Here is a 72089-nt window from a genome sequence, read left to right on the forward strand (position 1 = left end):
TAGACGTGGAGGATACAATTGAAGGTGAGGAGAAAGAAAATCTAAACGTGGAGGATACAATTGAAGGTGAGGAGGAGGATTCAATTGAAGGTGGGGAGGCCCCCGATGTTGCAAATGCAGATGTTGACAATACGCATGACATGAGCACACAGGTGATACGTAATGATAGCTTTTGTTTTACAGCTTAAGCTGTTGATGGTGATGAATTGAATTGACGCTTAATTTTTTGTTCATAAAACAGGTCGAAGAGAGTGAGCCTCAGAAAACGCCAATTCATGTTGTGAAACAACATGCTCCCCTTCGACATTCTTCGCGTTTGATGGCCAAGAACAACATAGCTTAGCGATATTGTTTTTGGATTTACTCATGTCAAAGCCTATGTAGCTTTTTTTATGTCCCCTTTTTATGTGTGAGTTTGCATACACTCTACGTAATAGCCATTGTGGCCAAAAACACTATTATTTCTAATATGGTACATTTGGAATGGTTTCATGACATTTAGCCTCTCTCTCTTGTTGTTTTAAATGAAGCTCTTTCTTACAGACATGTTGAATGTTGAATGTTCTTTTAAATGAATGTAGCATTTTGTACACGCTTATACACGCTATACACGCTATTGCAAAGCTCTGTTGAAGTCTCTCTCTCTCTCTCTCTCTCTCTCTCTCTCTCTCTTCTCATACACGCTATTGAGAAGCTCTCTCACACACACACACAATCTTACACACACCAACTTTGTTTCTCTTACACACGGCAATACACGAACAAAATACGGCTCAAGACCCACAATAATTGGTTGAAGACTGTGATGCAAAAAGCCATTGAAGCATTGGAGAGTTCATTACATAAATTCAAAAGGCTACTTTGAAGCTTTCTCGTCAAGCCTTTTTTGCATTGACACTTTGGTTTTCTTAGCAGGGGTCTTGAAGGGGTGAGCCAATGGGTGACTCTTTGATGATGTTGATTTCTTCTTGCTGCCCTTCTCAAAGAATGGTTTTGCTTGCTTCAAGGAGTTGCCGAATCCATCTTCCAAGACTTGAAAATTAGCTTGTGTTTCTGTTCGCTCATCCATTCTTGCCTTCATTGTCTTCACATGGCCCAATGTTCTCCTCAATCCATTGCAAGCCTCCTCAATCAAAGGCTGGTCCTGTCCTACAAAACAAGACAACTCTTGCCACAAGCATTGAAGTGTCTTCACATTTCCTTCTTGCTTAAGTACTTCACTACATACATTGTCCCCCCTAATGTGGCAACATCATCACCATTTGGTTCAAGCACATCAATAGTAGATACATGTGAGTGAAGATCGACACTAGACCTAGAAGCATCTCCCCATGCTTCATACATATGTTGGCATTGCTCCATAAGTGAAGCATGTGAAGCACCCCGCAACAACATCACCTTAATTTGGTGCTTGCAAATATTTCCAAGCTTTGCCCACGCACATGTGCAGCATGCCCATTGGCAATCGGAATTGTAGACTGTGTAAAATGAAGCTTTTGTGTGCATGCTCTCCACTATAGCAACACCACCAACCTGGAATGAGACATTAGCATCTGGTATATGAAGTGCTCGCTCATAAGAATTCTCCACTACTCTTTCAATGGCGTTGTTCCTCATAAAACCATTGTCCTTCAACTGCTGAACATACCAATAATATGGCAAGCATGATGATGTTAACTTGTATAAGAGCCAATCCACCCGCCTCGAACTCATCCTTTTGGAAGAGCCCAAGAACTTATATTTGAGCTGCCCATGATATGACTCTATTGCTCCATTAGTGTCTTGTCCTGAATGTGGAAGCAATCGGGAAGCACGCACCCACATTTCTGCACATAAAACAAATGAAGTTAGAAGAGCAAGAAATGAAGTACGAACAAGAAGGAGACCAAGTGTGCATTATTTTACCTATAAGAAGAGTATGTATAAAGTTTAAAATTCAACCTTACCTAGTTTGGCCTCCCAATAGGTTTTGAAATACTCAATAAAACTCCCCTCATCTCTAAAGTCGGAGTAGAAGGTAGAGATCATAGCCTTTGCATCCTCCTTGATTATATGGTCTGTAGAATTTGCTGACCCTTGCATGTTCATGATATTTCCCAAAGACCAAAACATAGAAGCTCTTTTGGGCCATTCCTTCACCTTCTTAATAAGGTGTCGGAGCCAACAACGTTTGACATGCCACAAGCATAGAAAAATGGGTTGATTGAACACCACCCTACGAAAAATAGAAAGGACACGTCACATAGAACTCAAACACATGGTTCTCATTAGTTTGCACTCAACACATATTAACATATGGTCCTAACCTGAGCACATTAATCTCCGTTTCGGCATCATCAACCGTAAAGGCTCCGAGCTCCCATGATTTATGAAAGTCAAGCATATTATCTCTAAACTTGGTTAACCAAGTGCAAGTACACTCAAATATAGCTGAAGATGTAAGCACCCAAGCAATGGGCACACCATTGCGATGACCATCAAAAACAAGGATTGTATACAAATGAAACTGTTCATGTGTTTTAAAGGAAAGTGAGAATGTGAACAAGAAGTAAAAAATGAACATTTATTATAACTTAAGGGAATGTGAACAAGAAGTAAAAATGATAATTCATTACACCACATACCTTATATTTGTTTGTGCCAAAGGTAGCATCCATCGTAAGAAGGTTCCCATTTCCGAACTTCTTGCACATCTCCCTTTGCCATGGTGATTGAATTCCAAGGATAAATTCCTTGGAATGTTCCACATCTTGCTCCTGGTAGATAAAGGTGCTTGATTGATTCTCGTGACACCATCTCTTGGTGCTTTCCGCATCATCTGTGTGTAGCTGGCCAGTACTGATCAATAGCCAGCTTGCTAGATATATTCATGATGTCACGAATAGACAAAAAGTCATCCCTAACCATAGTAATTGTAGGGTCATGACTTTGGCTTGAATGCAATGCTTGGACATGCATTTCCAACACTTGATGTGGAGAGAAACCACGATATAGCATGCTTGAAACCCATAGTTTCTTTTGCATTGAGATCCATGGAGAGAACTTCAAAGAGGGATCAACAAATCTTATACCATGACAAACCTCATCATTTGCATTTGTGTGGTATGGATGTATTTAAGAGATTATGGCAACCCCTGGATCTTGTGCTAGCCTCTTGACACTAAAATGACATTTACATCCACGCTTTCGCTTGCCCTTTGTGATGGGAGGGCGCCTTTTCTTACATGGCTTCTTTGCAATTGGCTGTGTCAACTCTTTTGTTTCACTACGCTCCTCCATCTCACCATCTTCACGATTTGACTCGTCACCACTATTCTCCTCGACCTCAACATCATCTTCGCTACTAGTGTCCTTGCATTCATTGAGCTGGGTAGTTTCGACATCTTTGCCATTCGCAATGTTAGATTGCATTGGTGCTTTAGTGCCAGCAGGACCAAAACCACACCAAAAGCTAAACAAAACAAAGAAGCAATGATAAACATTTAATTGTATGTGTGTGTGTGATGAACTCTGAATGGATTAGACAAACTAAAACAAATACACACTTACACTATCTTCTCAGTCCATGATTCATGTGCAATCTTTGTAAGATTGGAGGCATCTCGGTGATGGTGGCTATATTTTTTGAAAGATGTCGGAAACTTTGCATTGTTGGCTTCTCCTTTTACAAAATCGGCAACACGGTTCCCAGGAATTTTTGCTTCGCGTACAAATTTGTATTTTGAACGATTGTCATATGAGTGCACCCAACACAATGCTGTCGAATCGAAGACACCGATGGGGGGCATTTGAGAACTCATGGCATTCTCTAAGCTTCAGTTTTGGAGAGACATGAATAACCAATTAAAAAACCTGAACCTGCTGAACCAAAGGTCACAGTAGCCAGTGAAGGTTTTGCAAGGCCAAAGTTTATGTGGTGAACTAAGCAACAAGCAACGATCCAACCAAAAATAATATAGTAATAACCATGTAGCAGTTCGGATGATATATACAATGAGCTACCATGAAAGGTAGAATAACATAAAAGAAACAATCCAAAAAACAAAACTAAGAGCAAAAACGAGAAGTGTGTGGTCCTCCTAGGTATCCACTAGAAGGACCGATGGAGCTGGGAGAAACCTTAGCAGTGGAAGCTGTGGTGCTGGTAGAAGGAGTGTTGGAGGGTGGCGCTATCAGAACAAAGCCGAGACCACCAAAAGCGAGCGAGGGTCTGTCGAATCCAGTCAAGCTACGTTGCATGCTCCTGAAGAGATGGAAGCTTGGAGAGGTCACAGTAGCCAGTGAAGGTTTTGCAAGGCCAAAGTTTATGGTGAAAGTCAAATGAGAGGAGGCCGATCACTTACATGTAGAGCCTGCGAACGAACTGAATGTTGCAGGAACCATAAAAAGAAGGCACCTTGACGGAACCTGCTTGCAAAGGCCGCTACTGGACTTGAACGTTCTGTTGCGTGGAGAAAACGAGCGTGGAGTGTGTAGGGTTGGAGGCGTGTAGCGATGTAGCGTGTGGCCAGCTGGAGCGTGTAGCGTGTGGCCAGCTGGAGCGTGTAGCGTGTGGGGCTGGAACGTGGCTCCTTTGTATTAATGACGATTCGGTACCTATGTATTGATGGCTGCTCGGCGGGTGAAAAACGGGCGGAATAAAACGGCTGCTGTGCTGCCGGCTGTTGACTGCCAGCGTGGCTGATGTGCCACGTAGGCACCACATCAGCCAGCAAGCCGAAATCTAGCTTGAGCCCACCCAACCATGCCAAAAGCCAACCCTGGTTCCTATATTAAGACCCAAGCTCTTTTAATAGCATAGTGCTCTTCACAAGTGCCCGGACACTCTTATTAGTGCTCGGTCACCCTAGAGTCTGTAAGCAGCCTCTTGGCTCCGCTGAACCCCGCATGTGCCTTGCCCAGACGATCAAGCTCTCTAGGCTTCTGTTCCATTGTCATGACATTGACCCAAGCTCTTTTAATAGCATAGTGCTCTTCCCACATGCCTGGACACTCTTCTTAGTGCTTGGTCACCCTAGAGTCTATAACTAGCCTCTTGGCTCCCCTGGAGCCCCCCCCCGTGCCTTGCCCAGATGGTCGAGCTCTCTAGGCTTCCGTTCCGTTGTCATGACAGATGAAGCATGTTGATGTTTTTCGAACTCCTGGCCAATCACTTCCCACCCTCTTAATAAGTTTGGTATCCAAGGCAAGAGTTGGGCTGCCCAAATATTCACTCCGATGTACCTAATCCCTCACTGTACTGCTTTACCATGGCACTCACGGCATGGTGAGTTCAAGCCATGCTCCCCCCTCACACATCACTAGTAACTAGAAATGAAAAGTATAGTACAATGTGATGTGGAGAGTGATTGAATCTCAAACAGATGGTGAGATCATTTACAAACTAATTTTAAGCATGACTCATGATCTTACAAATGTTCATATACTCTAGCATACTCATCCATGAATCTCTCAATTATCTCACAATACATTCAAATAGCATCCAAAGCAATTAGAATTAATTGTTCAACACCTTTCCCTTGCTTAGCACCAATAATTCCCTTCAATGCTTCTCATAGCATGTGACCTTACAAATATTTAGCACATAAGACATGCTATTTGTATGCAATGAAGCATGTGAAGCATCCATTGACAGTTGACAAGGCAAATAGAGTTTCCAAATGCATGAAATCAATCACAATATTCCTCAAGAGAGTAGGAACGATTGATTCTTAGCAAAAATGATTAACTCTTGACAAAACTTTTTCTAATCTTGAGAGCCAAGATTGATTCAATGGCTTTCATAATGACATCATTAATTGATCAAATGATGTTTATGCACTCGCAATGTCTTGTATTAATGGCCAATGGTGAGGAATTAGGGTTTCTTGATAAAAACCCCTAATTCATGAAGCATGGAATCAACGAATAGCTAACTTCTTGCAACATTATGAGAGCACTCTAGCAAGAAAGCATGTGGCCAAGAAACCTAATCCTCTTCAAGAAAAACTTTAAACAATGGCATAGCCTGTTTTGCCTTATTTTAGCCACAACTATGCCACTAATGACAACTTTAAACTATGGTGCTTAATGCATGTGGAATCCCCTCATACACTGGTGGTGGCGAGCTTGCGAATGCGCCGTGAGGCTGTAAGAGTAAGTGGCCGCCATTTCGCCCCATTGAACATTCAATCCCTTGCTAATGATCTCCCAAAAGCCATTCCAAGCTTCAATAGTGATGAATGTTGCTCCAAATCCACCCTAATTTCAAAAACGTGAGAGGGAAGGAGGAGGAGAAGAAGAGCAGGTCCACACCACACCAAGTTTGTCCATAAGCACACTTAACTTGACTAAAACTTATCCATCTCCCACAAAATTTGATCTATTGCCTCAAATTTGGTCTAATTTTTGATTAAATGCTTCCAAATATGCAAGAATTGATCACCATTTTGTCCATAGTCTCCAAGCTTGACGCAATTCCTTGTTAGACTTAAGTTTTCCAGTAAAATTTGGAGAGAATTCAAGAAAACTCCACAAAAATGTTAGAAATGGATCAAAGTATGAGCTCTGATACCAATGAAAGAAGGGAGGAAGAGGATGACTCGTTTAACGTGGATTCGGGAACACGGGACATCATTTACATGGAGTCTAAAACATGGAACATTGTTTACATAGAGTCCAATACAAGGGTGAAGGTCACCATGGAAGCTTGCATGAGCAAGTCTTGATTGATATTGAGTAAAGATGATAAAAGTGATTATGAGTTATCTATAACTTGTCCTTGTAATTTTATTTATATAATTTGGCCACCATTTCACACTTATTAATGTGCTTGGCCTTTACATTGGGCCATGCCCAAGGCCCATAGTCTATATAGTTCCATAGCACTTTATTACATCTCACACACTCGACGAAAACCCTCAAATCATGCTAAAAATGTGCTAGAATCTCGAGCTTTTAGGAAGATCTCCTCTGTTATTACAGCCTTTACACCCTTGATAAATACCATGAAATCATGCTCAAAAGGTGCTGGAATCTCGAGCTTTTAGAAAGACAAGTGTGTTAAACCTGCCTCTCGTAGGTCTCGGCCCACTCTTAGACCTGCCTTTTGTTAAGCTTAAACTTATTAATGTGCTTGGCCTTCACATTAATGTGCTTACACTTATTAATGTGCTTGGCCTTCACATTGGGCCATGCCCAAAGCCCATGGTCTATATAGTTTCATAGCACTTTATTACACTCACACTCTTGACGAAAATGCTAAAAAGGTGCTAGGATATTGATATTTCAGGAAGATCTCCTGTGTTAGAGCCTTTACGCACTTGGAAAATACCATGAAATAATGCAAAAAAGGTGCTAGAATCTCAAGCTTTTAGAAAGACAAGTGTCTTAGACCTACCTCTGGCATGTCTCGGCCCACTCTTAGACTTGCCTTTTGTTAAGCTCACCCTAACGTGTCATGGGAAGTTGCTGATCCACTAAGCTCAAGCTATGCTCAAGAGCCCCCCCTTTGCATGTGGATAGCTGCTCGTGATCCTCCTACACTCGTTTTGTCACACTGAGGCAGTTCCTAATCTTATGGGTGGTGCAACCTCTCTTGCGAAGATAATGTGGGATCTCCATGAAAGCCGATCGCGATGATAGCCTGATCACTCAAGCAAGAGGGAAGCAAGAGAGAACGAGCGATTAACACTAATCACACCCAAAACCTAACCCTAAGCATACCACACATGCTAGATAAGAGTTGAAAGAGAGAGGGAGAGAGAACACTCCACTTCTATTGCATAAATGGGAGAATATCTTACATTAAGAGAAATTGGCCTTTATAGTCCAAGCCTTTTCCCACTAGGCCACCCAGGAGTAAGTAACCCTAGGTGCCCAAAACATAGCTAATAATATTCGCCTCCATTGGCGAAATCTTATTCTCCCAATGGTATGAGGGATACCTTAGGTCAATCCGGGCCTTGCTAACGTCGCCACCCAGCTACACAAACACAGAAATGGGGTTAGTGTCGAGGCTGTCGAGGTGGAGAGAAGATATACATGTACTTCTTAATTCAATCAAGATAACAATTTACAAACTAAACTCTATAATATGACAGATTTCATCACTTTTCTTGAGAAAACAACAATTTCATAAAGAAAAGTGGCATCTTCTTTCTTAATTTCTTTAAAGTTAACATCAAAGATTTAAAAAATCTCCTTTTAAATCTCCTTTAAAAAAATCTCCTTTTAAATGAGGACCAAGCTAACCTGGTCATTATTTCTTTGTGGGGCTCCCAAGGGGAGAGATGGGGTGGCATCTGGAGCAACCTTTCTAGACTCATTGATGTGCACGTCTCTCGAGGTGATATTTTGGTGCTTTCGTGAAGGAGCCATTTTCCCCGTGTTCTTGTAGCTTGGGACATCATGAATCCAACGCTTCAATCGGACCACAAATCGGAGCTCATTTGCTCAAGTTTTGAGCAAAAAACCCCTAGGTGTGAATCACCTCTAAGAGCCTAAAAGCCCTTACTAAAGTCACCACTAATGGGGGGAAGGTGTCTTTAAACTGGATTTGCAAGGAGAAGGCTATAGCTAGAGGGAGAGGAGGGGGAGTCCTCCCTTAAGTCTATTCACATGGGGGGGAGAGAGAGAGAGAGAGAGAGAGAGCAGTTAAGGGCACTCTACCCTCAAGGGTGAGAGGAGGCAAGAAATATTTTGCAGAGGGCTTACTTGGAGATGGGAAAAAATGGCTTGTTGGAAGAGGGGTGGAGGGTCGTCACAGGTACAGCACCACAGAGAGTGCCGGGTGCAGCCTAGGGTTTATATAGGTGTAGGTACGGGTATGGGTGTAGGGAAAGGGAGAGCAAAGTGTGGATGCAAAGGATGGTGTATGGTAAAAGTACATCATCCTGTGGCTTACATGGGCCTGGGGAAAGGAATGGTACCTGTGCGTGGGCAAAAGCTATGGTACGCAGGTACCTTCTGGGTCAGAGGCAGAATGGGCATCCACATGGCAGTCTGTGTGGGCCATACACTAGGGCGGTCAGCATTTGGTCCTTGCACGGGTGTTGTATGGGCGCTTGAGTGTGTGTACGACATCTTTTTGGGGCAAGGACCCCTAATTTGGGACACCGTCCTCGATATGCATGTCGGAACGCCCGACAGTGCGAAAAACATGCTTGGCAAAAATGTCGAGGGTGTCTCCTTGGTCGTAGGGGCATTGACCGTTTGTCAATCGAACACTCGATTGTGCATTTATTAAGGTTTAAGTTTATCATATTTTAATTGAAAATAACTAAAAATTTACATATAGGTTCCATTCGGTGTCCATTTTGGATGCTGTAAAATCCTATATTAGGGTAAAATTGTACTTAGATTTTGAATTTGGACTTAGAACTCCAAGATTCTAAGTGGAAATAGCTCGTTTATTAAAATTGTTGAATTTGCACTTCATCTTCAAGTACGATCTATTCTCCACATGAAGGGTATTAGCTTCTTATGCATGCTTTTGCTCTATGCTTTGTATATTTTTCAATGTAGTCTTATACATCTACACACACCTTTGTTTCATATGACAGCAAAAACTGTAGTGTAGTGTATATGATGGCCTCTATACACCCCTCCTCTAGCTTCGATCTTGGCACAACTGCATAATCCAAAATTTCACTTAAATCTATAGCACAACTATTGGCATTTTTTTAAAGTTTAGAGAACCATTTCTTGGCTATTTGCATTTACATGAATATTATGGCTTAACTCTACATCAATGGTGATTGTGTAAGAGCCTATGGGGGCAGGCTGCATGCAGTGCTGATGTGGCTTGCTATTTTTCTTTCACCTTGGCCTCAGTCTCCATGTCTTATTCTACCTTGTCTTTACCCTTCTTTTTCTTTTATTCGAAATCTTTTTCTACTTCATGTTATTCTCACTCTGACACAAACTTAACTATAATGTTACTTTGTTCTCATTGATGCAAAATTTATGTTTCTTAGGCTATGGTTTCTCACTATTGCCATCCCTTGGTCTCTTACCCTTGTCCTTTTCTTGTTTCTTACCCTTTGGTGGCATCTTTTATCGAGAACTAGCAACTGCCTACTGTTAGCAGTGGTGTGGGAGTTTATCCAAAGAGTCCATGGCTTGGTAAATCACATATGTGTACAAGGGTGCTATTCCCAAGTATGGCTCTTTTAGACTCTTCAATGTTAACACCCTCTTAATCTCTTCATAAGTTAGTTTTTCCTAGTTTTCTTTTTCCCTTTAAAGGGGATTGGGCACATTGTGAGTGTTAGCCTTGGAAGTCCATGGTGTGAACACCCCTACACACGAGCATTTTTTACATTGTACTGGCAGGGGTTTTTTCCCTGTGTGAACACACTCTTGTGTGTTAGCCATGTAAACCCTAGGGCTAGGGATATTAGTACCTTGTACTCCACACATTCTTTATCATTATCATCGAGTACTTCCAGCTATTGCTTCTAGTCTCTCTCGCTCTTTGAGCTCATGTACGAATGTGTGTGTGCAGAGAATCTACTCCCTCATCATCAAAACATTGGTATCAGTGCCTTGTTTTGGAGTATTGGCTTCATAGCCTGCATTTGCATTATATTATTGGCACCCGGCACCAACGTTCGTGTTTGCTCTTGCCTTAACAACCTGCTATTGGACTTGAAGCCTTTCCTTTGATGGCATTAGCTCCTACTAGTTCTCACCTTGGCCTTGACGCCCTCCTCATTGGTGTCGCTTGCTGTGAGAGCAGTGTGTAAGTAAGCTCTTACACTTCGCACTTTCCACAAATCTAGGGTTTTGACCTTGTTCTGTACACTGGTCATCTTTCTTTTATGTTATCATACATTCTAAGCAACACTGCACACTTGCACTACACATAGATTTTAGAAGCTTTTGGTGTTAGATTTCACTATTCAGCGAGTTTTGTTGGTTCTATTTGTTGAGTTAAGCAATTTGTCCATACAGAGCTTTAAAAGGGCTCATCCCAATACTTATATGATAAGAAGCATTGTAGGCGAACTCGACTAGGTGCAGATAGCTTAGCCACTTCTTGGGTTCCCTGCCACACAACATGACCGAAGTATATCTTCGATTACTTGGTTTACCCTTTTAGTTTGACCATCGGTCTCAGCTGTGCCGATATCCAAGAAAGTTCCCACTACTTCGAAAAATGCAGTCCAGAACCTTGAAGTAAACTTGGGATCTCGATCACTTACTATTCTCCTGGGTAGGCCATGCAATCTGAAGATTTCTTTGAGGAACACTCTGGCCACATCCACTGCAGTGTAGGTTTCTTTCACTGGAATCAGATGGGCAACTTTGGTTAGTCTATCAACTACTACAAAAATGGAGTTGTAACCTGATTGCACTGAAGGTGATTCAGTAATAAAATCCATACTGATACATTCCCACTATATTAAAAGTGTGATTTTCATCATAAATGATTTTTATGCATAAATGGATGCATAAAAGAAATTCTTTTATATTAAAAGAGTGATTTTCATCATAAATTATTTGTATGCATAAAAGATATTTCTTTTATATTAAAAGTGTGATTTTCATCAAAAATGATTTTTATGCATAAATGGATGCATAAAAGAAATTCTTTTATATTAAAAGAGTGATTTTCATCATAAATGATTTGTATGCATAAACATATGCATAAAAGATATTTTTTTAATATTAAAAGTGTGATTTTCATCAGAAATGATTTTTATGCATAAATGGATGCATAAAAGAAATTCTTTTATATTAAAAGAGTGATTTTCACTATCTAAATATCCGGTTTCATCAAACTTCCGCATCCGTCAGTCAGCTGATTCTGACTTAATGACTCCGCCTTCAGCTTTGGACCTGTTGATTCCACATCATCTTCCAATCTACTGATTGCACATCTTGACCTTCTGATTCCACATTAGCTTTCAATGTGCTAATGTCATGCCAGCTTTTGACTTGCTGACTCCACGTCAGCTTCCCACCTACCAATTCTAACATTCTACATCCATCGATTCCACCTACAAATTGCTGATTTGGTAAGTTTGCACATGCATTGACTAGACATTTGAGGTTCCCTAAGTCACTTGAAGCTAATTCTTGTGTTAGATATACTTTAGTTTTCCAATTCTTTTGATGTGTAAAATGTCTAGAAACATAAGTGATGCCTTAATAGTGAGATGAAGTGATTTATCTACTTCTTATTTGTCATTGTTGGATGTTGATTAGTACTTTGATTCGAGTGCCACAAAGCACATCACTTCTTGCAAGAAGTTGTTTGCCACCTTGAGTGATGCTTCGTCAGGTGGTGTAATTTTGTGTGCATTCAAGGCATTGGCAATGTGGAACTACCATCATGTAATGGGAATAAATATACTCTTGCTGACACTTTGCATATGCAAGAATCTAATTTCCATCATAGCACTTGCAAAAGCTAGCCTCAAAATCTAGTTTTTTTATCATTTACTTCTCCATTTACAACAAAACTGATTCCAAATCACTTCTTTTTTCTGTTACATTGTGTAATGGCCTTTACATTCTTGACATATGTGACAAGAGTAGTGATTCTCATGTTGTTGCTATGATTCCTTCCACCACATGTTATGTGTGATACTAAGCTATGCCACACTTGTTTTGGTCACCTTAACTTCACTTCTCTTATACGGTTACTGCATTAGTTTATGGTTTAGGAGTTGCCATCTATATAGCTCCCACACAAGCATGTATGTGAGGGATATGTATTGGGAAAGATGTAATGTCAGTCCTTTTCGAAAAATGGCACTGTGCGAGCTACTCGGCCACCATTACAGCTCGTACATAGTGATCTATGTGGCCCTATGCGAGCACCATCTTTTTGAGGACATTTGTACATCATGACTTTCATTAACGATTACACTCATTTTTGTTGGGTTTATGGTTTTGAAATCCGAGCTAGATGTATTTTTTACTTTCCGTCAAATTTTCCCTCTGGCTGAAAATGCTTGGTGCTATAAGCTCCTAACATTGTTGATTGATCAAGGGGGGAAATACTCGTCGCATGCACATTTGTCAGCATGTTGGTTCATCTCATGTAGAATTGCATGGTGTCACTATGCGACAATGATCCTGGTGATGATCTATCCTCAATTGATTATTCTTTATAGCATGTGTCACATGAGTTCTCTCTATACCTATTACATTTGAGGGGGACACATGTTGTGTATTGTTGATGATGATGTGTGTGGTCACTTATGCATTTGACCTCTCAATTGTGATATGTCTTGGAGACATATCTGTATGCAGTGATGTAGATGTATTACTTTATTTCTGAGATTCTTGTTCAAGTTACCTCACCTTTGCAACTCATTTACCTGGATGCTAATGGAGTGAGACTAATACTACATTGTCTTCAGCTTCCTTGATTGTCTTGTAATTATACATAATTCAAGTATTTCATTACATCAGTCTGTGTGGGATTACATGTCTTTTATTTTGCCTTACTGAGAGTTTCCTTATACTATCATAGTAATGGTTGGATGTATGCCTTGTTGCCCACACTTGATAGATTGTTATATCATCACATTTCCATTGTTGATTCCACCTTGTTGACTTGACCATTGACTAAGGTTCCTTTGTTGATGTATTGGCATTCAGTAATCCTTGACAGCTTATACATTGCTATTGGAAATTGTTGACATCTTCAAACCATTAATTGGTATCGGTGTTGAATCTGTTGAGCCTCCTTTTGGCTCCAAATCAGTCTTTTGCTGCTTCCACAAATTTAGCAGCCCAACTTTGCCATATTGCTCTAGGTCAGCTACACTTTAATCAGGATGCCATGGGTGATGCATTAATTGAAGAGGATGTAGCCATTAAGTTCCGTGCTAAACCTTGTGGCATGTCAAGTTGGACACGACGTGCTACCTCTCGAACATGCATCTTATTTTGCTGGTTTGATCCTTGTTGCTTCCACATTAAATGAGAAGCCCCTTCTGATGCATTGGAATATGATAATTGGGTTATAGCCATGCATTTAGCCTTCTACTGTTGTGTTGTATGCTAACAATCTACAGATTCAGTAGAAATTGGCCCTAATGATTTGCTTGTGACGTACAATATGCATTTGATGTTACATACATGGGACTTTTGCATTGCTGTGTATCCAATTCACACCAATTGAGGGGGGCATCCTACTATCTCAGAGAATCCTTTGATGCTTCCCCTTTTCAGTAAACTATCGAATGCCTTTTATATCTATGCACTACTCGTCTTGCTATTCAGAACATGTAGTGCCACAGTTGATCAAATTTATACATTAACTCAGCACTTGGCATTGGCAAAAGTAGTGAAGTAGCAATGTGTTTACTTTATGCTTGTCCACCTACATTGATACTCACACTAGGCATCATGTTATGACACTAGGATGTCAATAAGTGGTTATTGTTTCCTTCTTGGTTCCTGCATCCGATAGTGTGGCCACTTATAGTTGTGAGGCTGAGTACAGGGTAGCATTCATAACTATTGGGAGTGTGTATGGCTCCATTTTCTATTGGCAGATCTTGGTGTTAGCAGCCTCTAGTGGCCACTTATAGTCATGAGATTGTGTACAGGGCAACATTCGCAGCTATTGGGAGTGTGTATGGCTCCACCGTCTATTGGCATATCTTGGTGTTAGCAACCTCTTCTACCACCATTTTCACTCACATTCAAAGCGCGTTTGCAGTCATGCGGAATCTAGTTTTTCATGTGCGGACACAACACATTCAGGTGTACTATCATTTTCTCAAGAAAGGCTCCATATGCAGGAGTGATTTCCTTGACCTATGTGCCTACATAGGCCAATGTAGCAAATGGGCTTACCAAGTCCTTGTTCACAGTAGTCTGCTACACGCTGTACACATTCACACCATTCACTATAGGGGGGTTTATTAGCCTTGGAAGTCTGGTGTGAAGAGCCCACTACACACCCAATATGAAATTGTCTGTTTCATAGATTTAGCTGTCTTTAAAACAATCTTTTGATGAAACCATAGAATCAATTATCATAATCCTCCAAAATATCTAGCTTGAATTCTAATTTCCAATCATTCCTTCATCGGTGTACCTATGGTATCATTGGCAACCAGAACGCTCACCACTTGTTCACTCAGGGGCCTTTTCAATAATTCCTAGCTCATAGTACCTAGAAATATAATCACATAAGAAAAATCCAGATGGACTCTCCATTGAAGATCAACAAGATCAACCAACAAATCCATATAAAAGAGTCATGGACTCATCCGTTGAGGACCAACAAGGCCAATCAACCAGATCCATACCCGAGTTCATAAAACAACTCTAACTCCGTATTCCATTTTCTTCCTCGATGCACGCATGGGTATCTTCGGCAACCCAAAGCCCGAGCACCGTATGGTCAGCACCCTCTAGGCTCCTTCGCAAGTCACCTAGCGCTTCACTCATAGGCCGCTTCCTTGATCCCTCATCCACTGTACCGAAAGCTCACCATTTAAATCAAACCGAGGCGGCTCGTCAAGACCTCGGCTGACCTTGCTACCTGAGACGTCCTCCATTGACTCTCCATCAGTTGTTGTGCAACTTTATCACTTAGGTCTCCATGACCTCATTCATAAGATGGTCAAAATGCTTCCCCAGCATTCTTGACATAAAACAGTCATTTAAAAACAGGCCATAAATACAGTTTCTATAACGAACTCTCATCTTTCCTCATTGTTCCACATCATTTCTCGCTATTCCACATTCTACTACATCAATTCACATTGCTTATTCCACATCCACATCTATCCATATCACACCACATCCATTCACAACTCATCACATTCATCCACATCCATTCATTCATTCACATTCACATCTATCCACATCCATCTCATTTACATCCACATCCATTTACATATCACATCTCATCCACATCATATCACATTCACATCCACATCCATTTACATCACATCACATCTCATCCACATCTCATCACATTCACATCCACATCCATTTACATCTCATCCACATCCACTCACATCTCATCACATCACATTCACATCTTATCACATCACATTCACATCTTATCAGATCACATCTACATCTTCTTTTATCACATTCACATCTCATCTAATCACATCGCATCCATTTACATCCCATCACATTCATTCAGATCCACATCACATCTTATCACATCCACTTTTAGTACCGTTTTCTACTTTCGATATTGATAGGACTTTTTGAAGTTTCTGCCAATTGCTTGGCCTAGTTAAAGGCACTTTTTTCTCGATCCCATTGAATCTACGTAACAGAGTGTTATTGAAGGTTTAAAAAGGGAAAATAAACCTTCTGTGAATTGAATAGTAAAAACTTAGAAAGAGCATTTAAGTATTGTATTTTCATTCCTTAAGCTTTATTAATGAGAATTAATTCTAAACTTCCATTTACTCATTGGATCCTCGATCCTCCTAGGGATTCTAGATTCCCTTTTTCTGAATAAGAATTAACCAAGTTTTCTCGATGGATATTTTCATATTCTTTCTCAAATTTCTCAAGTAAGATATATTCAATATTCTTCTTTTTGAGAAAAAGATTCATGGGATTTACAAAAATCAATTCTACTCATATTTCTCAATAAACTTAATAATACTCAAAATTCAACTTTTGATAAATACTCATAATTTTAATTATGTCAAAAATTCCTCTTTTACCATTTAATTACTTGGATCTCAAATATCATGGGAATTCCTCTTTTTGTTAAAAAAAATTTACTCTTTTCTCATAATCAATTAATTATGCATAATTACAGAAGAATTATTTCTCATGAATATGATGAAAATCATTCTTTTTGCATGGGATGTCCAATCCTAGAATATGGTAGGAAGTCCTCTTTTAGCATTATGCATAAAAATAAGATATGTATTATTTTTTGAAAATTTTGCCATAGCTTCGCTGCTATTACTGATAATTCTCAATTTTTTTTCTAAAAGAATAAAAGCTTGTAATGAAAATATGATAGTAGTTCCTCTTTTATGCTTAAAATCAAACTACGAATTTAAATCATAATTTTAACCACCATAAAATCAAACATAACTATGATTATCCCACTAGATTAAGCTAATTTCAACATTCTTCTTTTCCCAAATTGTTAGGATAATCCATTTCTAATTTAGAATGAATTAGAGTAGTTTTCAACTACTCATAAATAATCTAAAAGAATTTACCATTATTTTAATAGCACAAAATCATGAAAATATAATTTTCTTAATCTCTAGCTTATCAAGCCTAGAGTTTAGCTTTGAATTAAGAGACTATCAATGAGAAGCATCCTTTTTCAAGAAATTTAGCCATAAAGATGTCTATTCTTTTAGAGAGAGAGATTATTTAAAGAAAGCATTACAAATAAGCATAAAGATTAACTTTCTCTTAATTAAACATTAAGACTTTAAGGGAAAGCTTGATTTGAATTAAAACAATCATTTAAAAGACTTCTCAAGCTTGAGAGGGGTTGAGAAGAAGAAAGTTATTGAGAAATTTGAAAAAAACCATAAAATTTAATTTTACCTCCAAGTTTGGCTTGATTCTCTAATTACAGTGAAGCCCTCGACCAATCAATTGGTCCACCAAGAAGAGAAGAGCAACTCTAAGAGTTGTTGTAGAGACAGAGAGCTCCAAGCTCCTAAGAGAGGAAAATTTAAGGGATAATAGAAATTATGATTATTTTAATATAATATTGGCATGGTATAGATCTAATATTTTATTACAAATGACTAAGGGTCTATTTATAGGTGAGGGAGGCCACTAACCAAGTCCAACTGGGTTCTAGAATTTTCTAGGTTCAGTTTGACTCAATTTGGACAAGATTTGGATCAGTTTGGCTCCCTTTTTGATTTGGTTTCATCCAGGAGAGAGGAGAGATAAAAATATCACAATTTTTTTGAATTAAAAAACCTTCCACACATGTGAAAGAGGCACCTACTTCAAGAGTCCCCCTTGCCTTACCAAGGTGTCAAAAATGCATCAATATTCTAAAATATCTCATTTTTTTAGTAATATCTCATAATTTTTTACTAATAAACCTTGTACTCAGCCAACTCTTCAACTTATGGGAGCATTTACTCATTTTTGGGTATTTTCTTTTATTCTTTTGGATTTATCTCATCCCAACACTTGGATTAATCCAGTTGGCCCATTGGAACCTTAATTAGACCATAATCTAAAAATTTCTGAAAATGTAGACCCTTAGGCTAAGGTCCCTTATACCATTTTTAATTAACTCCTAATGCACATTGGAAAGTTCATTTTGAACTTTTGTTTCAAGGGAATCCAATCTAGACACTAGGAAGATTTTTATATCGAAAGATATCTTAATTTTGGATTATCTCTCTCTGGATATTTTCTCTCTCTAGGCCAAAACAGGGTAAAACAAGATCTTTCTTCTATTTCAGAGAGGGGAATAATTACAAGAATAGAAGGGGAGGTTCTTACACCTTTACACCTCAAAAGCTGGAGGGAGGAATCTTACACACCTCTTCTTGCAATTCACCATTTAGAAATGTATTCTTTACATCCATATGATGCATTTCCCAACCATTTGATGCAGCTAATGCCATCACAGATCTCATTGTTCCCATCTTAGAAAATGGGACTAAATGTTTCATCATAATCCAAACTATATGTCTATGCATATCCCTTTACGACTAACCTTGCTTTATGCCTTTCTATTGAACCATCCAACTATTTCACTTTATACACCCATTTGCAACAATGGCATTCTTTCCACTTGGTAATGCAACCAAGTCTCAAGTATTATTGTGTACCAAGGCATCCACTTGGTAATGCAACCAATTCTTAGGTATTATTGTATACCAAGGCATCCATTTCTTTATCCATTGCTTTCTCCCATGCATGCTTTTCAATAGCTTCTCAAAAACATGATGGTTCCACATGCTTCACCATTGATGTCATGTATGCATATTGCATTGCATACACATCATATGTCAATCTCTCTAGTGGGCCTTCTCAAATCCTATGGATCACTTTGTACATCTTGTGCTCTATTATGTGGAGGAACATACCTCTCTTGCCTTACACACACCTGGAGTACGTAAGGCTCCAATGCCCAATCCTTAATCTAAGCTTTCCAAGTTAGATGACTCATAACCTATTATGCCAATTTCTTTAGCCTTCTTTTTGCCTTTGTCCAACAACACTTCCACTTATGCTCACACTACCATGTCTCAACCATGGACTTATATTTTTACTTTCACTTGATGTTTCACCTTCCCAGCTACTAAAGTAGAACTCATTTTTGGCAAGTTCACATGCACATCTGCATCTATGTCATCAGCCTCATAACATCATCTTTGTTTTTGTACCAACTTGCCAACTCATCAGACACCACATCTCTGGAAATGAGCACCTATTTAGTTTTCGGATTGTACCATTTGTAAGGATTCCTATCTTGTGCATAACCAATGAATATGGCTTTCTTAGTCTTTGGGTCCAATTTCTTTCTCTTCTCATCCAGAACATGTACATAGGCAATATATCCAAAAACTCTGAGATGCCCAATGTGTGAGATCCCTGTCCCCACCGCGCAATGAATTTTGGGGTTGCTAGTAGAGCAGAAGTAGCACTTCTTGTGTGGGGTAGGGTCCCACACTCGGGGCCTCGCCCACGGATATCCAGACAAGAGACTAATCCATCGAACCAAACCCGAAAAAACTTCCCTTGCCCGGAAAGCACGGGCGATTCCTCCGGGATAACTTTTCTCTAACGTAGTCAAAAGCCTTAACTAACTGAACTGTTCTGACCGAACCCGTAGTATCAAAGTCAGATCAAGGCAAAGATTACACTTGGATCATAGAGACCAACACTTTTTTCCTCATTGAGAGGTACATCCGTTGATTCTTTTCCATAGAATAATTTTTTATCCGGGATTTACTTCATCTATCATACCATAATAGAATTGAGTGTCTCATTTTAGGGATCCATCAGTCCAGCCTAACCCCATCCAGTCCCATGGGTTAGCCACCGCCCAACCACTATAGTGATGGGATATCCAATTAGGAATTTGGTTAGGTTTTGTCCTGGGTACAAGGGAAAAGAGTTCCCAAGCCCCCTAGCTAGATATTCATGCAAACTTAAAACTAGTCACACCACTTACACACCCAATATGAAATTGCCTTTTTCACAGAATCAGCTATCTTTAAAAACAATCATTTAATAAAACCACGGGCGGAAAAAGGGGCTGCCGGCTGTTGACTGCCACGTGGCTGATGTGCCACGTAGGCGCCACATCAGCCAGCGGCCCGATATCTAGTTCGAGCCGGTTGGGTGGAGAAGGAGGAGCTTTCAGCCCTAGTCTCAAAGAGGAGATCGCCTGCATGAGGGTGCCTCAACACTGGTATCAGAGCATGGATTCTCATCGGCTGAAGCTGTGATTTGTGAAAGAGATTGCATGCCTAATTGCGCAAGACCTAGTCGCCATCTTTGTTGCTGCAATTGTAATTTTTAAAACAAATGCTCTCTTTGAGATTGAGCCGTTACGCAAGGCGGACCCCATAGCATCGTCTCCCACAGCATTGACTCCCACAGTACAAGCCATAGCCTATATGTGGCCCAACCCACCAAGCATAGCCAACTTTAATTGGCTAGCCTACATACCACACGCTGGCCCCAGCACAGCCAGCCAGCCAGGCACAACAGCCAAGCGGGCGCCGCTTTTGTGGATAAGCAAACGACCTAGCCATCATCAAACATCACCGCATGGAGAAAGTAGTAGACAGTCACCAGCCGGGAGAGGAGGACATCGTCTGAGAACACCGTGGAGCTGTCGCGTTGCAGAGAGCAGGTTTTATTTTTTTTTTAAAGAAATTTCAAAGGTTTTTAAACCTTTGAAGTTTAGGGCTTGTTCCCACGGTGTGTCCAAGAGTTTGCTCCCAAGGTTGTTTTTATGAAGGTCGGGAGGTGTTTCACCCCACGACAACTCTCAACTTTTCATACCACACTAGTGATTTCACTTTGAGCTAACTATTCGATTGCTTTCCTAGAGCTTGGGCTTAAGGTTAGTGCTTGTGTTATTCTCTTGCATCACATTTAGAGGGTTTACATGGATTCTAATAACCCTAATGAGTCTGTAAGTGGATATCCCAGTCGTTTGTCAGACATGGAGAAGGCAGTGGCCAATCTTGATGTCACAATGACTGACAATGATTTTCTTGATGATAATTTGGTCAGCACTAAACAATTTAAGGCTCTAGAGTCCCGTACTTTGGACATTGAGGCCAAGTACGATAAGATACTCCTTTTTCTTCAGGAGTTAAAGGATGAAATGCAAGCTTCTACCACTATAAGTGCTTCAATGGGAGGGATGCAAGTGGCTCCTGCCCAAGGGGGCAACATGAATGTCGGTACATCTCACTCTAGAGATGCTACTGCTATTCTAAAAGATTTGAAACCTCTGACTTTTAATGGGGAGGAGAAGGAACACAATAAGGATGCGGTCAACACTTTTTTATTAAATTGGCAGGATTTACATCAATTGTATCACACTCCAAAGGAGATACACGCACTTGACATGAGCTTAACTCTAGGAGGTAAAGTGTACAAGTGGTGGATGAGCTTGGAGTCTGAAAATCGACCTACTACATGGGCTGAATTTGAAAGTGCATTCATGAAAGAATTTCTTCTAGAGAATGAGATGGATCATAATTGGGAAGCATGGGACAATTGTGAGATGAGAAATCTCACATTGACTTAGTATATCTCCAATTATCGAGAAATCATTCTCAAGTTGAAAGGTATGGATAACTTTCAAAAATTTATGGATTTATTCACGGATTAGACTCAGACTATAAGAATCAAGTTAAACAAATGAGCCGAAAACTTTAGAAGAAGCAATTAAGTTTGCTCAAATTTTTTATGCCACAGTCGGAAAGAAAAGAAAGAAAAAGCGTGTGCGGAATGCACAACGAACATCTAGTGTATCCAAAGGTTCCAAGCATCAAGGTTAAAATAAAAGAAAGGGACCTAACTAAAAGAATGGCCAATCTAAGAAAACTAAAGGACCACAAAAATTTTTGAAGCATGAAGATTTTGAAAGAGATAAAAAAGAAAATTTATGTTTTCATTGCATGGAAAAGGGTCATAGTAAACTACAGTGTCCTAAGCTAAAAGAAAATGAGAAAAATTAACATGATCAAAGTAAAGAAAAGCAAGTGCACACTATTCAAGTGCTCTCTCTCTAGAGACTTCTTGTAAGTTTAAAGAGGTTCAAGTTTATCATGCTAATTTTACTCATGCGTGTTATGTCACGTCATCGATGTGGGTGCCAACATTTGGACCACATGAGTTGGTTCGAATGCATGGTCACGTTAAAGGTCACAAAGTACGAGTTATGATTGATGATAGTGCCACGCACAATTTCTTGAAATATACCTTATACAAGAAGTTAAAGTTGCCACAAAGTCCAAGTGATCATAAGTATGTGGTTTCTTTGATTAACAGCTATGATAAAGATGTCTGGGATATATCAGTTGGTGATGTTCCATTAGTCATTCAAGGTCATGAGATGCATTTGGATTTTCAAGTTATGCATATCACTCGAGCAGATGCTATTCTAGGTCGTGAGTGGTTATACAACAGTGGTCCATCTTTGTCTAGAAGTTATCTGCATAATTCTTTTGCGTTTGAAATAGATGGTAAGAAAGTGTGCTTGCAAGGTGAACATAATGTACCCTCCTCACCTCTTATATGCTCTATGGAACTCAATCGCCTTGTACAAGCTAATGAAGTAGAAAATATCTTTTTGTGCTACATGCTTCTTAATGATGTCATTTCTTTTTGTGCTACATGCTTCTTAATGATGTCATTTCTTTTCCCGCATGTGAAAACAGAAGTAGTTTAAGTGAGCATAATGTTTACATGACTTCTTTTCAAATCAAATCATGTTAACAATAAAAAAGTTAATGAATCATTAAAGCAATTGTTACAATAATTTAAAGATATGTTTCCAAATGAGTTACCGGAAGGATTACCTCCTGTCTCTAAAGTTGAGCATCCAATTGAAGGACTACCTGGCTCAAAGCCAGTAAGTAAGCCTCCTTATAGGCTTAGTTTTAAGGAAGCACAAGAAGTCCAATGAAAGTTAAAGGACTACCTTAAAAGTGGATTCATTAGACCAAGCGTTTCACCTTGGGCTTCACCAATTCTATTGGTGAAGAAAAAAGATGGGTCTATGCAGTTATGTGTAGACTACCGTGGTTTGAATCAAATCACAAGTAACAATAAGTACCCTTTGCCATGAATAGATGAGTTGTTTGATCAACTGCAAGGGGCAAAATACTTTTCAAAAATCAATTTACAATCCGGATATCCTCAAGTGAGAATTCGGGAAGCAAAAGATTGTTTTTCGAACTAAGTTTGGTCAATATGAGTTTTTAGTCAGGCCCTTTGGTTTGACTAATGCTCTAGCCACATTCATGACACTCATGGATAGTTTCTTGAAACCCTATTTAGGAAAATTTATCATGGTTTTCCTAGACGATATCCTGATCTACAGTCGTACAGAAAGAGCATCTTGAACACTTATGGCAAGTATTTGAGTTACTTAGGAAGCATTCACTTTATGCCAAAGAGAGTAAATGTGAATTCTTCATAAAAGAAATTCAATACTTATGCCACATAATCTCGGACGATGGCATTCATATGGATCCAGCAAAAGTTGAAGTCATATTGAAATGGCCACATGCCACAAACTTAGAAGAATTATAAATTTTTATTGGTTTGTCTGGATTTATAGAAAACATGTCCGAGATTATGCTAAGATAGTTGTTCTGATGATAGATCATCTTAAAGGAAAGGGAAAGACCTTTGGTTGGGGGTATTCCCAGCAAAGAAGTTTTGCAGAACTTAAGGTAGCTATAGCTACAACTCCCATTCTCCAAGTTATCGATCCGAATCAATCCTTTGTGGTAGAGACGGACGCTAGTAATGATGCAGTAGGAGCAGTCCTCTTACAAGGGGGGAAACCTATTGCATTCAAAAGTAAAAAGTTAGATAGAGCTCAACGAAATTATTCCGCTTATGAAAGGGAGTTATATGCTATTATTTATGCCTTAAAGAAGTGGAGACATTATTTGTATGGTGCTAGATTTGAGATAGTCTTCGATCAGGAGAGTATCAAATGGCTATCTAGTCAAAAAGAGTTGAAAGGATGCAAAGCTTAATGGGCAGAGTTTCTCCAAGAGTTTGACTTTCAACTAAGATATAGGAAAGGACGTTACAATGTGATAGCCGATTCTGTTACCATATTATAGTAGTGATGTGTGTGAACACACTTAGGACCGCCGGGGCACTTTTTCCCTCTCTAGGAGGTTTTTTCCCCCGTGCATTGTATATACGCCCTTTATCTTCTAGGGCTTGTTATCTTTCATTTTTGGCACTCATAATACACTACTGTGTTGTGCTCAAGCTTCCTCATCTTCTTGAAGTTGTGTGTGCATTCCTGCAACCCTAATTCCAACAATTGGTATCAGAGCAGGCTTCCTCCTCCCGGGCAGCATCACCGGCACCTGCCGCTTCATCTCCTCCGATTGCGACGAGGTTTCACGAGCGTCTGCAGGTTAGTATATGCCGTGGGAAAGCCAGTAGGGCTTGTTCGTTTCAGAATTTTGATCTGAAGTCATTTCGCCCTCCGTTTTTGCATTCCAAGTACTGCGCAGGCAAAATCGTCCTACTGTGCAGATTTTCTGTCAAGATTAAAATCTGCAGGACAGGTGCCCATTCGTCTGTTTTGGGCTGTGCTACATAGCACAGGTCGATTTTATACAGGTTTACCTCTTACAGACAGCATTTACATCTAGTAGTACAGTCATTGGCCATGGCTGACAACAATGATGTATTCCGCATGTTGGCTGCTGAGGATAAGTTGGATGGCACCAACTATCCATTGTGGGCATATATGATGCGACATGTATTGGTAGCAAAGGGGTTATGGAACATTGTGCAGGGTATTGATGCACGTCCTATTGTGGCTGGGAATGCTGCAAACACATCAGAAACAGGTACTGTTGATGATGGTGCAGGCACAAGTGCTGTAGCAGCTGTTCGAGAACCACCACTTTCAGCAGAGCAGATTCGTTGGGATGGTAGACTCGGGGGGGTCACTATATGTAAATCCTCTATATCACGTGCATTCAAGGCCTATTTAAAAAGTCCCTTATCTGTGAATTTTTTAGTGAATATAATATATCCTTTCCTATTCAAATCTGTAATTTTTTTTTAAAATACAATAATTAAATCCCCTCTGTAAATATATTTCTGTAAGTTTTAAATATTTAAAATGTCCTTCTGTTGAACCCACGTGATACTTACATATTTATACGAGTGACCCCCCCGAGATGGTAGAGATGCACAGGCTCATGCCTTGATTGCGCTGTCTGTCAAACGTACCATTATCCCACATATTCGCTCCTGCAGGACTTCTAAGGATGCTTGGGATGTACTTGCCACATTGTATCAGGCAAGAAATGAGGCTCGTGTTGCTTACCTCCGAAAACAGTTGGAGAGTGAGCATATGAACGAAGGTGATTCTATGGATAGCTTTTTGACAAAGATCAAGGATTTCAAAGAGCAGCTCATTTCTGCAGATGAAATCCTGTCAGACAGTTCACTTGTGCAGACTGTTTTGAATGGTCTACCAGATTCTTATCAGGGTTTTGCTTCCACTCTTCGCTTGATGATGAAAGGCAATCCCAATGCCTTATCATTTGAGGAGTTAGTTTCTGTTTTGCTGCAAGAAGACCAGTCAAGGCAAAACAGGAATATTATGCGTGTCGCAGATCAAGCTTTCGTTGCTAGTCAGAGAAGCGGGAAAGGTAAAGCTGGCTTTTCTTCTAGTAAGCAGAAATCTGCAAATGCTGCGCAACCAAAGAAGGAAGACAAAGATGAGAAGAAGGGTGACAAACAGAAGACATTTTGCAAGTACTGTAAGGGAAATGATCATGTCATCAAAGCGTGTCCTAAGCTGGCTGCGAAAGAGGCTAAGAAGAAAGAGGCTGGTATGGCTGTTGCAGATGCCTCTCCTTCTAACAATGAATCTGCTAATGTTGTTCAAGATACAGAATGGGCATTCAATGCGCAGTGCAGTTATGACCCATCTTTGCATGACACATGTATGTCTGCAGTAGATTCAGATGTATGGTACTTTGACAGTGGTGCCACTAAGCATATCACCTCGCAGCGCAGTTTATTCACTTTCCTTGAGTCTGCTCCCACAGGGAATACTGTCACTTGTGCCAATAACTCCTCTTATCCCGTTAAAGGAGTTGGACAGATTGTGCTGAATGTTGCAAATTGCAACACCTTTACACTTTTTGATGCATTGTATGTGCCAGGGATCAAAAAGAATCTGCTGTCAGTCTCCGCATTTGCCAAAACAGGTTTGGTTGTAAAATTTGTGGATGACAGATGTACTGTTCATGATCTCTCTTGTGGTGACATCATTGTAGCATCTGGTTCACTATGTCGAGGGCTGTATAAGCTCAATATGGATGGCAAATGTGTAGAGGATTCAGCATGTGCTATTATGGATACGCGGGCTATTTCAAATGCAAAACTGTGGCATGCACGTTTTGGTCATCTGAATTTTGCAAGTTTGCTGCGCCTGCAGAAATCTGAAATGGTGTCTTCTTTGCCTAAGCTTGAGGCACCTGTCAAGCATGTTTGTGAGGGCTGCATATTGGGTAAAATGCAGCGTGCTTCCTTTCCCAAAGATGGATCAGTGAGAGCTGAACGCAGATTGCAGCTTGTTCACAGTGATGTTTGTGGTCCCATGCAAACTCCATCATTTGGAAACTACCTTTACTTCGTGACTTTCATTGATGATTTTACCAGGCATGCATGGGTATATCCTTTGAAGGCAAAGTCCGAAGTGTTTTTGTGCTTCAAACAGTTTTTGGTTATGGCTGAAAATGTGTCAGAAAGTAAGATGGGCACCCTCCGTTCAGATCGAGGGGGGGAGTATATGTCTTCAGAATTTAATGCATTTCTGGCTGAGCGTGGGATAAAACACCAATGTACAGTGCCGTATACACCACAGCAAAATGGTGTGGCTGAGAGAAAAAACAGGTCTCTCATGGAAATGGCAAGATGTATGGTTAAGAGTCAAAGTCTACCACATGGTTTTTGGCTTGAGGCTGTCATGTGTGCCACTTATGTACTAAACAGGTGTCCCACCAAAGCATTACAGGTTGTCACTCCATATGAGGCTTGGCATAGCCGCAAGCCATCTGTTGGCCATTTACGTGTTTTTGGTTGCCTGGCATATGCATTAGTGCCTGTGCAACATCGCAGAAAATTGGATGACAAAGCTGTCAAATGTATTTTTGTTGGATATAGTGCTGAGAGCAAAGGCTATCGTTTGTATCATCCACAGACAAAGCGCATTTTGGTTAGCCGTGATGTTGTATTTGTGGAAGATGCAGTTCAGCCCTTGGTTTCATGTACTAAGGAGACAGATATCAGCTCACGTGATGTCTATGATACATTGTTGCCTCTTTTCAGTGGTGCACAGTCAAGTGCAATACCTCATGAGGCAGTTTTTCAGCCTATGCAGGTTTTAAATGATGGCACAGATCAGCCTATATCTGATGCAGATGTGCATGATGCACTTGAGGATGAGAGACAAGAGATTGAGGGCTCTAGGAACATGCCTAGATGGCTGGTGCAGACTTTGCGTGACAGCAAGTTGGATGCCCCTTTGTCTAGTCGCACTCGTTCTGGCTCTCATGGTGCCTCTTATGCGTCAGATTGTTATGCATTGGCTGTTTCTAGTATGTGCGATGAAAGTGAGCCTGTTTCATTTGATGAGGCACAAAGTTCAGAAAATTGGATGGCTGCTATGCAAGCAGAATACGATGCTATTATGAAGAATGGTACATGGTCTTTATGTAACTTGCCCCCTGGCAAGAAGGCCATTGGCACTAAGTGGGTATACAAATTGAAGCGTAAGCCTGATGGCACAGTGGATCGCCATAAGGCTAGGCTTGTTGCAAAAGGTTATGCTCAAGAGAAGGGCATTGATTTTGATGAGACTTTTGCTCCCACATGTCGTATGACCACTGTTCGTAGCATCTGTGCATTAGCAGCTCATAATGGTTGGAATGTACATCAGCTGGACATAAAGACTGCGTTCTTAAATGGAGATTTGCATGAGGAGGTGTATGTATCGCAGCCTCGTGGTTTTGTTCAAAGAGGGCAGGAAAACAAAGTGTGCAGGTTAAAAAAGGCTTTATATGGTTTAAAGCAAGCTCCACGAGCTTGGTATGAAAAAATACATGCATATTTGACTGCACATGGGTTTCAGAATAGTCCAACAGAAAGCACTTTGTATGTTAAACGTGTGGATGGTGTACATCTAATCATTGCTCTCTATGTCGATGACATGCTGCTCACAGGACCAAATGAGAGTCATATTGCTGATTTGAATGCCTCTTTTGAGATGTCAGATTTGGGGCATTTGCATCATTATTTGGGGATACAATTTAAGCAGTGTGATGGAGGTATTGCTTTGTGTCAGACAAAGTATATTGAAACATTGTTGCGGAGATTTGGCCTTGAAGACTGCAAGCCTATTGCTACTCCAATGGAGACAGGTTTGAAGTTGAGTCTTCATGATGCTGGAGATCACTTTGATGTCACACTCTATCAGACAGCTGTTGGTTGCCTCATTTATGTATGCATTACGAGGCCAGACATTCAGTTTGCAGTCTCACAGGTGAGCAGATTTATGCATAGCCCAGGCATTAAGCATTGGCAGGCAGTGAAGCGTATCTTTCGCTATTTGAGTGGTACTCGGCATCTTGGGTTGTTTTATCCCAAGGGGGGATCATTGCCGCCAGATTTACATGTTTTTTCAGATTCTGACTGGGCTGGTTGTTATGACACACGCGTGTCCACGAGTGGTTTTTGCTTCATGCTTGGAAGCTCATGCATATCATGGTTGAGCAAGAAGCAGCCTACTGTGGCCACTTCTAGTTGTGAAGCTGAGTACAGGGCAGCTTTCACAGCTACGGTTGAGTGTGTGTGGCTCAGACGCCTTATGGCTGATTTGGGTGTTGGGCAGTCATCTGCCACCACCATCTTCACTGACAGTCAGAGCGCATTGGCAGTTGCGCGGAACCCAGTGTTCCATGCTCGTACGAAGCACATTGAGGTGCACTACCATTATGTCAGGGAGAGACTCTCTGCAGGAGAGATCAGTTTGGCTTATGTGCCAACACAGGATAACCTTGCAGACCTTTTCACAAAGGCTCTGCCTCGTGAGAAGTTCGAAGCTTTTCGCAAAGCTTTGGGCTTACTCCCTTTTGTGGATTCGTCCACATAGCTAGACACTTCCCTATACATGAGTGCTAGCTCTTGTTCACCGCATCACTCCAGGGGGGATTTGTTACCATATTATAGTAGTGATGTGTGTGAACACACTTAGGACCGCCGGGGCACTTTTTCCCTCTCTAGGAGGTTTTTTCCCCCGTGCATTGTATATACGCCCTTTATCTTCTAGGGCTTGTTATCTTTCATTTTTGGCACTCATAATACACTACTGTGTTGTGCTCAAGCTTCCTCATCTTCTTGAAGTTGTGTGTGCATTCCTGCAACCCTAATTCCAACAGATTCATGGAGTTGCATGCCCATGGTTAACAAGTTGAGTTTTACTTCAATTAAGAGTGATTTTTTGGAATCTTTTAAGGGAAAGTGCATTGATAATCCGCATTATGCCCACGTGTGAAGTGTTATAGAGAAGAGGGATCCCTTGACTACAAATAAAGATAGCCCCGTTCACGAGACAGACACTTCCACAAGCGGTAAGTCTCGAGAGATGTCTAACATGTCATTTGCGAGTGATGAAAGAAATCGTTGTAAGAATTTTTCCATCGATAATGGTTACCTACTTTACAAAGGTAGAGTATGTATACCTTCGAACTCAGACATTACGCGCCAAATTTTATATGAATTTCATGATAGTATGAGTGCTGGTCATCCTAGAATTTAGAAGACATATGCACTAGTTAAGAGACAATTTTATTGGTCTGGCTTAAGTAAGGATGTCTAAGACTATTTCTTAAATTGCCAAGAGTGTCAGGTCAATAAAGCAAAATGCCTAAAAATAGGTGGTTTACTAAGTCCACTAGAGATCCCACAAATGGCAAGTGGGGGAGTATCTCAATGGACTTTATAGTTGGATTACCTAAAACAAACAGTTCATGTTAGTAGACTGAAAAAGAAGTTGGGTGATGACAATAATCTCGTCAATCAAGAGATCCTAGTAGAACTTATTGAATCCCCATCCTTAACACATGAACTAGAAAAAGTCTTGGATTTCCAAGAGAAAAGAACTCAACACTATCTACGACGACAGGAGTGTTTAGTCAAGTGGAAGGATAGACTGGAAGAAGGTTCAACTTGGGAAAAGGTAAGCACACTCAGAAAGAGGTTTCCGAATTTCGTTTTCGAGGACGAAACTCTTCTTAAGTGGGGAGTAATGTCATAACAATAGAACGGTAGCCTAGAGAGCTCAACTGTCCGGGCAAGGCACATGCGGGGTTCAAGGGAGACAAGAGGCCGGTTACAGACTCTAGGGTGACCGGGCACTAATAAGAGTGTCCGAGCACGTGTGAAGAGCACTATGCTATTAAAAGAGCTTGGGTCTTGATATAGGAACTGGGGTTTGCTTTTGGCATGGTTGGGTGGAGAAGAAGGAGCTCTCAGCCCTAGTCTCAAGAGGAGGTCACCTGCATGAGGGTGCCTCAACATCATCAACAATCATCTTGTCTAGTAATTGTATTTGGGGCAAAGCAACATGGCACAAACAAAGTGAAAAAGATTGCAATTTTTTGGTATATACATATTGCCTATGCGTGGGCATTGTTTGTGATCACATTTTGGATTGAGATAGTAGCAATTGCCAAAAGGTCATGCCAAAATTTCTTCAAAATGAAATGCCAAATGCTTATCTTGAGTCAATACATGCTATTTGACATTGGTAAGATCATGCATTGGAGACTAGTGGGACAATTTTGACTATGCACAAGGCAGTGCAAAAAAGCTTAATTCAGTCACAAATGGTGTAGGCTGTTTTGAAGGGTTTGGAATGTTAGATAGCACTACAAAAGAACTTCCTAACAAGCTTTAGAACTCCCGATTCGGAATTTACAAAGGCGGTGAACTTTGGCAATTTTCCTCCACATTGTTTTTGGGGTAGATTGTACAAAACCTTGTCCTAGTCATAAATGCCTCGAGCTAATGGAAAAGTCATCATATAGCATGAAAGTACATATCAAGATATTTCCATCAAAGCATGCCCGGTTTGGAGACCGTTTGATTGGTCAACTCAAAGCGATTGACTTTTTCACTAGTCCACAACTTTGGTCAATAGGGATAATTGACTTTTCAAATCTATTTTCACACATCCTTGATCTACTCATCAATAGCATTCCAATAACCTAAAGATCACACAAATCAAGGTTCATTTGAGTGGTGTAGTATAAAACGGACGTGTGGTATAAATCTCAAAATAGAGAGGTATAGCGTACATCCACCAAAGTGGGATCCAGGGTGGTATACGCGTTCTTCTCTCCATTGCGGACGTGGAAAACTAAAGCTCATCAAATTTGAAATCCTTTTGAAAAAAATATGGCCTATTTGATGTTTTGGCAGTTTTTGACCGCATAGAGTAGAGTGCTAAACCCTAATTCAGTTAAGAGGGTTTAGGGTTGTTTGGAAAGAAATCTTTGACCACATAGAGCATAGTGCTAAACGTTAATTGAGTCAAGAGGGTATAGGGCTGTTTGAAAAGCAATCATTGGGCTTCGATCTTTGGCCGCATAGATCATAGTGCTAAACCTTAATTGAGTCAAGAGGGTTTAGGGCTATTTGGAAAGCAATCATTGGGCTTCAATCCTCACCCCATAAGCTTCACGAGGGACAAGCTTTCAACCTTGTCCATCAGATTCTGGAGTCACTAGTCTTGTATATCGAGAGCATAGTTGGGCAATTTTGCGTCTGGTATACTATTCAGGAGTCATGGGTGACTATGATAGAGTGAGGATAATGAAAGATATTATGTTTTTTCATGATGTATGGACTTATGCATACAAGGTTGAAAGTGTAAGCTTTTCTTGAGTATATGGTGTCTACTTAGGTGGGCAGTTTATGGTTCAAAATAGGAGAGCTATTTGCATAAACATTGTTTGCATTTGATGGTGAAAGAGTCATTTGCATGGGACTCAAGGATTGGATTGGGATGCCTATTTTCATGTCTTTCCTTGTGGCGAGATTTACAAAGTGAAGAAAGTGACTTCTCATTTCAAGGGAAGAGATCGATCTTGGTGGATAGGGAAAATGCACAAATATGATTGGGATTGGCTGAATTTGGCATATGATGTTGTGTAACACTTTGTGATCACCCAAGAGCAAAAGTGATTTAGAGATCGATGCATGGTATTCTCACATGAGAACTCTCTATCTAGCTATATGTAGAGATATTGGCACCTTTTCTTTTTCATCCCTGACAACAAAGAGAAGGAAAGTATAAAGGATTTTGTGAAAAGATTAGACAAAGACTTCATGCAAGTATCTCAAAGTATTGTGCAAATTGATGAGGACATTAGTATTGATGACATCATGGTGTTGGTGGGTCTTATCCACATGCATACCCAAAGAGTCAATCATCTCACAAGGGCAAGTTTGTTGTCGAGCTAAGTAAGATAGAGACGTATGAGTTAGTGGTACCCATTCTTGGCTACACTTCATGCTTTAGTGGAGATGGAATGCTTCAACTCATGTTGAAAGATTTGGCTATCAAAAGGGATACAAGAGATTACCCACTCACTCAACATTTTGGTCATTGCATGGACTATGATTATGTGGACCTTTGTGAGTTTATTGAGGGTATCCTTAGGGACAACACACTTGCTGAAATTTTTGAAAAGTAGGTGATTGTGAAGTCATATAGTCAAGTGCAAGAAGTTTTGGACACTATCTCATGTGCTGATTGTGTTCCACCATACATGGATCTTTTTCCTATGTTGGAAACATCCATATGTGTTGATGTAGTGGCCCATTGTAAGACAATGATGAGCTTTATGATGGTTGGAAAAGTTCAACCCATTGATAGTTGTGTGGACAAGCTTCCTTTACCTTTCTCAAGGACTCTTCACACTTGGCTTTATGATGCATTGATTGATGATTGTTATTATGGAGCAACAAGCACATGTGGATTGGCACTAAGCTTCTTGGATGACTCATCTTTTCTTGGATGACTCATCTTTTCGTGGGATTGACTTGGAGTCGTCTTCAAAAGATATTGATGTGCATGAGATGATGGAGCCCATATGTGTTATGGAGGTGGATGGTTTTGCTTTGATCACTACACCTTCTATTGATGCATGTATCCATGGGTATGATGATTTTGTGGAAGAGATGGATGCCTATGTTCACGAGAGATTGGACAGCTGTGCATTTACTTTATGTGATGCTCATGTATCGATTAGTGATACTCATGCATTGTTTGGTGTGAACAGCCGTACCTTGGATTGACCTATGGATAGTGTTGGTCACGCATTAATAGGTGGTTCATGGACTACATTTGTGAATCTAACTTATGATGCTTTCCTGAGTTCGAGTTGGAAAGTTTATGATTGTGAGCTCTATGAGACTACTTCATGTGTGGATGCCTTATCAGAGTCCCATATTGATGGGGGTTGTGCCTATGTTAAATATCTGAGAATCATACTCGGGACACTAGGGAGGATTACACATGTGATGATGATAATGCACACATGAGGATTTAGCCTATGTTGTGATCATAGCTATGTGCATTATGTTGATGCCTTACACACATCTATTGGAGATGCTTTATACTTCAGTGATGTGTATGGTGATTCTCCTAATGCAGAGGATATTGGTAGGCTCTATGCTCATTGCATAGAGGATAACACCAAGGAAGTGACATCTATGGAGGGTCTATGATGGGATGATCTCATGATCACAACCATGCTCATATGGATATTGGCTATGAGGTGTGTATCTTTGGACCTTGTGGATGCCGACACGAGGTGATGCTTTATACAGTTGGGGCATTCACTTTTGGATGTGCTTTGTGCCATTTGGAATGTAATTTTGATGGACAGCACATGACTATCATCATCATAGACGATGGTCCTTTACATTTTTCATTTAATTCGGGAGGATACATGCTTAGCCTCACCTCCAATGATGATTTTCGACATTGGCCATTTGATCCAGGGGTTTTTAGAGCCATTGTCTTACGAGGATTTCCATTCGACCTAGGGGGTTACATGGTTGTCGCTATCTCTTGGGTGCATTTGGTGGATCAAATGAGCAGGCATAATAGTGATTTTGCTTGTTGGAATTTCCTGTAAATCACTGTTAGAGAGGTTCTACTTGGAGATCATGGAACTTGCATTGGGAATTGTTGGTAAAGGAAGTACCATCATGGATAGCAAGTTTGGGACTGTTTTGCATGCTTAAGATGCAGTTTTTAGTCATGGGAAACAATTTACAGCCATGAATCATTTGGGATGCTCTCACATGAGTCACTTTGTCCGCATGTGGATTCCGAGCACTATTATGTGGATGCCCAACCCATACGGAGGCCTAAATGTTTAATTAAGGTTTGACGAAACCTATGGGTGGGGATGGTTTGTAATAAAGTGCTATGGGACTATATGGACCATGGGCCTTGGGCATGGCCCAATGTGAAGGCCAAGGATATTAATAAGTGTGAAATGGTGGCCAAAGTATATAAGACAATTATAAGGCCAAGTTGTAGATAACTCATAAATCACTTTTATCATCTTTACTCAATATCAATCAAGACTTGCTCATGCAAGCTTCCATGGGGACCTTCACCCATGTATTGGACTCCTTGTAAATGATGTCCCATGCCTTGGACTCCATATAAACGATGTACTGTGTTCTGACTCCACGTTAACGAGATATCCTCTTTCTCCATTCTTTCAGTAAGGCCATGGTTGGATTCAAGATTTTTTGAAAAAACAGTGGAAGGGATCCCGAGATGGTAAAGAAATAGCGTTTTTACAAAAAGTGGTGTAAAAAGGCCCTAATTAACGAGTTTTTTTTTATGATTATTGCAAAGATCATTTCCACCTTTCATGGCAGCAAAAAGCTAGGTTTTATGTTTTCCTATATGAAGTGAGCTTGCTACCCATTGCGTTTCCCTGTCTGCCAGCCCCTTTTGTGTTGTGCGGAGCTTTCTCGCAGTAGCCATGGAGAAAACCTTCATCATGATCAAGCCCGATGGCGTCCAGCGAGGCCTGGTACGTCCCCGTGTCCAAATTTTTTTCAAGTACAGGAATTGATAAGGTTTTTGGAGCTCTCTTTTTTTCATGAAATGGTATTGCTGCTATGGCATGATGTGGGTTTTGCGAACAAGTGCTTCTTGTTTGATGCTGCTGTTTTGGAGGGCTTCTTTGTGTAATGTCTGAGATCCTCTTGTCATTTGATCTGTTTTTTTAAATTGATATTTACATGTTTCATCTGAATAGCTGTGGAAATTGCAAACATTTTCTCTGATTTGGCCTCGCAAGCCTGATCAGATATGATCTGAATTCTAGTAGTTACATATATAGATATATTCAGAAGTAGTATTTATAAGAGTGTATATAATATTTATTTAATAAACTGCAGTATTTATGTATATATATGCATATGGTATAATTATGTAAATAGTACATGTGAATACTATATATGGTGTATCTGTATATCTATACATAATTTTCATATCTATTCTATGTATTCTATCACACACAGGTTTTGCCCACTGCCATGTAGTCTCTTTAGCATCTCCTCTTCTCCTCCTCTAGCCACATGGCAGGGGTGTACAAAGGGGCAGACTGTATACGGGTGGGGGCAGGGCCGTAGCAGCGCGGGTGCAGAACTAGTGTTATTTATATTCATGTATATAGTTTGGCGTCGACAATGGTCATACTAATATTATAACTATGTATTCTTCTATATTAATGCCTAATGCCTGCTTTTCCTTATAAAAATTGTTTTCCTTGAGTTTACTACTCAGAATGGGAAAATGCAACCATAGGTATTTTTAAAAAATTATGAGGAATTTTCCTATGGAAGAAAATCTACCCCAACCATCACAATGTGTGTTGTTAGAAATCGAAACCTATGTTTCTTCCATACCGCAACCATCACAATGTGTGGTGTTGTCAAAAATCGAAAACCCACGTTGAAGATGAAAATGTAAAACAAGGAGACAAACCCAGGTTGAAGACGAAAATGCAAGGCAAGAAGACCTTTTTCTTTCATTTTGATGCGCATGGAGGAAGAGAAAGAAATCTACACACGCTTTTGTAATCAGGTACACAATACAAAATGGCTGGTGACATGTTTATCCTCTCTAGCAGTGAGTTCCATAATGAGGCGGTGTTTAATTTTGATTACTGCTAAATTTAGTCAAAGGTTAAAATACCTTTGCTTTCCGATGTTTTCGCTCAAACTCACACCAACTAATTAATGCTTTTTAACTTTCACTCATTGCAATCCCCCTATTCATATTATATGCGAAATCATTTGTAATACTACATCCTATGATCCATCAATCTCATGTGCTTTTTTCTTGAGAGCATCAATTTGATGTGGTTTTTGAGTTGCCCAGTGGTCTGATTCAGGGTTTCCAGTTTTATGGATGTCCTTCCTCCTCTTTGTTTAAAACCTTGGGAACAGTGTACTTGTAAATTATTATTTTTTGACAATTACCATTCAGCAATACAATGTGGTACACTCACTTGGCCCATCTGCATGCAGGTCGGCGAAATCATCGTTCGGTTTGAGAGAAAAGGCTTCACTCTGAAAGGTAAAGACTACCCTGCAGATTTACTTTTGGTTGTTTACTTTGCCCTTACTAGCATTTATGTGTTTATCGGGCTCAGGGGCATAGACGTGGTGACTGCTGAGATTATGGTTGATGTACATGTGCATGTGTATCTTGATTGTGCCAAAGGGTTAGCAGTGTGGTGTATTCTGACTATGCAGTCTGCCTTTGCAGCCTTGAAGCTAGTGCAGATTGAGAGATCCTTTGCCGAGAAGCACTATGAAGATTTGGCAGGACGGTCTTTCTTTCCAGGACTAGTGGAGTATGTCACCTCAGGACCAGTTGTTGCCATGGTGTGGGAAGGGAAAGGTGTGGTCCTCACTGGGCGCAAACTCATTGGAGCCACCAACCCTGCTGAGGCTGCCCCTGGAACCATCAGGGGCGATTTCTCAATTGATGTTGGAAGGTAAGCCTTCATTTTTTGAGAGCTACAGTTTTATGCAGAGTGGTTTATCTCATCTTCACACTTAGAAGTGAAAATTGATGCTTCATGTTCCTAACCCCCGAAATTGTCCTGACTCCTGACCTTTTGGGCTGGGTGTGGGGTGATATGAACACAAGCTATGGCTAAACAAGATGATTGTTTCAGTGATAATTTAAGTTGATTTTGTGTGTGGTTTTATAGGAATGTTATTCATGGCAGTGACTCTGTTGAAAGCGCGCAGAAGGAGATTGCCTTGTGGTTTCCAGATGGGGTAACAGACTGGCAAAGCAGCTTGCATCATTGGATTTATGAGTAGGAGTACCTAATGCCTAGGCAGCACAGCAGATATTTGGTGGCGCCTGCTGGGTTTTACAGCTAGAGACTTATCTTATGTGGCCATTTTTGTTATGGAGTTGAAAGCTGTACTTTGATTAAGCCCAGCTATGGCACACGTATTTTGACTTTGATGACTATGGGGTCTATTCTTCACGTTTTTTTATCTTAATGAAAATGCGTAAGGCTTTATTTCCTCATCTAATCTGATGGGAGCATATATCAGCAGGCGGAGGGTTATGGCACCTCTGCCTTTTTTATCTGTTTAGTGACTTGTATTGATTAGTCCAGAGCCTTTACCTGCTGTAAGGGCTTACCTTAGCTGTTGCTTGCTTGTGGGAGCTCTGATTTTCAAAAGAGTTGCTTGCTCTAGTAAAAATAGTCATATTGGTACTGCACTTGAAACAGCGTGCAGCTCTTTTGCACACATAGTTCTCTTAGTAGCACAATACTTCCAGGTGCTAATGATCATGAATTTACAGAAATGTAGAGGAAATCTCTCTCTCTCTCTCTCTCTCTCTCTCTCTCTCTTTCTCTAAACTGCAGATAAAATCACGTCCCTCTTGTTGCAGTGTACCCAAGATGTACTCTCCACATTGTGTACCTAAAGATGTGGTAAGTATGGCAGGCAATCTTGATGTACAGGATGATTACTGACTGATTGCTAGTGGCAGATCCTACTTTCTGATTGTACGTGGCCGTCTCTTCGTGACCAGTGTTGCCAGGCGTTTTTGAAATGGCAGGTATGAAACGGGTTTCGTACGTTTTGAAACCTTTCATAAAAGGTAAGAAACGGGTACAAAAAGGTTTCATACAAAATAGAAAAAGCATGTATAATTTTAACTTGAAATATACAAAAGAAAAAACTGTTGACATAACTTATAAGAGACCACATTGAATTCATTTCAATAAAAACAAAATACATGTAAGATATGATGATATCACAAATCACGTGGGTGATCACTGATGACTAAACAAAAATCAAAAGGATCACCTCGTGGGTGATGAGTCATGACTCAAAATCCAAGATCAAAATAAATAACATGTCCAAAGTCCAAACTAAATAACATGTCCAAATAAAATGATGCTGTGTCCAAATAAAATGATGTTGGCAGTTACTAGCTACTATCTGCATCCTCATGCTCATCCTCATTTGCATCTTTTGCCTCTGTAGCCTCACTCTCAAGGTCATTGCCGGTAGTCGAGTCCTCAAATGCCTCATTCTCTAGAGGTGCAGGTGCACCACTAGTACTAGCCTCTCGAGAAGATCGTGTAGTGCGAGTTGGTGCCATGATCTCCTCATAGAGCATAGAATAGATGTCCCTCTCCTCTTGAGGAATGTCGGGAATCTCCTTGCACTTTATGATATCAATCTTATTTGGATTCACTTGGCGAGGCTCAATGGGATGACCCTTTTGTTCTAGCAATCGGAGATTGCAATGACAAAAGATAAGCCTCTTCAATTGTGTTGTGGAGAGTCTATTTCTCTTTTTCAAGTGAAAAAGAGCCCATGTACTCCAGTTCCTCTCTCACAAGGCCTTGAACTGCAATCCTGGGAGAGAACTCTCAATGCAATCCGTCTCTACATTGTACAAAAAAGAATGTTAAGTTAGAGTCAAAAAGAGAGTAGCAGTTGAATGTAGATTTTGAAAGAATAAGAGACAAAGATACAAGATTCAAGAATCAAGAACCTTACCAAGTCGGGTGTCCCAATACCGTATTTCTCTCACCAAGACACTGGTTCCAACTCTCCTTGAGCAATGCAGTAGCTCGCCCAAACATATGGCTACCATTGCGGTAAATGAGAAGCTCATCCTTGAGCTTTCTCATAAGCTGTATATCACCTCCCACTCCCACCAACTTGGTAATGTACTCGGTCCATCCTGACTCTAGCTCCTCATTGAGGTATTGCTCCTCATTCCTCCAAAGGGAGCAACAGCATGGATTGGCCTATGAAACCAATCCCAACGTCGATTCCAGATCTCCTTAATATCTTGAACTCTACATGTGACATACATAAGAGATCAAGATTTATAAAATAACTTATAGGAAGACTTAAGAGAAAGACTCAAAGACTAAAGTTAAAGCCCAAGGGTGAGCACCTGTCACGCGACAAGGTAGTACAATCATTGAGAGCTTCACCAATTATGTCCATGAACTCATAAAGCAGCCCAATGGTACTCCCCTCCATGTCTATGAGCCGAAGGACACTATACATGGGCTGAAGTGCCTTTACAAGTCCCTCTGCATCCTGCCACCAAGTATCTCTCATGACCATACGAGAGAATGCTATAGACTTAGGCTCCTCCTTGTCCTCCCATGCTATCCATTCACGACACACAATAGTGTGTAATAAGCCATGCCGCACTCTCACTAGTCTCTCCACCACAATAAACATATATGCAAACCGAGTTTTGGAGGGCTTTAGAAGCTCAAGATCACTATTGGCCCTGTACATGCTCATTAAAAACCTTTGGTCTCTTAGTGACAAAGTTCACCATGGTAGATGCACCTGAAAATACATGGCTCACCCAATCAAGCTTCCCCACATCCTCAATCATCAAGTCAAGGTTGTGTGCTGCACAAGGTGTCCACACAATCTTGGGGAACTCCTCCTCTAACATCCTGCCCATGGATACGCAATTGGACCCATTGTCCGTGATCACCTGCACAATGTTATCAGGCCCAATTTCATTGATTGCCTGGCGCATGTGGGACATAATGAACTCCCCTGTAACCACTATCCCTGGCATCGATGCATCTATGGCACGAATGAACATTGTGCCTTTGCAGGACACAAGAATGTTGTACACATTTCTCTTCCGCACATCTGTCCATCCATCACAAAGCAAAGTACAACCATACTTTGCCCAAGTGTCCTTGAGAGGCTCCATCTCCATCTCCACAGCCATTTGCTCCTTGTGAAGCTCAGTAGTGTGCAATGTTTCGTAGGAGGGGGCCGGGGCCATCCCACTCACACCCAATGCGAGAGATAGCTCTCATTGCCTTCTTTCATCGAGGAGTCCTAACAATGTGGAAGGATAATCCACATTGAATGAACAACTTCATCAACTCCCTTGTTGCCTCTTTCATGGCAGCCTTTTGCATCCCTGCCTGCACATGTCCTTTCTTGAACACTGGAAGACTAGTTCTTTTGGCTCGAGGTGCCGAGCTAGAACCACCTGCAACCTCACCACTGGTATCTTCCTCTCTGATACTGCGAGTCCTCTTGGAGACACTTTGACGTGCTTCAGGCTCTCCCAGATTGGGGATATCCTCAAGGGGGATACCTAGCTGCATGGCCTTCCAAGCCTTTAGGCTATCATAGATTTCTTGTGGCACATGCTTACATGGCCCAATGCCAAAACCCTTTGTTTGTGACAAATGTGCCTTCAGCTTGGTGACACTGCCATGGTGCTTATCAGCACAAAAGTTGCATTTCCACTTTCCGGAGCCCGAGCCACCATATCTAGACTCAAAGGTGACATTGTTCCAAAGAGAATCACTTGCTCGAGGCATCCTACAAGGCGGGGATAAATGCAGATTGTTGGCCCTGCAACAAGTGCGACACAGAACATAAAGTAATCTCATTATATGATTCATGATTTTAACTGTCATCTTGGCCAACAATAGAGCAAGGGGAAGAGAAGGTAGATAGCCTTAGAAGTTAGGCCTCAATAGAGCAAGGGTGGACCGTGGAAGATATGCCATAAATATTGATGGAAGAGAAAAAAGTGTGTTGCTTTGTGAGTTGTGCAGAGAAAACCAACATAAAGCAAAACATGACATTACCCCTTTGGAAGACCTCCACAAGGCCCAAGGACACCAAAGAGCAGGCGGGCTGAGTCGCTGACACGAGTGATGGCAAGCTAGCACACAAGACGGCGAAAACGTACAGGCGGCCGCCATTGGGAAACACCAATGAAAAAGATACACGGTATACCGTACGAAACGATTCAATGCGTAGGTTTTTTATAATATCCATGATGAAAAAAAACATGTTTCGTACAAGACGAAACGTTTCGTACGTTTCAAACCTGTACGAAACGCGTTTCTATGCAACTGTGTTCTTGACATGAGTCTGTCATCCAGGAACCATCGTTTTTTCCCAATAGAAGGAAATAATATTTCTCTTTGAATTCAATTGAGAGGAGGTGCTTTATGGTGCTTTGATATACATAAGTATCATATTCTACATGTTGTCCTCACTCTCATCATTATCCAGTGTGGCTCTTGCTTGTTGCGAAGTTGCCTTTAGCCAAGAATATATGTATGTGCAATCTAATACTTAGCAAGCAATGGGCTATCGCAAGAAATGGAACCCATGAGCAACTGCAAGGAATGGGTGTCATGTGCATGCACATGGACATGCTATTCCCAAGGCTAATCCTTGATTTGCTGTAAATAAAAATAGATTGGAGCAATATATGTTGTCACAGGCTTGTGGAGGGCTAGAGGTGGACGAGATCCTTATTGGCTAGATGTTGGAGGTCTTGTACTTCTAGTCGGTAGCATTAATGTTTTTGAGGGTCCATGGACCTTTCATCAAAACTCATGTCACATGTGCGAAAGCTTTGTGTCTTCTTTCAGCCCTAAACACCTTTTATAGGAACACATAGATGCAAAAAGTAAAGAAGAGTTGGAGAGAGAGAGAGAGAGAGAGAGCTGTATTTATATAGTACAAAAGGTACAAGACTTGGCAGCTCCTCTAGGCATGCCCAAAAAGGTAGCTACAAGCCTATTCTATGACCTATCCCTCTTGGGGACTAGATACCTAACAATGAGCAATAGATTGCCTTTTATAGGCTCTTGGAGGAACTAAACAATTGAAAGACTTGTTCTCTGCTAGCTCCATGGACCCTCAAAAACATTAATGTTGCCGATTGGAAGTACATGACCTCCAACTTTTGGCCGACAAGGTTATGGTCCGCCCTCCATAAGCTTGATACAACATATGCTGCTCCAATTTGGTGTTTTTATCGGCTACAAATCAGGGATTAGCATGTCCATGTGCATGCACATGACATCTCCACATGGTCTCCCGTACTTGTCATCCTTCCCTTCTTGGCAACCTTTTCACGGAAAACCTTGCCTTAGGTCTCTGATTCCACTCCAAAGTTTGGTGAATATCCGTGCATTTGTTCCACTTTATCCCCTTGCCTTCTTACCCTGTCCTTGAACACAAACATGAAAACTTCTTCTTGAAAACTAGTCCCGGGCATCCTTGGCTCCACCCCTTGGATGAACTTCATCCCTTGGAGTGCTCCATAAAAGCCTATCGGACAGCCCCAATGGCTATCGACTCTCATGAAACGCTCCCCTTGGGTTTGCCCGACACCAACTAGCTTTAGGGGTCTTTACACATGATGTGTTACTCTCGTTGGATTGTGCACCTTCATATGGGACACCATCAGTGTTTAGCATTGCTAAACTTGAAGCTTTGATACCAATGTTACAAAGCTCTATGTCTTCTTTCAACCCTAAACAACTTTCATAAGAACATAGATGCAAAACGTAAATAAGAGATGGAGAGAATATAAGAGATGGGGAGAATAGAGAGAGATAACTGTATTTTCAGTATATTCATATAGTACAAAAAGGTACAAATCTTGGCAACTCTAGGCATGCCCAAAAAGGCAGCTACAAGCTTATTCTATGACTATTCTATGACCTATCCCTCTTGGGGACTAGATACCTAACAATGAGCAATAGATTGCCTTTTATAGGCTCTTGGAGGAACTAAACAATTGACTGACCTACTATTATCGACCACCTTCCTATCTAATTCTTCCTTTGTGAATTGTAGTTGGTTAACTAATCCTTCTAATAGAGAAAACTCAGCAATCAGTCACATTGTCACGAATTTGCCAAACAGAAATACCATCTAAGTCAATCTCTATTTATAAAAATTTTTGTCAATGGCTCCCTATACGGTTCTTTTAGTACTCCCAAGCCTAGGATTTCATGGGAGATTGATCTGGCTCTTTTCATACAAATTCTATCAATTAGACCAAGCATGGGGTTTCATGGGAGAGTGATCAGAAGGAGAATCCTTAGGTCCAGTCACTCACTTCGGCACAATCATTAAAACATAAACTTCTAATCCTTAAGAGTGAGGATCTTCCCCAAAAAAAAACACAAGGCATGAAAATAGCATGTGCCTTATCTACCGCCTAGCCACCACTTTGTATTTCATGGGCACTTTAAGCTTCTAGTGGGCCATTCTAGGCATGATAATACACCCTAAAAGCTCAAGCTCTGTTCATTTTGTCCTTTTTTTTAATGGACATCTAGAAGAATTTGGAGACTTTTGAATAATCAAAATTTTCTATCATGCTATAGATCATTGGAAAGGTCTCGATGTCTAGATTCCAAATGTGTAATCTCTGCCGACTTTTGATTTGATTTGCAAAAATTTCACCACCATGAGCCCATTTTTCTAGAGAGAGGAGGTGTGGAAATCCTTAAGAGGCAAAAATGAGAGTCCATATTTCGCCTAATGTTAATGAATGGCCCTGGATGCTCCATGTTGGTCAGAGAGTTGTTTAAACTTTTTATTTTATTTTATTTGATATCTGATGCTCCAGACGAGGTCTATAGGCCTTATTTAGACTTTTTTTAACTTTTTATTTTATTTTATTTTATATATGATGCTCCAAACGAGGTCTATAGTCCTTATTCAAACTTATTTTTCTTCTCCCATATTGAGTTTGATAAAAGTGAGATGGACACAAGGAAAGGAAGAAGAAGAGAAATCCAACCCTAAACCTAGTTGTGATTAGTACTTATTACTTCTTAATCACAATTATATCTAATCTAATCATTCTGGTAAACCTCCTAATGAAGGTCTAATACCAAGTTCAAACTTGCATCTAAGGAGATTCAAATACTATGATAGGTAAAATTAAAGAACTTCATTATTTCACTAATCAATCTCCCATACTAATTATCTCCTTACTTGCTTTAGGATAGTTTTTTGTTCTTTAAAAGGTAACTTACCTACTTGTAAATCTAGTAACTTATAAGGTTCTAAATTTTTGCAACATTTATCAGACTCAATTTGGAAAAGAGAAATAAGTTTGAATAAGGCCTATAGACCTTGTATGGAGCATCATATATTAGATAAAATAAAATAAGAGTTGATAAACTGAGTGAGCAGCTCGCACATTCAAGCTTCAAGTGGTATCATGCGAAAGGATGGTGATTCAAATTCGAAAAGTTGAAGAGAAGAAGATTGTGCTTCTTTTTGGTTTAAAAAGAGGTTTGGCAGATTGAAATGTACTTTGGGAGTGGACCTCGTGCCCATTGTCACGTGGTTCTCTGATCTAGAATTAGCAGAACCTCACCTTCTTTAAGGGGCTTCTAGGCATCTCTTGGCTTTTTGGTGGCTTAGGGAAGCTAGTGTCTTGGGGCCCCTCTCCTTGTTCTTTATCTACCTTCTCTTGGATGACTCTACAACCTCGTTAGGCTAAATATGGACTCTCATTTTTTCCCCTTAAGGATTTCTACACCTTCTCTCTCTAGAAAAATGGGCTAATGTGGTGAAATTTTTACAAATCAAATTAAAAGTTGGCCAACATTGCACATTTAGAATCTACTCATCAAGACCTTTCCAATGATATATAGCATGATGAAAAATTTTGATTATTCAAAAAGTCCCCAAATTGGTAATGACATGGCATGTATATAGCATGATGGAAAATTTTGATTATTCAAGAAGTCCCCAAATTGATGATGACATGTAACATGCCACATCATCACCAATTTGGGAACTTCTTGAATAATCAAAATTTCCCATCATGCTATATATCATTGGAAAGATCGTAACATGCCACATCATCACCAATTTGGAGACTTCTTAAATAATCAAAATTCCCCATCATGCTATAGATCATTGGAAAGGTCTCGATGAGTAGATTCCAAATATGTAATCACTGCCAACTTTTTATTTGATTTGCCAAAAATTCACCATGAGCCCATTTTTCTAGAGAGAGGAGGTGTGGAAATCCTTAAGGGGCAAAAATGAGACTCCATATTTCGCCTAATGTTAATGGGTCTTCCATCTCACCGTGCTAGAGGATGGCTCCTTGTCCCCTTCTTCAGTAGCTTTCTCTGCATCTGATGGGTCCTTACCCAAGCCCTCGGGGTCTTGGCTTCTCGACGTGTGAAACTTATCAAAATATTCCTTCATGTCTAGATCTTCGTTGAAGTCTAGGGCCTCACCTTCTTTCATCTTGTTAAAGGAGGGATATGCCACATGGGCAGTGCTGAAAAAGAAGGCATTGGCTACCTTTTGTGCTTCGATTTGGGTTGCAATTTGGTCGCAGAGGACTACCATCTTGATTGGGTTCTAAATGGTAGCATGCATAGCTTCATACGTGACTCACAGAAGGGCAAGGACTTCATCACTCATTAACCCATTACATAGCGTGTTCCATCATTTTGTTATCTATCAATGTAGTGGGCTCTGCTGCTCAGCATTATTTAGCAGTATGTCTAGCTAAGAACGAGGGTTATTTAAGAGTGAACACCAAGAGTAATTGATATTAGAAGCGGTTGTGCATCTGTCGGCATTGGTGTTGCGACATCACAGCTGAGCTCAATACTCCCAGTTGGGTCTCCCAAGAAGAGAGTCTCTGTCTAAGTCAGCCAGATGTTGGGCATTTGCCTCTGATTAGGATCTCTCTATCTCATCAATTGTTATTCGATCATCCATGTAGGATGTATCGAGTTGATCCAACATTATGTGGCGTAATTGTCTCAATTTTATACATCATAAAGGCCCAAATGCCTCCATCAGATGACTCATTGTCCACCCTGGCCTTGGACTAGATCTACGTGGAATGCTTTGGTAGTCCTATCATAAGAGTTCATGGGCTAGAAGCAGGAGAGGTAGTCCATCCCCCATGGCTATAATCTAAAAAAGTATAGCAAGCCCACCAGAGGTACTCCATCCCCCATGGCTATAATCTAAAAAAGTATAGCAAGCCCACCTTCTGGACTAGTTGGTTGGCCGCTTGCATCTTCTAGCACCAAGTGATGGCATTTAGTATAGCAGATGTGATCATGGCATAGTAGTGCTTATGTGTATGACCATCTTAAATATGGAATTTCAACATATAGATGCCCACTTGCTCCAGCTCTTCAATTCTAAAATACCCCACCTTGCTTGTAGTAATTTGTAGGGGCTACATGCTCTTTGGTGACTAGAGCCCTTGTCTTATTAGAGACCCGGACGGTGCTTGCTTCTTGCAAACCACCATGGTTGCCAACAAGTAGTATATGAACTAATCTGTTTGCTTCTTGCAAACCACCATGCAAGGGCTTCTATGCCTTCTGGGAAAATTCTGATAGATTTGGGCAACATCAATGCAGTCTCTTGCTTCTTGCAACCACCATGGTTGCCAAGTAGTATATGAACTAATCTGTTTGCTTCTTGCAACCACCATGCAAGGGCTTCTATGCCTCTTCTGGGAAAATTCTGATAGATTTGGGCAACATCAATGCAGTCTCTCAATTCAGATTGTCGACAAATGAGCCTCTGTGAATGGTTTTTGCACTCAGATGACCCAAAATTTGATCATCTGAGCCTAATACTTTTGGGATTGGTGAGGATAATCTAGTATTAGGGATCGACAGCTATGGATCTAAACTATGACAATCTAAAATTGGGATTGGTGATCTAAAAATGTTAACAATATGATATTTAGGGTTGAAAATCCCCAAAATGTTGACAATCTGAAAAGAGAATCGTTAATATCATTCATATTGGCAATTCAAGATTCTAGATTATTGATCAAAATTTGGCTTGCAAAGATTTTTTTGGGCTTTTTGGCTTGTGCCCAAGGTTTTTCCAGTGTTGGTCTCTCCTTGTGACCAAGGTTTCTCTAGTGTTGATCTCTGCTTGTGACCAAGGTGTTTCCAGTGTTGGTTTCTGTCTATTTGTGGGGATGCCTATTGTATGTCTTTAACATAGGCACACCTAGGTATAAATTTGAATGCATGAATCATGATATGCAAGAACATCCTATGGGGGTCCATGGGCTAGTGGAGATGAGGATTTTACCATGGGTGTTTAGTCTATGTGATGTTACGTTATGCATGTGCACAGGTGAAAGTTGAAGCATGCCTAATATGCTACGAGAAGCACCCCCCCCCCATGATGCTTCAAAAATTTCTATGGCAATAATCAGGAGTTCTCAAGTGATGGGTTATACACTAGGCCAAGCAGCGAAAGGTTTCCCTTTCATCATCTCACTAGTGCCCTCCATCCAAACATGTATGTGAGAGGTGCTCGAAGTCGATTTTTTCTCCCTTATGCCCTACTACATCCAACATAAGCAACTAGACTTGACTTTTATGCTTGCCCCTCTAGCACAAGTGACTTCTTTGAAAATGTTGTGAAGGACATGATGTGGTGTGCTTATGGTTTACACTTGGACTCGTTTTGGCCTTTCGCAACCCTATTTTTATGTCCTTGGCACGTTTTGGTCTCTGACTCTTAACTCTTATCCCCTCGGTATATTTTGGCCTTCGACTCTTGACTCTTATGCCCTTGGCATGTTTTAGCCTACATCAACTTGACACTGTGGGGCGGGCTACACACATGTCCTCCTTGTCTTCCTTCATTCGACACAACAACCTCTTTATTAATAAGGCTTCAGCCCATGATGTAAAAATTGAACATAGAGTCTTGGGTCTACCTAGGTATTTGCTTGCCAACATGCTCTTTTACTCCTACCATCGGTATGAAAGTGGGGATCGCTAAAATATGTTGGAATTAGGGTTGCAGGAATGCACACACAACTTCAAGAAGATGAGGAAGCTTGAGCACAACACAGTAGCGTATTATGAGTGCCAAAAATGAAAGATAACAAGCCCTAGAAGATAATGGGCGTATATACAATGCACGGGGGAAAAAACCTCCTAGTGAGGGAAAAAGTGCCCCGGCGGTCCTAAGTGTGTTCACACACATCACTACTATAATATGGTAACAAATCCCCCCTGGAGTGATGCGGTGAACAAGAGCTAGCACTCATGTATAGGGAAGTGTCTAGCTATGTGGACGAATCCACAAAAGGGAGTAAGCCCAAAGCTTTGCGAAAAGCTTCGAACTTCTCACGAGGCAGAGCCTTTGTGAAAAGGTCTGCAAGGTTATCCTGTGTTGGCACATAAGCCAAACTGATCTCTCCTGCAGAGAGTCTCTCCCTGACATAATGGTAGTGCACCTCAATGTGCTTCGTACGAGCATGGAACACTGGGTTCCGTGCAACTGCCAATGCGCTCTGACTGTCAGTGAAGATGGTGGTGGCAGATGGCTGCCCAACACCCAAATCAGCCATAAGGCGTCTGAGCCACACACACTCAACCGTAGCTGTGAAAGCTGCCCTGTACTCAGCTTCACAACTAGAAGTGGCCACAGTAGGCTGCTTCTTGCTCAACCATGATATGCATGAGCTTCCAAGCATGAAGCAAAAACCACTCGTGGACACGCGTGTGTCATAACAACCAGCCCAGTCAGAATCTGAAAAAGCATGTAAATCTGGCGGCAATGATCCCCCCTTGGGATAAAACAACCCAAGATGCCGAGTACCACTCAAATAGCGAAAGATACGCTTCACTGCCTGCCAATGCTTAATGCCTGGGCTATGCATAAATCTGCTCACCTGTGAGACTGCAAACTGAATGTCTGGCCTCGTAATGCATACATAAATGAGGCAACCAACAGCTGTCTGATAGAGTGTGACATCAAAGTGATCTCCAGCATCATGAAGACTCAACTTCAAACCTGTCTCCATTGGAGTAGCAATAGGCTTGCAGTCTTCAAGGCCAAATCTCCGCAACAATGTTTCAATATACTTTGTCTGACACAAAGCAATACCTCCATCACACTGCTTAAATTGTATCCCCAAATAATGATGCAAATGCCCCAAATCTGACATCTCAAAAGAGGCATTCAAATCAGCCTTAAAATCAGCAATATGACTCTCATTTGGTCCTGTGAGCAGCATGTCATCGACATAGAGAGCAATGATTAGATGTACACCATCCACACGTTTAGCATACAAAGTGCTTTCTGTTGGACTATTCTGAAACCCATGTGCAGTCAAATATGCATGTATTTTTTCATACCAAGCTCGTGGAGCTTGCTTTAAACCATATAAAGCCTTTTTTAACCTGCACACTTTGTTTTCCTGCCCTCTTTGAACAAAACCACGAGGCTGCGATACATACACCTCCTCATGCAAATCTCCATTTAAGAACGCAGTCTTTATGTCCAGCTGATGTACATTCCAACCATTATGAGCTGCTAATGCACAGATGCTACGAACAGTGGTCATACGACATGTGGGAGCAAAAGTCTCATCAAAATCAATGCCCTTCTCTTGAGCATAACCTTTTGCAACAAGCCTAGCCTTATGGCGATCCACTGTGCCATCAGGCTTACGCTTCAATTTGTATACCCACTTAGTGCCAATGGCCTTCTTGCCAGGGGGCAAGTCACATAAAGACCATGTACCATTCTTCATAATAGCATCATATTCTGCTTGCATAGCAGCCATCCAATTTTCTGAACTTTGTGCCTCATCAAATGAAACAGGCTCACTTTCATCGCACATACTAGAAACAGCCAATGCATAACAATCTGACGCATAAGAGGCACCATGAGAGCCAGAACGAGTGCGACTAGACAAAGGGGCATCCAACTTGCTGTCACGCAAAGTCTGCACCAGCCATTTAGGCATATTCCTAGAGCCCTCAATCTCTTGTCTCTCATCCTCAAGTGCATCATGCACATCTGCATCAGATATAGGCTGATCTGTGCCATCATTTAAAACCTGCATAGGCTGAAAAACTGCCTCATGAGGTATTGCACTTGACTGTGCACCACTGAAAAGAGGCAACAATGTATCATAGACATCACGTGAGCTTATACTTGTCTCGTTAGTACATGAAACCAAGGGCTGAACTGCATCTTCCACAAATACAACATCACGGCTAACCAAAATGCGCTTTGTCTGTGGATGATACAAACGATAGCCTTTGCTCTCAGCACTATATCCAACAAAAATACATTTGACAGCTTTGTCATCCAATTTTCTGCGATGTTGCACAGGCACTAATGCATATGCCAGGCAACCAAAAACACGTAAATGGCCAACAGATGGCTTGCGGCCATGCCAAGCCTCATATGGAGTGACAACCTGTAATGCTTTGGTGGGACACCTGTTTAGTACATAAGTGGCACACATGACAGCCTCAAGCCAAAAACCATGTGGTAGACTTTGACTCTTAACCATACATCTTGCCATTTCCATGAGAGACCTATTTTTTCTCTCAGCCACACCATTTTGCTGTGGTGTATACGGCACTGTACATTGGTGTTTTATCCCACGCTCAGCCAGAAATGCATTAAATTCTGAAGACATATACTCCCCCCCTCGATCTGAACGGAGGGTGCCCATCTTACTTTCTGACACATTTTCAGCCATAACCAAAAACTGTTTGAAGCACAAAAACACTTCGGACTTTGCCTTCAAAGGATATACCCATGCATGCCTGGTAAGATCATCAATGAAAGTCACGAAGTAAAGGTAGTTTCCAAATGATGGAGTTTGCATGGGACCACAAACATCACTGTGAACAAGCTGCAATCTGCGTTCAGCTCTCACTGATCCATCTTTGGGAAAGGAAGCACGCTGCATTTTACCCAATATGCAGCCCTCACAAACATGCTTGACAGGTGCCTCAAGCTTAGGCAAAGAAGACACCATTTCAGATTTCTGCAGGCGCAGCAAACTTGCAAAATTCAGATGACCAAAACGTGCATGCCACAGTTTTGCATCTGAAATAGCCTGCGTATCCATAATAGCACATGCTGAATCCTCTACACATTTGCCATCCATATTGAGCTTATACAGCCCTCGACATAGTGAACCAGATGCTACAATGATGTCACCACAAGAGAGATCATGAACAGTACATCTGTCATCCACAAATTTTACAACCAAACCTGTTTTGGCAAATGCGGATACTGACAGCAGATTCTTTTTGATCCCTGGCACATACAATGCATCAAAAAGTGTAAAGGTGTTGCCATTTGCAACATTCAGCACAATCTTTCCAACTCCTTTAACGGGATAAGAGGAGTTATTGGCACAAGTGACAGTATTCCCTGTGGGAGCAGACTCAAGGAAAGTGAATAAACTGCGCTGCGAGGTGATATGCTTAGTGGCACCACTGTCAAAGTACCATACATCTGAATCTACTGCAGACATACATGTGTCATGCAAAGATGGGTCATAACTGCACTGCGCATTGAATGCCCATTCTGTATCTAGCACAACATTAGCAGATTCATTGTTAGAAGGAGAGGCATCTGCAACAGCCATACCAGCCTCTTTCTTCTTAGCCTCTTTCGCAGCCAGCTTAGGACACGCTTTGATGACATGATCATTTCCCTTACAGTACTTGCAAAATGTCTTCTGTTTGTCACCCTTCTTCTCATCTTTGTCTTCCTTCTTTGGTTGCGCAGCATTTGCAGATTTCTGCTTACTAGAAGAAAAGCCAGCTTTACCTTTCCCGCTTCTCTGACTAGCAACGAAAGCTTGATCTGCGACACGCATAATATTCCTGTTTTGCCTTGACTGGTCTTCTTGCAGCAAAACAGAAACTAACTCCTCAAATGATAAGGCATTGGGATTGCCTTTCATCATCAAGCGAAGAGTGGAAGCAAAACCCTGATAAGAATCTGGTAGACCATTCAAAACAGTCTGCACAAGTGAACTGTCTGACAGGATTTCATCTGCAGAAATGAGCTGCTCTTTGAAATCCTTGATCTTTGTCAAAAAGCTATCCATAGAATCACCTTCATTCATATGCTCACTCTCCAACTGTTTTCGGAGATAAGCAACACGAGCCTCATTTCTTGCCTGATACAATGTGGCAAGTACATCCCAAGCATCCTTAGAAGTCCTGCAAGAGCGAATATGTGGGATAATGGTACGTTTGACAGACAGCGCAATCAAGGCATGAGCCTGCGCATCTCTACCATCCCAACGAATCTGCTCTGCTGAAAGTGGTGGTTCTCGAACAGCTGCTACAGCACTTGTGCCTGCACCATCATCAACAGTACCTGTTTCTGATGTGTTTGCAGCATTCCCAGCCACAATAGGACGTGCATCAATACCCTGCACAATATTCCATAACCCCTTTGCTACCAATACATGTCGCATCATATATGCCCACAATGGATAGTTGGTACCATCCAACTTATCCTCAGCAGCCAACATGCGGAATACATCATTGTTGTCAGCCATGGCCAATGACTGTACTACTAGATGTAAATGCTGTCTGTAAGAGGTAAACCTGTATAAAATCGACCTGTGCTATGTAGCACAGCCCAAAACAGACGAATGGGCACCTGTCCTGCAGATTTTAATCTTGACAGAAAATCTGCACAGTAGGACGATTTTGCCTGCGCAGTACTTGGAATGCAAAAACGGAGGGCGAAATGACCTCAGATCAAAATTCTGAAATGACCGAGCCCTATGGGTTCTCCCACGGCATATACTAACCTGCAGACGCTCGTGAAACCTCGTCGCAATCGGAGGAGATGAAGCGGCAGGTGCCGGTGATGCTGCCCGGGAGGAGGAAGCCTGCTCTGATACCAATTGTTGGAATTAGGGTTGCAGGAATGCACACACAACTTCAAGAAGATGAGGAAGCTTGAGCACAACACAGTAGCGTATTATGAGTGCCAAAAATGAAAGATAACAAGCCCTAGAAGATAATGGGCGTATATACAATGCACGGGGGAAAAAACCTCCTAGTGAGGGAAAAAGTGCCCCGGCGGTCCTAAGTGTGTTCACACACATCACTACTATAATATGGTAACAAAATATGTTCGAATGGAATTTCCTTTAAGCTAGAGGTCATTTGATAGGAGTTCCTAGATTTACTTATGGACTTGTTTCCATTATCCCTTGGACCATGGCTCATCTACCTTGGCCTTTCCTTTGTCAATCTTTTTAGGAACCCATTATTCGTTACCGAGAGTTGCATAATTTGTTGATACGTGCTTTGATGTGGCCTGTCAGTGTATCTTCTTTGAGCATGATAATGATTTTTGATATCCTTTTGTTCTCATCCTCTATTGGTCGCACCCTTGATTTGGCTTCATCTTTGGTACTCTATCCTTGTTGATAGTACCCTTGGGCTTTAAGGAGCTTTTGGTGGTCACCCATCCATGCATGGTCACACCCTTAATCTAGCTTTATCTTTGGTACTCTATCATGTTGGTAGTACCCTTGGGCTTTTAAGGAGCTTTCTATGGTCTCACCCATCCTTGTGTGGCTAAGTTACCCTTCAGTGGCTTCTTCCTTTCCTATTAACCTTGGTTTTTGGAGGCTACTATTATTGGTATTTTACCCGTGGGGGTTCTTTATAAAGTGGAGGTCTTAGGGATTGGGGTATCTTTGGCAATTCTTTGCTTTCTCTTGTTGTTTCTCCTTAGTTTTGGCTCGGTCTTTATATCCCTAGGTTTAGCTTTTGACTTGTTGACACTGGCCCTTGATAAGATTGGGAAGGGATGTTTCGATAAGGCTTGGAGCTTGTAGATGATTGTAGTAGTTACCAGCTCAATAAAACATGTTTGTAAAAAAGTAAGCAATTTCTAGATCTCTCAGGATATTTTCCCTGGTTCCCCTTCTTCAAGAAGAACATTCATCATCCTATGCTCAAGTTTGATAGTTTTAGTCCCTGCCACCTAGTCGATGTTGTCCTATTTGGTGATCCATCCTCTTCTAAGGATGATTTCTTTTGGCATTGTTCTTGTAGTCATGACAAAGAAACTGCCTTCCATGAAAAAAGAGTTGAAATGGAAAATAAGATTTATAAATCCTTCACGTTCATTATACAGTCCTCAAACAACTTGCACTAATGCCTTTTTAGGCTCAAGGATTGGATTCCCTAATGAGATCAAGTCTCATAGGACATCATCATATGTCTAACATAGAAAGTTTGGCTATATTCTTTTTATTTGCCTTAAAGTCTAAGCAAAGCCTTGCAAGCTTACTTCTTCTTCTCTGTCATAATTATCTAACGTAGCCATATGGACAGGTAGGATGTCTCTCCTTAGTTTTTCTTTTTCTTCATGAGCCTTAGCTTCTCGTTGAGCTTGTTTCTTCTTTTGGTCTACTTTTTTCTTTCCTCAGCTAGGTGAATGGCTTCTAGTTATTCAAAGAAAAGAGATCCGTAAAACTTTCTAAGTTTTCTTCCATTTAGGAATCCTTCCATTTGGACTCCATCCAATGTTTTCTAGAGGTGGACAATTCCTTCTGTGGTCATTTTGTAGATCTTGAAAGGACTCATTCCTTGTAGCTTGAGTTCTATTTTGTTTTTCTTGAGGTTGTAGAGCAAGACCAACCCCTTCCTTAAATGTTTGGGTGTGATATTCGAGTCGAGCCATCTTTTCCTCCTCCTCTTTTTGGCATACCTACCCACCAAAGAGTGTAACCTAGCCTCTTCTAGTTTCATGATCTCTCAATGAGTCATTCAAATAACTCATGGCATGTCCACTCCATTTGTTTGGCTACTCTCAACATTAGAATTCATGAAATCCACAAGAGCATCTAGTCCAAAGACCAAGTTGAAAGGTTTCATCCCTGTTAAAGTTTTATAGGTAGTTTGGTATACCCACAATGTTGATGCGATTTTATGTTCCTAATCAACCTTTGAAGCATCTAGCATTTTTGAGAGCACGGTGCATACTAGTTGGTGTATAAGATTTTTTTCCTGCTCTTTGCTTGTCCATTTGTCTGTGGATATGGAGAAGACCTATATTGGATAACCATAAATTCTCCTAAGAGAAGCTCCACCACTTCATTTAAGAAATGAGTCCCTCAGTCATCACTAATGAGTTAAAGGGGACATCCAAACCTTGTGATGATGTTCTCATCATAGAGAGGAACTTGGCACAACAGACGTCCTAGTGTGAGCCTTGACTATGATCTTAGCCTCCACCATGATCACATAACCTATAGCTACGATAATGTATCATGCTTCTTGCATGCTTTTAGCTATAAGGCTACTGGGTCCTATGAAATTCATTCCCCATTTTAGAAAATGGTCTGATAGACATTATTGGTTGTAAAACTATTCTATCTCTTTGTTGTGGTATTATTGTGAAGCGTTGGCACTCATCACATGTTTTGACATATTCTATAGCATCTCAAAAAATTATCTGTCCCCCCTAACCCAACATAGAGGACTTTTCAAGTGGTGATTTTGCCCTAAAAATATCCTTCAGTGACTCCTACATTAGCTTGTTTTAGAATATCTATGTACTCATTCTCGCACACACAAAGTTAAGACATCATCTTTTACCTTTTTATAGAGTTGAAATAAGTGTGTAAGGGGTTGATGCCTTCACAAGTTGTTTTATTCTTTTTAAGGACATTGATTCTTGCATCAAGAATCCATGGCTCAATAACCAGTTGGAGTTGAGGATGATCTTCTAGACACTAATCTATTCCAAATTAGTTTTGTATCAAAATGGAGCTATGAAATTACTTAATGGTCAGCTACTCTTATATGCATTGACCCTTTCTCACTAAGGTAGTGAAATCAAACTCAAGAAGAAATGCTAGCCACCTTATAATTTTCCCTGTGGTGCACGGTTTGTTCAAGAGATAGAGTAAGGCTTGGATTAAGGCTTGATGGTCAACATAAAATACAAACTTGTTTTCTAATAGATAATGGTGAAGCTTCTTCTTAGAATTTGATAATCTTTCTTTCTTAGTGGTCATATAGTTCTTCTTAGGCCCATTTGATTTTATTCTATTTGCATAGCACATTAGAAAATCCATGTTCATTTATCTTGGTTCAGCTAATATGCATCCTCTATGGAATACGCCGATGCATGCATATGGAATATGACATTCGGAGCTAAGATCAAAGCTAGTGTTAGCTTGTGGAATGCTTCCTTACATTCTTCAGTCCAGGACGAAACATACCAACAGGGCATGAAGGACTAAAGAGTGATTCCTCGCATTTTTTAGTCCATTGAAACATACCAATAGGGCATATAAAGGTCTTTGTGATCTATACATGAATATGAATCTTCTATAATGCCCTGTTTGTCCCATAAATCTTTGGTCAGACTTATGGCTTTAGGTGTCTTCAGTTCTAAAATAATGTGGATCTCTCTTTTATCTATTGTTATCTGATTTTTGGACGCTGGATTTTCTAATATTCTCCCATGCCTAACCATGAATTTACACTTTTCTGGCTTCAGGCACAGTCTATAGTATTAGCATCTCTAAAACACTTGCCATAGATGAGGGATATGCTCTTTTCTTAACTTTAAGTTCACACAGAGGTCACCCATGAAGACTCTAAGAATTTATCTAAGAAATCCTTATTAGTGGTGGTGGACATCATTCATTTTTGAAACATAGCTGACATGCATTTGTGAGTCCAAATAACATTACTCTACATGCAAACACTTCCCACTATATTGAAAATGTGTTCTTTTAGATCCATGGATACTTGATTACAAATGTTGGTTCTTTAGATCTATGGATTCTTGATTGTAACCTAAAATCTCGTCTAAGAAGCTATATGCTTCTTTTCTTGTTACCCTTTCGAGCACATGTTTAGTGTATAGAAAGGATAATGGTCTCTCATTGTTGTGGTAGCATTTACCTCTTTTAAGTTTACACATATGTGGATCTTTCCATTCTTCTTTGGTACTACTATGACCACTGGTGACACCCAATCAATCTATGTGCTCCATATTGTATATGAAACTTATAGAGATAAGTCTATTAAGTTCTTCCTTAGTGCTTTTAGAATAGGTTTTATTGTAATAAGTGTATATGGCCTCTATTTGAGTAGTCTTGCACCACCACCCACACAAGATGTTAGTAAACTTCTAGAGGGACTCCCTTATGTTTGAATAACTCTAAGGAACACATCTCTATATTCCTTAAGTAACTTTGATTCTTTGGTTTCCTCCTCAAGCATCGTGTGTATAGATCCATACCTTTTTTAGGTTCTTACACTACCCACATGTGCAATTGTATGTTGGTAGAATTTTGGAGGGACTCCCTTCAAATCTGAATAACTCCAAGGAACACATTTCTGTATTCCTTGATTAACTCTGTTAATTTGGTTTCCTCATCAAGCATTAAGTCTATAGAGATCATAACTTTTTAGGTTCTTCCCTACGTTATGCTAGGTTAATTTGTTTGCATCCTCCTCATTTTTCATAAGACACAAACCCAGTTCCTTTTCTCTCTCTTTTTGGTCTTGGTGCACACACTTGTTGAGATATTGAGCTCAGCTAGTGTGAACTAGGTGACATGCCAAGATTATAGCCCCACATTTACACCACTGGGGGTGCTCTCTCAATTCCACAAGAAAAAAGGGGAGAAATGAGAGGCTTCTAACGAAAAATAGAGGGCATACCTCAAGGTGAACGGCCGACAAAATAAGAACCAAAGAAGTTGTAGAATAAATCTCTATACATACAGACCCTCACAACTCTACCAAAACAGAAACAATTGTGAAACTTGCTAATTTTGAGCTAGAATTCCCTTAAAAAGACCACCTAGCTCTGCATGGGGAGCCTTCATGTTGACACCAGGGCTAGCCACACAATCTTGTATCTTAGGAGATGTGGACCTCGTTAGGCCACCCACCCCTCACACCATCCATTAGCAACCATCACTATGGTAAACAATTTTTCCAGTCCACGACCGTTGGTTGTTTTAAAGTGAAGTTTTTTCATTAGATCTAACTTCTGTATCTTGCAAGTTTTACGTGACTTCCCCCCACAAGTACAATGAGAGAAAGCATCATCCTCATAAGGGGATGGATCATAGGCCCACCACCACCGATTACATAGTTAGCCAACAAACAAGAACCGTGAAATGCTCGAGCTCCCCAATGGAATGGTTATCATACCATTGGTGCACGAGGATATCCATTACCTTTCGACATCCCAAGCCTTGTCATCCAACCACACAACATCATTTCTCTGGGTAACCCATAATACATGACAATTCCCTTGCCTGGATGCGTCTACCACCCCCTCAAACCCTATCGGAGACCCTAAACCTCGTCGATATAGAGATGAATACCACCCCTTAAGCCGCTCATAAAATGTCAAACTCCACAAGCCCTCAGGGAGATCACTAGTAAGTAGTGTGTACCAAAGAGTACCCTAGCTAGCTAAGGCAAGTTCGATGCCTAAGCAAAGATGTGACAGCCACCATTGGGTCCAAAGCCTACCTTTGAACATAAAACTACCAAGCAAGATGATCTTGAAAGGTAGAGAAGTAGTGGTTCTCTCAATCTGAGCCCTATGGATCCTAGTCAACAAACTACTAGAAGCCCATGGCTTCTACAAGGGGAACCCTTTGGTTTGGGTCCCAAAAAACCTCATTGTCTGCACACCCCCTTGAGCCAAAAAGATCAGGCTATTTGATGGATCCTGACAAAAGTGCTAGAAGCACAAGGATTCTCTGACATTATCTGCATAATATTTACGGGAAGTAAAAATGTGCTAAGGGAAGATTAACAAATTACTTATGTACTCTACTTCCATTGGCCACCTCCAATGACTTGGAGGTGGCCAATGCTCATGTGTTCCCAATGAAGTACACTGATTTAATTTTGTTTATAACTTGTAATGCTCATTTTTCATACTCTCAAATCAAATAAATAACTAAGGAGCTTGAATTTTCACCTCATGAACATCTTACAAATCATGACACTTTCATCTCTTTTCTTTTAATAAGTTTGAGAGCTACACGTACCCTTGTGCCAGTTATCTAGGTGCATATACATTGTGTGCTTGGTTCAACAAGATTTTTACTCTATCCCAACAACTGGACCCTCACATACATATTTTTATTAAAGCTTTTTATTGTATCTCAACAAACCATTATGACCCACACATACATATTTAAGTTAATCTAGAGAATAGTTAAGGATAATAAGTGATAGGATTGGCTGGATATATTACAACCTCAACCCAAAGATCAATATTTTTCTTACCTGTATCTCTATGTTGTGTGCATTACTACTTGTTCTGCCATACCTACTTTTGTCTTCTTGTATAAAAATATCATCCTTTGGATCTAGTTGGAATTCAATGCCTCTTTTTAAAAAAAAATACAAAGCTATGTTAAATGACAGTATACATTTATCACTCTATAAAGATAAGAGAGTAATAGAAAAAACACATAACTATAAACATTATGATCTTTATTACACACAAAAAAACAACTATCCAACACATTTTACCCCCATTAAAAAATATTTTTTTTCTAAACAACCTATCTTTTAATTGAATGGAACCATTAAACATACCTCCATATTTCTTTCTTTCACTCTTCACATGTTGTCAAACAAATAGTGGTTGATGTGCTTGAATTATTCCTTACAAAATAGTTAGTGAAGAAAAAAAATAGTGGTTGATGTGCTTGAATTATTCCTTACAAATAGTTAGTGAAGAAAAAAATGATTTCTAAGTTCCATTTAAAAAAAGTTACAAAATAGTTAGTGAAGGAAAAAATGATTTTTGAGTTCCATGGTGCCAAAAAAATGAAAAGACCTCACATTGTCCTTATTTATCTATTCAAACTCATCTCCTCAAAATAAGGGTCTCTTGATTCTTAGAATCTTTCAACCATTAATGCTTAGAATAGATGGAAAGAAGGAAACTAAGTAAAAAATTTGAAGATGTGACAAGATGTGAGAAACCAAAGACTCAACATAGAAATTTAAATTTTTAGGAGAGAAAATGGTTTAGGCAGAAATACTAAAAGGAAATTGGAAAAAACTTACATAAAAACTCTAGAAGCATAAATAAATGTGTGGGTAAAAGGAAATTCAAATTTTTAATTCTAAATAACAATATATCCTACATACAAACGTACATGAAGCTCAAATCCACCTCATAATGATGGAGTCAAAAAGGTAGAAGATTGGTCTGAGAACTCAAGTCAAATAAAATTTATAATTTTTCATAAAATAGAAAAGTACTTTTCAAATTAAAAATTTGACAAGGTTGGGTTACATTACACTATTACAATAGAGAAATGGGTTAATGTATTTAAATGTGGCACCAATTGTGACATTTAAGGTTCTAGAAAACAAAAGAGATTGCCCATTTTTATTACTTTCTTTAGCACTCTTCTTTGATTTAAGGAAGAGAGAGAAGGCCCTTATTTCCTTAGAGGGCCCCTTTTTAATTACAAAATAGAACCTTGAGAAGCTCTTACATGGTTTTCAAGTACTGCTTCTTTTCTAGCTAAACCTTATGGTACTTATGGTACTCTCCATGGCTAGTATCAAAATTCATGGATGCATTTTATTCATGTAAACTACCCTTGGGTGGCTCATCACTACTTTTCTTTATTTTCCTCTTCTCCTTTTTATTCATGGATGCATTTTATTCATGTAAACTACCCTTGGGTGGCTCATCACTACTTTTCTTTATTTTCCTCTTCTCCTTTTTCTTTTTATGTCATTGTCATCAAAGTTAGCTTCTTCCATCCTGGACTTCATAGGTGAGTTGGTAAAAAGTAGATGGACTCTTGATGAACAAGATTTCTCGAGTTCAATTCTTGCTACTCACCTCACCCGATGAGTTGGTAAGTGCTTTAGGATCTCTACCGAAGAGGGGAAAAAACACCTTCTTCCACACTTTCATCCTTTGGTTCTTTTTACCTTTAGGCTCTTCACATTGCAAGTGGCTCCTTGGATCTCTAGACCTCCAAGCTTACACTCTTGATTTTATTCTCATGGTTGAAAAGGTTGGCTTCTTGTCCCCTGCAACCATGTTGAGTGGTTTTGCACCTTGCCTTGAGTTGTTGTATTATGCCTACTAATCAATTACTAAAGGAATAAACGGACAATCCATAAATGGGAGAGCAATACCATAGACATTACATAAGGGTTAAATTTCCATTAGCATACCTCATTGGGTAGTTGAGCCACCCTCTAGTTGCCTCCACACACAAAGCATTCCATTGTCTTTGTTTACATAACTGTGTTGTTGCATTCATGGGGGATACCGTTTCCCACCTCCATCATGTAGTATAACACATTGTCACTTTTGCTTACCCATTCATCATGCACACGTCCATTGGTGCTATGTTTTGAGGAACATAAATGGAAAATAAAGGGCCATGGCTTAGGTAAATCCCTTAACTTCAAAGAAAAGAAAGATCAAAAGTTTCTACAATAACAAAAAGCACCATGTCTAGCTATCAATCCTATCAACTTGCACCTTAAAAAGGATTCAATATGGTGAAGTGTGTATATATTAATGAGACAGTTCTAGGTCTGGCCCTATTAAAATTTAAATAATTCAATGTTGTGGTAATTGGATGATTACTTCTTAGATTTCTCCAACTGTATTCTTGTGTATCACTCGAATACCATGTGGTAATTGGATGATTACTTCTTATTTTTCTCCAACGCTATTCATGTGTATCACTAGAATAACTGGATGATTACTTCTTAGATTTCTCCAACTGTATTCTTGTGTATCACTCGAATACCATGTGGTAATTGGATGATTACTTCTTATTTTTCTCCAACGCTATTCATGTGTATCACTAGAATAAAAATAAAATAAATAGAACATGAACCCAATGTGAGGAAGGCACTTGAATTACTTAGAAAGCATAAGTTACATGCACACACAAGTAATTATACCTTCTTTGCCAACATAATCAAGAACCCTAGACACATCATTTCCAAAGATGGTGTATCCCTTGATCTCAATGAGGCATAAGTGGTAGTGGATTGGTCGATACCAAAATGATGAAAGATGTGAAAGGGTTTTATCAAAAGTCCATAAGTAAATAAGTCAAGATTTTTGCACCTTCAAAATTTTCTTTTAGAGAAGAACAAATGTACTAAGTGGGATGAAAAATGTCAAATATGTTTTTATATATTGAAGGTGCACTACTTATTGTACTAATGCTCTAGAGGCCCCAAAATTCAAGGAAACTTTTGTTGTAACCACCTACATTTTGAGCACTAGCTATTGCACTAAAATTCAATAAACACTTTATGGTAACTAGTGATGTAAGTAGAGTTTCACTAGCTATTGCACTAAAATTCAAGACATTTTGTGGTAACTAGTAATGTGAGTAGAGTTTCTATTGGAGGAGACTTTGAGCTAGGACAACCTACCCAAAAGGAAAGTATATAAACTGAGTATATTTGTTATTATTAATGTTAGGTTTCAACCAAATTGGAAAATTGAATGAGACTTAAGTTAGGGCAACCTACCCAAAGGGAAAGGATTTAAATTGAGTATATTTGTTATTATCAATGTTAGATTTTAACCAAATTAGAAAGCTAATGAAAACATGAAGTATGATGGGAATAAATGCGTGTGGGGACTTTCAAGGGAATGGATCTTGAATGAGGGTCTTAAAGTGGAGAGAAGTAAGTGGAAGCTAAAAGTGTTATATTCAAACATCTATATATTTTTTTATGGGAATATGGCAAATGGGTGCAAAAAATCTATACGTGTGAAGCCTGCTTTGTGAATCTAAGGATATGCTCTACCCTAAAAGATGGCAAGCATACATGGAAAATATATCTTTCTCTCTTTTATCTCACAAACATGGGGTAATTGAGTATGGAAAATATATATCCTTTTCTCTCCTCTCTCACAAACATGGGGTAACTCCCTTTAGTTTTGTGGGTGCTTCTAACTCTCTTTGTATGACACAAAGGGGTTGTGTAATGAACAAAGAAGAGAAGGAGTGAATAGGTGGAGAAAACATGGACAAGATAGCACCGTGAGGGAGGGATGGTTGGCCAACTACTTGGTGTGAATCATGATAAGGTAATTACAATCCATTCTTCATTCGTGCAACTATGAGCTTGTAAGCAAGCTAGAGAGAGAGAGAGATTATGCTTGATTTATCATGTGTGTGTGTGTGTGTGTGTGTGTGTGTGTGTGTGTGTGTGTGTGTGTGTGAGAGAGAGAGAGAGAGAGAGAGAGAGAGAGAGAGAGATTATGCTTGATTTATCATGTGTGTGTGTGTGTGTGTGTGTGTGTGTGTGTGTGTGTGAGAGAGAGAGAGAGAGAGAGAGAGAGAGATTATGCTTGATTTATCATGTGTGTGTGTGTGTGTGTGTGTGTGTGTGTGTGAGAGAGAGAGAGAGAGAGATTATGCTTGATTTATCATGTGTGTGTGTGTGTGTGTGTGTGTGTGTGTGTGTGTGTGTGAGAGAGAGAGAGAGAGTGAGTGAGTGAGTAAGTGAGAGAGATGTTGCTTGAGAAATTGATTATGTGTTTTATTTAGCTTTTTAGGATGTTTACACGAGCAGCCTGATGTGGGATTTAAAGATAAAAATAGCTTTTTCTATTTTCAATAAACAAATATTGCTTGGTTGTTTTTAGCAAGTAAAAAATCTTATGTCAGTTTAAATCTTACCCATGTCCTTGCAAGAATAGCAACCACCAAAAGCAATAACTCCAAACGTTTTTTTTGCAAGAATCAACAGGACACACTATGTTGAGACATTCTTCTCACTATATGTAACTAGATGGTACCTCACCATATGTAACTAGAAGGTATTTGACAACCTTGGCCTCAATAATCTCTTAACTTATTTTAAATTATCTTTTTTTTTAAATTGAAGACCTTGGCCTCAATAATCTCTTCACTTAGAACCTTGTTTTAAATTATCTATTATTTTTCCATCCCCCTCTCCCTCAGCTCTTTCTTCCCCCTCTCTCATCTCCCCTTTCCATTTCTTTTGTATTTTTTTTAAAAATTTAAGTGTTTTTAAGCTTTTGAGATAGCAAAAAAGAACTTTGACAAAAGACCTTGTGAGATTTCAAACAAAATATAATTGATTTTGTTGACTAGGCTAGGGAGGTCATGTGATTTCCTCTCCATAGTATGATACATTTTAAATGTACATAGAAGCTCACAATTTGGGCATGGTTTTTCCTAAAAAAAGTAAACCAATTGATGATGACATGAAAGGTTGTGAAAGTAAGCGAATTGATGTTGACATGAAAGGAGGTTTGAAATTTGGGCTGTTCTGTCTCTTTGAGAACAGTGGTTCACATTTGAATTTTCTACTATTAGGTAAACTAATCCTACGTAAAAGCTTTAATGACACCAACAACCAAAAAGTGATCCCGATGACACTTTTCCTCCTACCACTACTAACACTATGTGCTTGCTTTGGTGGATGGTTGTAGAAAGTAGTACCTCATTTACTCTTTACATTAATTCAATAAAAATTTGTGTCGAATTTTTTTCTCAATGCATGATGCTCATGTCTTTCCAATTACAAATCTCATTATTGAGAGAGTTCAAATTTGCTTCTCTTCTCTCCTCTCTCTCTCTCTCTCTCTCTCTCTCTCTCTCTCTCTCTCATCGTGTGAGCAAATAAATAAAACGGGCTACAACCGTTTTGCTGCCCTAATGTGGCAGAAGTGGTTAGTTCATGGAATTGATATTCAACACATCCTATGTTTGAATCTCACTTCTTGTCGGATAGATCAATATCGGTCTCTTGGGATTGTTTCTACGACGTTGAAAAGCTCACACACATAAAAACACAACTCAAAACACACACACACACAGTAACATTCAACAACAGCCCAAGATTACTCCCCATCATATTACTATGCACACTACACTTACATACTATGAGACAATATTTGTGAGATAGCACGTACATGGGCAAACAACTATACAGAGAGTGCCAATTGCTCATCACACCAATTCTTGGAAGAGGAATACGCTCTTGCACCCAACTCTCTCCCTTAACAAGACTAGCAATCAGAGCAACATGTTTACTCTTCAACGTATGCAATTTAAGAGACTGCTCATTTTGAAAGGCAATCCTCCCTACAACCAAGCTCTCGTATCATGTGAGGACATCCTAGCCATTAAATTAGGATACATTCTTTTGCAGAATGCCCAATAAATCATGCCAACTCAACATTACCTCACAAAAGATGAGCTGACAATGTAGGGAAAGGCCATGGGAAGTCCTTTCAACCAATGACCCATTTTCCTAGGGAAAGGCCAACCCATGGCCTTTCACAACCATCATGGTCTTAGGGAGTGGAACAATTTTTGATTGGGGAGTGGAACAATTTTTATAAATTCTCTTTGTTGATGTGGCATATTTTTATTAGCTCTTTATTTTTCAACATTCCATGTACTGATGTGTCAAGGTATTATTGACCTTCTATTTTTTTACATTCTCAATGCTTATGTGTCGTCAACTCATTTGCTTTCATTTGAGTAAAATTCCCACCGCTGATGTGTCAACATCCTATGGTGCATTCTTTAAAAACAAAGCTTGCTGATTTGATGGCTGGGATTTATTTTCGGAAGACCCAAGACCATGATGGTTAAAAATCATTAGTACACCTTCTGGTGTCTCACACGTACCACTTGCATGTGTTAGCATATCCCTACTTTGTTTATTCTCTGCTAGGATCAAACTCTGTTTCTTAACTATCTACTATAGTCTTCTCCATAATTCATGCCCATCTCTCGATTCTCATAGCATCGATGATAATGCATCCAAATTTTACTCCTTTGTTACCCCTCTGATCTCGGATCACCAAAAACCCCTAGTGTGTAGTAACCTTGATACATCAAATACAGTGATTGGAATATGCAGCAAGCATGAAAGGTACACCATTGGCTCAATACATCACTATGTATAGAAACATTATACAGAAATCACAACTCAAAGTCTCATCCACTGTGACATATATTTTGACCTCAGAAGTTGAACCGGCGTGCCAAAATAAGAAACACTTCAAAGGTTTTGGTGGAGATAATGAAACCAAAAACACCCAAAAACCAAAAAAAGAAAAAAGGAGGAGAGAAAAGTTGGTGACTGGGGAGACCCATGTTTTGTTTTGTAGACTGTAGAACTCAAAGGGACTCATATGTCCGTCCACCTAACACAAGCAAGGGGGATTGGAGGGGCATGATTACCCACCCTTCTGTACCAGACTGACAATAACTTGAACGAGCAACATTGCCCAACGTTACTCAATGTGTCATCGTCGTGTAACCAGCCTCGTCGGGGACTTGTGTAGCCAGCCTCATCAGCTTGATACCTGAAGACACTTGGGCAAGGGTAGGGAAAGAGGGGCACCAGATTTCAAGTAGTGCCGGGTCGAGTGGAGCTTCTTTTTTATCTTCCTTACCACCATAGGCCTGTAATTGCACACCATCGCCGCCCATGCTGCTGCTTTGAACTTGCTCAGAGAGGACCTCAGCTTTTCTGACATGGTCTCTTCTCTCGTGAACTTGTAGCTGTGGAGATACAATTGTCTGTTCCTGTAGCTCTCATACCCTGGACACAGGTAAAACTCACCTTCATCCCAACCATAGGATGGTGCTTCAATCAGTCTATGGTGTTCTGAGCTTTCCTCATAGTAATCCTCTCCATACTTTTTGCTGTATGAGGGGTGGGAGCTCAAGCTGGCTTGAATGTGGGTGTCCATATTCCCTACACCACCACATTTTTGCAGATTAGCATTTTACTTGGTTAACCAAAAAAAAGGTAAGCATATAATCAAGTTCTTAAAGAGAAAGAATTAATCTCAAAAGGAGATTTAAGCCCAAAACAAACATAATGTGAGGGCAACATAAGAAAACATCAAGATGAGAGCATGGCATCATACTGACACAATTTGGATGAGACGGTCGGCTTAGTCAGCACATATCAACATGCTCGACATCAATCGACATGGGCTCGACGTCCATAAACTAGAAGTTCTTCATAATCATTCATTCTACAGCTTTCTGCAACCATGGTAGTGCTAAGATCAGCATAAAATAATCTGGTTTGATTATTAGAAACACTCTCTAAGGTAGGGATAATGGAGCTACCAGGGCTCATAAGCTCACTACCATGGCTAAACCAAACAAACTATATAAGAGAGCACCGCACTGCCATAGCCATACAATACATAGCCAAGACAACACCACCATAGCCATGCCAGGAAAACCAAGAAGGACAACAGCGCAAGACCTTGCCTTCATAGCTACACAGATAACATTCCATGGCCATAACACACCTAAAAACCACAAATAGAACTATATATATATATATATATATATATAAACAAGTGCAAAAAAGAGAACCACCTAGAGCTGGAATAAAATAAGCGCAAAATTACGCTGCTCATCAGTAAAAAGATAGAACCGCCATAGCTAAATCAGAGAACAAGCTGTCCAATTCAAGAGCCATAAACACTTTCTTAATCCCTCTACTAAGCACTCCTTGCTAAGGGAACTGGCCCTAAAAAACAACATAAAAGCTTTCCAGAAGCCACTCTGTACTCTGTATTAAGCCAGGCTGAGCAACCCACAATCGAGAAAGCCTTTCTTTTGGGGGCATTTTTGTACCTTGCGCTACGCAAATTCTGAAGATTATAAAGCCATGACGAGCGCCGCCCACCATCAAAGAGGAGGAGGAGGAGGAGGAGGAGGAGGAGGAGGCGGCCCCTTCGGCGCGGGAGCGCAGTTGGAGAGCTACCTACGGTACTTGTGCAATTTGGGAGCAAAAACACAGCCCAGAAGCCGCCATAGGTGTACCCCCCTAAGCAAAAATGTGTGAAACAAAGGGCGTCCCATCACTCTTTCAATTTTCCCGACGTTAAATAAAGGTTTGCTTCTGCAAAGGGCAAAGGGCATTCTATGCATCCATGTATATTCAATGTTCTATGCATCCATGCATATTCACATGCCCCACATTGACCATCACGACCCAATACAGGATTTGAAGGTGTACAATACAAGCCTCAATGTGTTTAGGATATGAGTTCACAAGGTTCTTGGCCGAAACCTCATGGGCAACGGCTGAATGGTGCATGCAAGCTTGATTTTCCTGAGCTTCCTTGCCTATCAAAAAATGGATTGTTTGTAAACAGGTAATGTGCATTTGAACAAGTTGCATGAAAACAACATTGAAAATGTGTTAAAAACGGGTCAAAATGGGTAAAACAGCTAGCAAAAATTAAGACTAGGGGCATGTTATGTACTAGGTGAAAGAAACAATATTGAAAAAGCCTCTTGCCTTAGGATGTGGAAGCTTTTGCTTTTGGATCAAAGTTAAACTCAAAGTCGCATCTATCAGAAGAGAGCATGATCTCCCTTCTTCCACAGATTCATTAAAGGACATTTGTAGCTTTATGTGTCACGGGACCCTTTAATCTTCTTGAAGAAACAATATATAGTACCATGAGAGTGCAGGATGTTATTTACCAATAGATTGTGGGGTTTGTGAGATGATGAGAATGTATGTAATTGAAGATACGAGGAGCAATCAAAATCACGCCTATGCAATCAACCATGCCTATGCAATCAACCACTTTCAATTATGCAATTTATGCTCAAGAAGGAAAGAACCGAAAACATGAAAAGAAAACACAAAGGCAAGGTACAAGCTCCTCAACCTGGATATGTCCATTTTGTAGAGTAGATACTCAGATGGGAATCAAAATCATAGAGATGCAAGCTCAAGGATTACGCACACGATGAAGACGAACGTAAAATGCATGAAAAAGGAAAGAAAACATATTATGGCACGGACGTTGGATTGAGCGGCTAAGTTAATGAAGAATGCCACATGGCTTCCCATGATTGGTCGAAGAAAATGTGACCATTTCACGGCGTGAACCTTTGAGAATTGGTTCACGGCGTGAACTGTTTAGACCGTTTCTTCATGGCGTGAACCTTTGAGGACCAGTTTATAACATGAACTGTTTAGACTCTTTTTTCACATGCAACATCCTCTTTTGTTTCCAATCCGTTCGACTTGCTTCTAATGTTTTTGTCAAGATAGTACACAAAATCTTGTTTGTACTCTTTGCTTGACCATTAGCCTATGGATAATAAGGGGATGACTTCCGGTGGACTACAAGGAATCTAGCAAGTAAGTGATCAATCACCTCATTAATAAAGTGTGAACCGTGATCACTGACTAACTCTAATGGGCAGTCGAATCTCAAAAATGATTTGTTCATATAAGAACTTAGCTATTGTTAGTGCATCGGCTCTCTTAGAGGCTCTGGCTTCTTCTGTCCATTTTGTGAAATAGTCTTTGGCCCACGATCACATATCGGGCTTGTGAGATGGATGTGTAGTTGGACCAATAGGTCCAACAAAATCAATTCCTCATTTCTCAAAAGGTTGTCTTACAATAACAGGGGTAAGTGGCATCCTGTCCCTCTGTTGCGGGGGATAACAAATCGTTGACACTCATCGCACATTTTAACAAACTCTATGGCATCCCCCAACAATGTAGGCCACCATAGTCCTACTTGAAGCACCTTGCAAGCTGTAATGTCTCCAGCGAAATGTCCTCTAGCTATCCTTGAGGGTGCTTCATCCAATATTGTGAGGACGAGCTCGTCTTCCCGCATGCATCTCCTCAAGACATTGTCCTTACCTAGCTTGTATAGTTCTCGAGCAATTAATTGATAAGGTGCAACTAGCTTAACAAGCCACTCAGCATCAGGGAGGTCATCATCAACACCCGTTGCCGGTTCCCCATTTGGAATCCTCGACATGATCGGCCAACACATGTTGTGTTCCCTTTCTCACCGTAACTGTGAAGTCAAATTCCAATAGTAATAATAACCAATGTGTGATTCTTCTTGTGGTGCAAGGCTTGTTCACCAAGTATAATAAAGCCTGATGGTCCACAAAGAATACAAATTTATTGGCCAATAGGTAATGTCAATACTTCTTGACAGCATAAACCATGGCCAACCCTTCTTGTTATGTGGTGGTGGTATAATTCACCTCTGCATCATTCAATTGGTGACTAGCGATGCAGACTGGGTAGTCCAATTTGAACTCACCAGGCTGTGCCAATATGCATCCAATAGCAAAGTTCGATGCATCGATGTTGTGCACATGAAATATAAGGTCCCAATTAGGTGGTCTCAGAATTGGCATGCTGGCCAACGCTTGCTTCAATCTATCATATGCTTCCTGGCATTCTTCAGTCCATTCAAAGACAATGAGTAGCTTATATAATGGTATGGCAATTTCAGCATAAAATATTATGAAGCGAAAATAATGCCCAATGTGGCCCATAAATCTCTGCACACCTTTGTAATTAATGGGTGGGGGCAATTCCAGGATCAACCTGACCTTGCTGTGCTGTCATCAGTGGATATACCGTTCTTAGAGAACTTGTGTCTCAATATCACACCGTGTTTGACCTAAAATTGGAATTTGAAAGGGTTTAAGGATATACGATACAATCAACATCACTTAAACACTTTCCTCAAGCAAGTCAAATGGTCTGTCCATCGAGAGTGTGCACACAGATCATCAATGAATACCTCCAACCGCTTTTACAAGTAGTCCTTGAAGGTTGTGCACATCAATCGTTGGAATGTTGCTAGGGCATTGGTGAGATTGAAAGGCACGACTTTTTAAGTAAATGTCCCCCACATTGTATTGAAGGCTATCTTATGCTGGTCTTTGGGCACTATAGACACCTGATTGTAGCCTATCTAAGAAGCTATAAACTTTGTCACCACCTACTCTCTCCAAAACGTGTTCTGTATAAGGCAATGAGTTATGGTCTTTCCTAGTAGTTGCGTTGACCTTTTTGAGATCGACACATACCCTAAGTTTTCCATTCTTCTTTGGCACTATACAATTGGTGATAACCAATCTGTATGTTCTATCTTGTATAATTACCGCATATTTAGGATTCATCTGGTATGGTTTTTGCCTGGTTGCCGTCCATGATTGGGATCATATGTTGCACCACTTCAGGTGGTACATCCTTCATCTCTTTGTTGTTCCAGGCAAAACAATCCTTAAACTCTTTAAGGAGAGCAACAAGATCATTTTCTTTACCTGAAGTCAAGTCCTTAGTAGCGACATAAACAGGTTTGGTTTCCTCTCCCTTGGTTATGTAATATCAATTTCATTGACTTCAACTAGGCCATCGTATGATGTGGATAACCCATCTTCCTTAACTCTCTTGGCTGTCAATCGGACCACCTTTCGTTCGTCAATTGTGTATGTTTTGAAATGGTCTGGTGTACTGAAAGCAAGTTTGTTTATCCTCATTCTCACTTTTTATTTTAGCCATGACTTTCCTAGCCTCTCGCTTAGCTTCTTCCAAAGCTTTGTTTCGTTTTCGGCGCCCAAATTTCATAAGCTTAGGTGTTTCCGGTTCTCGAAGGGTGACTTCCTCCCTATGTTTCCCTTTAAGGATATCTTACTAAATTCCTCACCCCAATCCTTAGAAAACTCGTCGTGTACCTTAGTAGCTTTGAGGTATCTCAGCCCCACTGGGCATCCATGGGTTTTCTTCGTAGCAGGGCATTTCAAGCGATATGTCGTTTCTGCTTTCTCCATCTTCTAAGGCGTTGGGCACTGGCGCACGGTCTTG

At 40.3% G+C, this 72089-nt stretch overlaps 2 protein-coding genes across 7 annotated transcripts; one reads left to right on the forward strand and one right to left on the reverse strand.

Moving 5' to 3' along the window:
- Positions 1-35136: 35136 nt before the first annotated feature.
- LOC147615689 (nucleoside diphosphate kinase 1-like) lies at positions 35137-37830 on the forward strand. The gene is made up of 4 exons (XM_086778246.1): positions 35137-35303; positions 36808-36856; positions 37049-37280; positions 37500-37830. The coding sequence occupies exons 1-4, from the start codon at positions 35253-35255 to the stop codon at positions 37612-37614; spliced, it is 447 nt and encodes a 148-aa protein (XP_086634372.1). The 5' UTR covers positions 35137-35252; the 3' UTR covers positions 37615-37830.
- A 28519-nt stretch (positions 37831-66349) lies between these two features.
- LOC147615690 (uncharacterized) lies at positions 66350-68481 on the reverse strand. Of its 6 annotated transcripts, none has more exons than XR_015262622.1 (3): positions 68075-68481; positions 67352-67468; positions 66350-67172 (listed from the first exon to the last, which is right to left on the reverse strand). XR_015262622.1 is itself a non-coding variant. In XM_086778247.1 (2 exons), exons 1-2 carry the CDS (start codon positions 68127-68129, stop codon positions 66766-66768), a joined length of 462 nt encoding a protein of 153 aa, XP_086634373.1. In that variant the 5' UTR covers positions 68130-68347; the 3' UTR covers positions 66350-66765. The 6 variants fall into 6 exon arrangements, 1 of the variants encoding a protein (XP_086634373.1); XR_015262619.1 differs by having other exon boundaries at positions 67348-67468; positions 68075-68350; XR_015262623.1 differs by lacking the exon at positions 68075-68481 and adding an exon at positions 67814-68065.
- Positions 68482-72089: the final 3608 nt, after the last annotated feature.

Source organism: Cibotium barometz, chromosome 39, assembly GCF_041138505.1.
Source record: "Cibotium barometz isolate CiBa-2024 chromosome 39, ASM4113850v1, whole genome shotgun sequence".
Lineage (NCBI taxonomy): Eukaryota > Viridiplantae > Streptophyta > Polypodiopsida > Cyatheales > Cibotiaceae > Cibotium > Cibotium barometz.

Coding starts and splice junctions, on each gene's coding strand:
- LOC147615690 (XM_086778247.1), bottom strand. CDS start 68,129: ATGGTGGGCGGCGCTCGTCATGGCTTTATAATCTTCAGAATTTGCGTA. Junction 67,173..68,074: donor CAGAATTTGCGTAGCGCAAG/GTACAAAAATGC, acceptor GTGGTGGTGTAG/GGAATATGGACACCCACATT.
- LOC147615689 (XM_086778246.1), top strand. CDS start 35,253: ATGGAGAAAACCTTCATCATGATCAAGCCCGATGGCGTCCAGCGAGGC. Junction 35,304..36,807: donor ATGGCGTCCAGCGAGGCCTG/GTACGTCCCCGT, acceptor ATCTGCATGCAG/GTCGGCGAAATCATCGTTCG. Junction 36,857..37,048: donor AAAAGGCTTCACTCTGAAAG/GTAAAGACTACC, acceptor CTGCCTTTGCAG/CCTTGAAGCTAGTGCAGATT.